Consider the following 72,089-nt stretch of genomic DNA (forward strand, 5'->3'; position numbering starts at 1 on the left):
CAGGTATTCCACTTTTGAATTTAATGTCTACCGAAGGTTAAGGAATTCATAATGGAGTTCACAGCAGCGATATAAATAGGAATGACGAGGAATTTCGCAGTTCAACACTGTAATACCATCCGCTGTAATTAAACAGTTTCTTCCTAGGAGCATTACATCGTTAATGTATCGCACGTAATTTACCTTTAAGTCTAAAATAAAAGATTATAGATTCTAAAGAAAGATGCACGTAGTAAAAGCAATTAATTACAAAAATATTTATAACTACCAGCCTAACTACCGCTACGTAAGGGGAAAAGTAATACCACTAACGCAGTCCTCCTGAGCTCAGCTCAGAGTCGAAGTATTCAAATCTATGGAATTCTTTCTTTCTTTATTTGTTTTCAATTTATCGCAATACATAAACACATTATATACCATATAACATAATAAGACATAAAGACAATGTATACATTGCAGAACGACATACATTAATTTTCTTCCTTCTAAAGCTAAAGATATAAATTCAACTAAATTATTTTTGTTTATATTTTGTGTATTAAATAATTGAACGAACATACACATGCTCTGGAAAATATGGTTTTCAAACCTTTAAATTTAAAATTTCGTACAATCTACATTTAATAATGAAATGAAATTCATCTTCAATATCATCATTGCAAAATGAACACAATCTCTGATTTCTAGGAGTATTTCTTTATCTTCCCCTTTCTTTATTCAAATCAATGGCAGATGCCCAAAGTTTAGATATGTTTTTCTGAACTTCGATGTCTAAAGCTTTACTTCAATAAGGTTTACAAAATAGGTAGTAATAAGGTGTTTATATGAATCATAAGTCATTAATCAACCTGAATGAACACGCCATTGACAATGACAATAACAATATTTTATTCTCAAAGACAAAACATAGAGAGAATTACAATAGAGTACATGTATTGTAATCTTGAGCATGGTGGACATTGGCCCTGGTCCGTTCTCGGCCTAAGACAACTCGGACCAATTTAACTTTCGGCCTAAGACATCTCAACTCATATATGTTCTATATAGTTTTTTAACAGGTATATCTCGTCATCCAAGTGTTTAATAGGTCATCAACTGTTAAAATATTATTAATTATAAGGGTTAGTACGTGTTATTATAGAATGCCAGCCGGTATACATGATCATTTTGTTGTATTCGTATAGATGTATGCAGTCAAATGATGTACGCCGTTTCCAGTTCTTGCCACGGGGAGGCCTCCTCTATCGAGAACCAAAATATTTTTATGTGACATACATACAGAATGTATGTCTGACTGGAAGGGATTGTTGTAGCTTTGTTGTTGAATCTGCTGGATCGAATGCTGTAAAAAAAACCAACAAGTTAATTAAAGTAGATGTATCATTTAATCAAATAATTAAAGTAGATGTATCATTTAATCAAATGTTAAAATATCATTTCGGTCTCTTATTGGTTTATGAACATAATGTTATAATTTTATTATCGTTAAACATTTCATTATAATAACCTCATTCATCTGCCATTATCATTATTATCATCAACCATTTCATTATAATTACCTCATTCATCTGCCATTATCATTATTATCATCAACCATTTCATTATAATTACCTCATTCATCTGCGGGAGACAAGGCTACCTGGCGGGGACTCACAGGCTTGGCACAGGCAAAGCAAAGGCGAGACATCGTGATGATAGTTAGATCGAAACTGATAAAGTGATTTGACGACGACTTGAATTGAAGAGTTAAACGTACCGTCACGTAATCGCTTCTGAGTACGCGACAAGATAGGAAATGGAGTAGGAAGAGCAATGCTGTGTATATTAGGGATAATGCGTGTTATATTGTGTCATAAAATGTATTGTTCTAAGAAAGTTGAATAGAAGTGTGTGGACAATGCTCTGTTTATCCAGTGAAGCCAGACAATGACTAAAGGCCTTGTGGGAATTTGATGTTGATTTAGTTCCATGAAAGGTTCTATTCTTGCCAAAAATGTTTAGAACAAAAGAAAAAAAACATGATAAATTTCCAGATTACCACAAAATTCGCAATTAGGTGACATGTGTCTTACCATAATAGCCTACTTATGTTAGATCTTAACTTAGTTTTGCCTAATCTAAGCCGGGGGTAATTTTATGATCTGTTTAGAGCGTCCGAAAAAAATTGTTTTCCTAACAGGTTTGTTTAAAATCTGTCTTAAATTATTAGAACTATCCTCCCAAATTTTGTCCCACGTCTGATCTATAGCTACATTGATAAGTGAATAGGCTTCAGTTTTGGTAAGTCTGACATCGATGTCAGTTACGTTATGACCAAGAGCTTCCCTAGCTAACCTATCAGCAGTTTCGTTACCTGGAATATCTGATATGAGCTCTGTAAATATTCAAGAGTGTGTTTTATTAGAGCCTAGATTGTTGCCAGTAACATATAAAAGTGTGTTAAGGGCCTTTTCTCATCTTTCCTTAATGTATTGGATACGTCGTCTCGATGATAGTTTAGAAGTTGGCATTTGATATATGCCTACAGAAAATTTTGCTGGCGATATCAATTATTCTTAACCAAGATAATTGAATATTATTTATTAAAGGTCCTTTTATTGTAATATCTAATGACAATATTTAATTCCTGAAAACAAATATAAAGAGTTATAATAATGTAAACATTGTATATTTACATGATTAGGTATGAAAAACATGACTACATGTATTAAGTATTATTTGTTGGGAAATAACAACTGCATTTCTTTCATGTATGGTATGAAACAGTATACGTGTCCCATCATAAGATTATTCAAACCACGACACTAGGCCCACACACAACACGCATCGGAGTACCGAACTTATCTAACTATTATCATTCTTCTCAGATATTTTCAAAATCAAAGGCTCCTAGGACCGACAACTTGAGATATGTTCTACACAAAAACCATATTCCAAACTATTGGACACTCGTAGTAACGTATAAAGCATATTCAAACAAGGTAAACTGATTTACATTATTTACCTGTAATTGTGCGTCTCTCTTGCCTACAAATTGCTATGCTGAAACAGGAAACTGATTTTTGAATGAATGGATAATATTTTGAATTGAATTAAATGTCCAAAAAGATACATATATATTTAGTTACTGGGTTTAATGATTACATTTCGCGTGTGATCCACGTTTTCTCGAACCGGTCCTAACAAATATCGAAACAGTCACTATTTGTTTTCGATTATATGGAAAATCATGTAACGACAATCAAAAATGTTCAACGTCGAGCAACAAACTATTATAACCCATTACCAGTTACATTGTAGGTCGAACGCACATTCAATGTTATACCCGAAACAAACCAATTAAGGTATCCCTGCATCGTTGTTTAATTATCGTTCTTTAAACATTATTAGCGTGTGCTATTTTAAATTTGAATTTAGAAGAATATAATTACTTTTGTAAATCTTGAAATATTCAATCCACGTTGTGTAACACTTTGAATGAAGTTTCTACTTGTATCGTGCACACATACATTATCAAAAGGAAGCTATCAATCCTCAAAAATCTCGCCTCCATGGTGTGTAGGTATGGGGCCTCTGTAAATAGAACGTTTTGGGTCTGATCTGTACTCGTTTTAGATATCGTCCTGGTAATGAGCTTCTAATTTCTGTCAGTAACAGCATGTCTTAGTTCTATTCAGAAGTCGCTGATGGTGTAAGTCTGTGTTATCTGACCTTGACCTTGAAGGTACATGTTTATGTTGACCTTGACCTCGAAGGTACATGTTTGTGTAAAACGAATGATTCATTCTAACCCCATAACGGGACATAGGTTCCTCTTATCTCTCGTGTTCCAATTATATACGGTTTAGTCTAATTCACGAAAAAATGTTTTTATTGTATATGACTGATATTTTTGTTTGAAAAAAAAAAAATGTGATTAGAAACGTTTTTGTCAATACACATACACACATACTTGTTTTACAACTGTCTTGGTAGGTTTTCATTCTTTGAAATCAAATTTTATATAAAACATGCGGCAAAATAAAACCTGTGTCGTTGCAACCAGAATACAAATCAAATTTTGGACCCCAAAAATTGTATGAAAAGAAACATACAGATGTTTGAATTTACTTTGTTCATAAATACTACGTATGGACACTGTATATATGTGTGCTACGGGACTCATTTCTCATTAACCTTAGACCTGTTTAATAGTTAACATTTAACAGCGAGTTCTGAACCCTTGTAAGTGTGTTCGTCTCAAAAGAATCGCGTAGACGGTTTTAAACCCGATTTATGCTTTAGGCACTGTGAGATATACCCTGTTTGTGCTGAAGTGGATCTACGTGGTTATCCTCGAACTAGATAGAATTTCGTACGAAGAGACATTTTAGCCGATATTTGCTCCTGATTTTAGAATATCAGTGTAGGTAAAACGTCTGGGTCATAATGGACTTTATCCTCGTAACTGAATACAGCCAGGACTTGCTGGTTGTGATACACTGGGTAGGACTTGCTGGTTGTGTGGGATGTCTCCATACACTGGGTAGGACTTGCTGGTTGTGTGGGATGTCTCGATACACTGGGTACGACTTTCTTTTTGTGTGGGAAGACTCGATACACTGGGTAGGACTTGCTTTTTGTGTGGGAAGTCTCGATACACTGGGTAGGACTTGCTGGTTGTGTGGGATGTCTCCATACACTGGGTACAACTTGCTGGTTGTGTGGGATGTGTCGATACACTGGGTAGGACTAGCTGGTTGTGTTGGATGTCTCCATACACTGGGTACGACTTGCTGGTTGTGTGGGATGTCCCGATACATTGGGTAGGACTAGCTGGTTGTGTGGGATGTCTCCATACACTGGGTAAGACATGCTGGTTGTGTAGGATGTCTCAATATACTGGGTAAGACTTGCTGGTTGTGTGGAATGTCTCGATATACTGGGTAGGACTTGCTGGTTGTGTAGGATGTCTCGATATACTGGGTAGGACTTGCTGGTTGTGTAGGATGTCTCGATATACTGGGTAGGACTTGCTGGTGTGTAGGATGTCTCGATAACTGGGTAGGACTTGCTGGTTGTGTAGGATGTCTCGATACACTGGGTAGGACTTGCTGGTTGTGTGGGATGTCTCGATACACTGGGTAGGACTTGCTGGTTGTGTGGGATGTCTCGATACACTGGGTAGGACTTGCTGGTTGTGTGGGATGTCTCGATACACTGGGTAGGACGTGCTGGTTGTGTGGGATGTCTCGATACACTGGGTAGGACTTGCTGGTTGTGTGGGATGTCTCGATACACTGGGTAGGACTTGCTGGTTGTGTGGGATGTCTCGATATACTAGGGAGGACGTGCTGGTTGTGTGGGATGTCTCGCTATATACTGGGTAAGACTTGCTGGTTGTGTGGGATGTCTCGATACACTGAGTAGGACTTGCTGGTTGTGTGGGATGTCTGGATACACTGGGTAGGACTTGCTGGTTGTGTGGGATGTCTCGATACACTGGGTAGGACTTGCTGGTTGTGTGGGATGTCTCGATACACTGGGTAGGACTTGCTGGTTGTGTGGGATGTCTCGATACACTGGGTAGGACTTGCTGGTTGTGTGGGATGTCTCGATACACTGGGTAGGACTTGCTGGTTGTGTGGGATGTCTCGATACACTGGGTAGGACTTGCTGGTTGTGTGGGATGTCTCGATACACTGGGTAGGACTTGCTGGTTGTGTGGGATGTCTCGATACACTGGGTAGGACTTGCTGGTTGTGTGGGATGTCTCGATACACTGGGTAGGACTTGCTGGTTGTGTGGGATGTCTCGATATGTCTCGATACACTGGGTAGGACTTGCTGGTTGTGTGGGATGTCTCCATACACTGGGTAGGACTTGCTGGTTGTGTGGGATGTCTCGATACACTGGGTAGGACTTGCTGGTTGTGTGGGATGTCTCCATACACTGGGTAGGACTTGCTGGTTGTGTGGGATGTCTCCATACACTGGGTAGGACTTGCTGGTTGTGTGGGATGTCTCGATACACTGGGTAGGACGCGCTGGTTGTGTGGGATGTCTCCATATACTGGGTAAGACTTGCTGGTTGTGTGGGATGTCTCAATATACTGGGTAGGACTTGCTGGTTGTGTAGGATGTCTCGATATACTGGGTAAGACTTGCTGGTTGTGTGGGATGTCTCGATATACTGGGTAGGACTTGCTGGTTGTGTGGGATGTCTCGATACACTGGGTAGGACTTGCTGGTTGTGTGTAGGATGTCTCGATATACTGGGTAGGACTTGCTGGTGTGTGTGGGATGTCTCGATACACTGGGTAGGACTTGCTGGTTGTGTAGGATGTCTCGATACACTGGGTAGGACTTGCTGGTTGTGTGTGGATGTCTCGATATACTGGGTAGGACTTGCTGGTTGTGTAGGATGTCTCGATATACTGGGTAGGACTTGCTGGTTGTGTAGGATGTCTCGATATACTGGGTAGGACTTGCTGGTGGTGTAGGATGTCTCGATATACTGGGTAGGACTTGCTGGTGTGTAGGATGTCTCGATATACTGGGTAGGACTTGCTGGTTGTTTGGGATGCCTCGATATATACTGGGTAAGACCTTCTGGTTGTGTGGGATGTCTCGATACACTGGGTAGGACTTGCTGGTTGTGTGGGATGTCTCGCTATATACTGGGTAAGACTTGCTGGTTGTGTAGAATGTCTCGATATACTGGGTAGGACTTGCTGGTTGTGTAGGATGTCTCGATATACTGGGTAAGACTTGCTGGTTGTGTGGGATGTCTCGATACACTGGGTAAGACTTGCTGGTTGTGTGGGATGTCTCGATACACTGGGTAGGACTTGCTGGTTGTGTGGGATGTCTCGATACACTGGGTAAGACTTGCTGGTTGTGTAGGATGTCTCGATATACTGGGTAGGACTTGCTGGTTGTGTAGGATGTCTCGATATACTGGGTAGGACTTGCTGGTGGTGTAGGATGTCTCGATATACTGGGTAGGACTTGCTGGTTGTTTGGGATGCCTCGCTATATACTGGGTAAGACCTTCTGGTTGTGTGGGATGTCTCGATACACTGGGTAGGACTTGCTGGTTGTGTGGAATGTCTCCATACACTGGGTAAGACTTGCTGGTTCTGTGTGGGAAGTCTCCATACACTGGGTAGGACTTGCTGGTTGTGTGGGATGTCTCCATACACTGGGTAGGACTTGCTGGTTGGTTGTGTGGGATGTCTTCATACACTGGGTAGGACTTGCTGGTTGTGTGGGATGTCTCCATACACTGGGTAAGACGTGCTAGCTGTGTATGATGTCTCGATATACTGGGTAAGACTTGCTGGTTGTGTGTGGGATATCTCCATACACTGGGTAAGACTTGCTGGTTGTGTGGAATGTCTCCATACACTGGGTAGGACTTGCTGGTTGTGTGGGATGTCTCCATACACTGGGTAGGACTTGCTGGTTGTGTGGGATGCCTCCATACACTGGGTAGGACTTGCTGGTTGTGTGGGATGTCTCCATACACTTGGTAATACTTGCTGGTTGTGTGGGATGTCTCCATACAATGGGTAAGACTTGCTAGTTGTGTGTGGAATGTCTCCATACACTGGGTAAGACTTGCTAGTTGTGTGTGGGATGTCTCCATACACTGGGTAGGACTTGCTGGTTGTGTGGGATGTCTCCATACACTGGGTAGGACTTGCTGGTTGTGTGGGATGTCTCCATACACTGGGTAGGACTTGCTGGTTGTGTGGGATGTCTCCATACACTGGGTAGGACTTGCTGGTTGTGTGGGATGTCTCCATACACTGGGTAGGACTTGCTGGTTGTGTGGGATGTCTCCATACACTGGGTAGGACTTGCTGGTTGTGTGGGATGTCTCGGTACACTGGGTAGGACTTGCTGGTTGTGTGGGATGTCTCGGTACACTGGGTAGGACTTGCTTGTTGGGGGTAGGTTAGCCCAGGTTAGATATGTTCTCATATTTCCAAAGGCATGTGTCGATACAGTGGAACTTCCTTGTTGGGGTAGGTCAGTGAAAAGGCATGTAGCTTTCTTTGTATTATATTGCTAAATACCTATGCAATCACCAGCTGTCTTATACTTGTCTGCTGATGTCGAAAATAAAAACATAAATCGTCAAGGCTCTTGATCTGGAGCTTTGTTCATGTGTGTGTCGCCGAATTTACTACCACATGTGTGGATTTACATGGACATGGATTTTTTTTGTCACATTGATTTTATTTCTAAACTAAGAATAACATCATCTTACCAAAATAAATTAAGTAAATTTAGCCTATATTTACTATAATATTTAAATGGTCCAAATAAGTTACAAGGATACATAACACCAACGACTATATGTTGGAGACTTGACAATCATACCCAGTATCCACCTAGACAGAAGTAACCGCTGCACAGTATTTATTTTCTCATTAACTTCGTTTAAAGGTACTAGACTAGGGTTCCCCATATACACACTTGGAATTCTAGTATTGTACAACATATTTGTTCATTTGTAAAAAAAATAGTGCATTTAAAGATTAAGGCGTGCATTACTATTATGTCACTTGATATTTATTCATTGCGTCACTGATCATACACATATATACTGTAAGATTTTTCGGATGACGACATTTGAAATAATTACGGTCGCCATATTGACATACAGGAAATAAGAGGTAAGGTTTTTTATGCCAAACTGTTTGTTTGCGATTCGACATGGCTGCACAGTCGCCAGTCAGTAGATGTAGTCGACATGAAGGAATGTTCGCATTCGTGTGTGAAACGTGTGATGACAAACTAATCTGTATGACATGTGTTACCGACGATCACAATGGCCACCGTTTGGGGGACTTAAATAAATTCGAAGAGAAACATAAACGAGACATACAGCAGTGTGTTGACAAACTGTCGGAAACTGACATTCCAAATGTCGAGGAGGCCATTCGTAAATGCGACACGAAATATGGAATGTACCAAAAACGTATAGACGCCATTAAGCTTCAAGGTAAAGAATTAAAAGGCAGCATAGACGATGTCATTGATTTCATGGTAACCAAGTGTGCTGAAGTCGAGAACATTAACACGAGCATTTCAGAAGGAAACAAAACTGCATTAATCGAACATCTGAATACCGATCTCAAGCCGAAGTTAGGCAGATACCAGGACATACTGACTTCTGGTACAGTCGAGGACATTACTGATATAGCGCGGGAAATCAGGAGTGCCTCAAACGTATCATCGACCTCCCGAAGTTTGAAGACAGTGGACTTTACACCGGAGAAGATTTCCACTGACCGCCTGGCAGCATCATTGGAAGTATTTTGGTAGATGGTAAGGAGCAGTTGTATAAACCGATCCCAAAAACTACACCTCTATCGGAGTTTGTCCATCCATTCCCGTACAAAACATGTCGTACACTTCCTTCTGGTGACGAGGCTTGCCTATCTAACTGGGACAGTGAAAGCCTGTACCGAGTGGATTTGAAAGGCAAAGTGAAGGAAACGGTCGAGTGTAATGCCAAAGTCCAATCGATGTCCGTATCCCCATCCACAGGTAGGATATGGTTCTGTGTGTGGGATGACAAAACTGTCCGAGAAATCACGTCTGATGGCGCCATTGAAATTCGCTTTAAAGTTAAAAAAACACCATCTTCTCTGTGTATCACCATTAATGACATGGTTGTGGTGGCCATGGTTGGCAGGATACAGCTTTACACACCAGACGGTCAGGAAGTGGAGGCCACAGAATACGGTCCTTGTCGACAGGAGGCCAATTGGCCCCACCACATGGCGTTCTGTCCTAAAACAGGTTACATAGCTGCTGTTGACAGTGACAATATTGACCCGAATAACTACAAGGCATGTAAGACCCCGGGTCAAACATCCCATATCATCATGATGGACAAACGTCTAAATTTGAAGTTCCGGTGTACAGACAAGGGTACGCACGGACCAGAGGGCAGTTCTTACCAATCAGCCCAGTTTTACGATGTCTGTTTTGATGGCGTTGGTGGCCTTCTTGTGACAGACTATTTGACCCGATCAGTACAACTGATTGACTGCGTTACTGGGCACCGTGTGAGGACGGTTTATACATGTATTGATGGTCACATACCACTTACTGCCAGTCTGCACCAAGACGGCAAGTTCTGGATTGGACACGAGGACCAAACGATGAAGATATACAACTACGAATAAACTGTACAAACTCGTAAATCCGTCGTTATAGCTGTTTGATCAGATAGATGTGTTGTTTTGTTGGTGGAATCGATGGACGGAGTTCAAATGGACTAAAGCAGCTAAACTGAAGCAACATATTAAAGGATCAAATGCTGCTGACAAAAAAAGTTGTTTTCATGGTCACAAAAAAAAACCCAACAATTTAACAAAGACACCACTGGACGTAACACTAATTAAGTATTGATACATACCATGCCGTATGTCCAGAAGCAATCATTCATATTCTTTTACATTTTGAAAACTGTTGCCTGCTCGGGAAATTGCCAGAGGTTCGTTGTGAAATGTGATGTTATGAGGAGGTTATCAAAGTGTTAGCGATAGGTGCATGCTTTAGGAGTTAATTATTAAATCACAAAATCCCCAAAAAAATCACATATTTCGGAAAAAAGCAGATATAGAGTAATGGTACAGAATAGTATGTTTACTGAATAATCAAATTGATCGTTATTTTGTCCAGTCTTTTATTTTTTTTTTTTGCACAGAAATTTGTATACAGAGGATCTTCGAAATGGTAAGAGATAGGCCAATGTGCGTGTCATCATATTGTAGGGCATGAGTTGAAGGTTTGGCAGCAGCTGGTGAACAATCCAGTGTGGATCCTTCTAGAAAGCCCAGAGACAAAATATTAGGTCTGTAGCATGCTGACATAAATGGCTACTGAGTTTGTTTATATGCTTTACTTAGACCTATATTTAAGGTCACAGGAGGCAAAAATCCTAAAACTTTAAACCTACTTCTTGTCAAATTTTGAAAGGCCTGGAAACCTGAAATTGGACCTGTAACATGTTGAGATAAAGGACTACCAAGTTTTTTAGTATGAATGACCTTGTCGGTGAAAATGTCTGTCAAATTGTCCAATGAACATTTCTAGTTATAATTACCTATTATGTATTTTCTGAATGAGACTGGCTAGAAACATGGTCATATATCAAGAGTCAATTTGTTTGAGCCATCTGTTCTTAATAAGACTGACATTAAAAATTTTACAACTGAGCTAATTTTTATTTGTTAGCCTTTTTTACATTTGTATATGAATTATTGTCACAAACATGTGTTAATTTGTAAATAATGTCTATATATTTTCAAATAAATAGTGTGGAAATTATATTATACCATTGACTTGTCATTGGTAAATATTCTCCCAGAAAGTGGGAAACCCATCTTTGAGTAAAACAGGAGAGTTCTGACTATGACAGGGCATGAATTAAACAGTGCGATTTCGACTGGAAAATAGTTATAAGTGTTAACAAAACAAGATTGTTGTCTTCAATAATAGTTTATTTACAGCTGAAATCATAGATATCAAATATTTGAAATATCCACATGATGTTTCATACAAAAACAATAAAACAGGTATGTCTCTCCTAATTAAGGGATTCAATACATGAAACAGGGAGAAATCTTTCATCTTTAACAGTATTTCACATTTCATTATATCATTGTTACTTGACAATGAGAAGCATTTTAAATCAATTAACAGGACAATGATAATTAATGGATGAATATTTTTTTGTCTCTTAAACAAGTAAACTCTGAAAAACGATGTTTATACCATGATTTTTTGTTACCAATATTTGGTTTGCTTTTACAAAAATAGGCCTCTGCTAGCCTAGTTACATCATAAACCCCTCCCTGTGTTTGGACCACTGTCTCCTCTCCTTAATCGTACTCTGTGATTATCTAGTTATACCTAGTAGTATAAGTGAATACCAATTATAGGTGTATCTCCTTTGTCTGACATTGAGAAATAAAACTAATATTCACAATCCTGATTTTTTTTTGGTTTTGATTAATTTGATTTTGACCATCATCTAATTGATCATTTCCAGAACAAGGTCATTAAGTTGAATAGAACCGTCTAATGTGAGAGAAAGGAACCTCTCTGCTGCTTTTGCACTGACTGTCCTTAAGGATGGTAACCGTAGCAACATCTTTCCATATCGTCGTTTGTCGTTTGGATGACTTTGGGTCATGTAGTGCCGTAAGATGTCCAACATCTTAGTCTGATAGACTGTTATACTTGTCTTCTCCTTCAGACCAGCAGCATCTGTAATGTATAGTGTTGAATGTCATAACAAAACTTCACCACCTCATGTTCACGGTTATATCAACTATACATATCAATATCAGATTGTTTCCTGAGAAAGAGAGAAATGGTCTGGTCTGTGTTACTGTATCAACAAACTTGCCCAATGACGACACTTTTTATTACAATGCTTTTCAGGAAACTTATCATCGTCGACCAGCCCTAAACCGGCTTGGTGTATTTATAGCTGTGATGGAAGATACTTTCAACATACTTATTTTTGGCCAAACATATTTTAGAGAAAATCTATTCTGAAGAAGTAGGCATATCCTGGAATTCACACATTCTTAATAAGAGTTATTTCAATAGCATACATATGGCATGATCATATATTAGTGCAACATTTCTAAAAAGAACAATAATAAAAATATATACTTTGATGTTCTCATGAAATGTGTTATATATAGGGCAATATTTGTATATACACTGTGTATTGAAATAATTACGGTTTCTTGATGTTGTTTGCAAGAACATTTTAACATGATTTCAATTAAAACAAACAAGTTGTCTTTTACCTGGATAAGTGAGAACAATAGCGTTCATAATGTTGAATTCCACGATGTCCATCTCCATTTCCTTGAGTCTCCGACTGAATTCACTTATGGCTGTCACAAGCTCCTTACCGAATCCCATGCCTTTGGCAACCTCAGTAGGCAGGATAAAGCCGTCTGCAAACTTGATGGATTCATCATAGTCGATAGACCTACAATTACGAGTGTGTAACAGTCTCAGGGGAAAAAAAATAAATAAAATAAAACAATATCAATATCATAAGGTTTTAGAACGGACATGCTCTGAAATGGTTTGCTAGTACATTATCATCTATATTTCCAAAGAAAAAATATGTTGTGTAATCATGCATAGAAAGACAAATACGGTAGTCAGATAAAAAACGGAATAACCAGAGAAAAGAAGACATGTCAGCCTTAATAGAATCTTTCCCTACCTAGAGGGTGTGACAACAAAATCACAGCCCGAGGGGTAATTCATGAACGTCCAACCCGAGGCTTGTCAAGGGTTAGACATTCAGTAATTCCTTCGAGGGTTGTGATTTTGTTGTCACACCCTCATAGTTAGGGAATGATTCTTTTTCTCCCACATACAAAGGAAAAAGAAGAGATAATAGCCTAAACAGAAGCATTTTCACCGTGATGTGAACATGGTCTCATCGTCTGCACATCAATATTGATGACATCATTGACAATGCACACCACGGTCACACCGCATGAAGTCATGACGTCAGGTAATTGTCTTCAGGTTCAATAAGTTAGCGCACGCAATCTGTCATACCCTAGAGGTTGACAGAGAAATCTCCCACGGCTAAAACCGGTGACAAATCAGTGAATGGTGGGAGAAATATCTATCCATCCAGACAGTCAATCCACCACATATTTTCCCTTTATCAAACTTCGGTCAACAGTAATCATATGGCATGAGTTTCTATAGCGAAATCCTACAGTACATATATATACCCACCTGAAGGAAAGCCGCAGAATGTTTAACTCCATAAAGGAGGATTTCAGCAGCGCCATTTGGTCCTCAATGCAAAAATCCTGAAATCCTGGAAATGAAAAATTGAGATCATATAGTAAATATACCTTGATCAAAAATGCAATGCCTGCCTAAGACAATATTAACTTTAGTAAGCTATCATCTGCTACATGAATTATGATAATAATATGACACATAGCTATAAAACCGTTGAGAGAAATTGTAATCATGGACACAGGGACCTGGCACGATTTTTTTAAACTAACAGTATACATATATATATTATAGTATCAAGGGTATGAACTCGGCAGTCGAGAAAAACGGACCTATTTTTTTAAAACCATGATTATTTTAATAAATGGGTTATATACAGTATTGACGGATATCTTACCTTAAAAAGAAATAATTTATCTTTCCATTGAGTGCTTGATGAACAAAATTGGCCAAGTATTGACGAAGTTATGGCTTGATGAATCGAGAAATTTACGAAAAATATGCTAGGTAGACATTTCCCTGTCCGGTCGAAATGTCGTCTCGGCTCTAATGGGCACCTCAAAAACCAAGCCAAAACCACAAAATCTACGCTTGTGGTGGTAAACAGTACCCATAACTGTGTTCATCCACAACCTCCTTTGGAGATGTCATGACCCGTACTTTGTAGAAACTCCATTTAAACATCGTGTAGCTCACTTACTTTAACCGTCACCGCCATGTTCATTTGTTTTCGGAACGCTTCTCGAGTTTATTTACAAGCACAACATTACATAATTTGCATAATGTAGTCACGATATGTAAAGTCGAGAAGCGTTCCGAAAAACAAATGAACATGGCGGTGACGGTTAAAGTAAGTGAGGTACACGATGTTTAAATGGAGTTTCTACAAAGTACGGGTCATGACACCTCCAAAGGAGATTGTGGATGAACACAGTTATGGGTACTGTTTACCACCACAAGCGTAGATTTTGTGATTTTGGCTTGGTTTTTGAGGTACCCATTAGAGCCGAGACGACATTTCGACCGGACAGGGAAATGTCTACCTAGCATATTTTTCGTAAATTTCCCGATTCATCAAGCCATAACTTCGTCAATACTTGGCCAATTTTGTTCATCAAGCACTCAATGGAAAGATAAATTATTTCTCTTTAAGGTAAGATATCCGTCAATGTTGTATATAACCCATTTATTAAAATAATCATGGTTTTAAAAAAATAGGTCCGTTTTTCTCGACCGCCGAGTTCATACCCTTGATACTATAATATATATATGTATACTATTGGTTAAAAAATTTTCGTGCCAGGTCCCTGTGATCATGGAGTATACAGTTTCTCTCCATTAGAATTCCTTTCCAATATTTAGATTTTGTTTTTGTACAAAATTTTTAATTGTTGACTTCCGCTTGACATCGTTTTAATGAACTGAATGATCTGGGAAAATAAGTTCCTTTATGACTTACTTTATAATGATTTAATTCCAAAGACCTGTTAGATCTTATTAAATACTTACCAGGTACTTTCTTTGCCCAGTCGATGATAAACTTGAGTTCAGCATATCCAAACTGCATCATCTCATTGATCCCCATACTCTGTAGCCCTGTAGCACCTGGTAAAGATATCTGAGCATGTTAACAAGTCAATCTAATCCTATTTAATGGTTATGAGAAGAAATTTCCTCTGAAGTGGAGATAACTCAGTAAAACCACTATGTGAAACTAGTTTTACATCAAACTTGTCTGACCACCATACAAAGCTAGTTTTACACCAAACTTGTGTGCTATGTTATAAATTAATTACCAGGTTTTATTAATTATTGTAGTGACATTAAATAGCTTTCATCTAATATACTTGTGTGACAAGCTAGATTCCCTTGATAGCTATATATTTTAAACCTGTGACTGAATTATATATCCAATATCTATTTCGATGTTCACAACATTGATTATTTTCTTACCCCAGTAATTGAATTACTGCTGATTCTAAACTGGTGTCCTTTTGCAATTCTAACGGGTTCATTTTATAGGAAAACATAAATAAATGATGGTAAAATATGATGACACCTAATTAAATAGATATAAGCATGATTTATATTAATTAAAGTGAAATTAATAACTTTGTTTAGAATATGATTCTTTCAACAAATTTTGACAGACAATGCTAATAGTTGATAGATTAAGAATAACTAACCCTATTATTTGATATAATAAAACAAAGGTAATATAAGGCAGATATATATATTAGCCCTGAAATTTATGTACCGTCAAAGTGAGGCATCAGATCAGCCTTGGCCTGAATAAGGCCTTCTATGGTCTGTTCATATATCTCTGATCGGCGATCTGCTTCTGACATAATGGCGAGTCCTCCATCTGTTCCAAATAAAGACTGCATGTCTTCAAGACGAGGACGTTTGTGGCGGTGTTTTCCTCCTGGAGAGCGATCTTCACGCACAGCTGTGGAAAAAATAAATTTTCAAAATTATGAATTTGTACACCTCAAAAAATTGAAACCAGTTTAATTCCAAATTATGACATATAATAATTTGTTTACAACACTTCTTTTAATATTATCATGGAAAAATAATTCTTGTAATAACCATGGGAAGGCAATATTTTCTGAAATAATAGTTATAACAAATTATTATTGATAACAATTATAAGATTAATAAGTTATTTGTACAAGTCACACTAGTTATCAAATGTATTCATCAATATTTCAATCTGATGCCATTTTCTTTTTTTTTTTGGTTTATCAATGATAAAATATTTTAAATCTTACAATCTCACCTTCTCTTTTCATGCCCATCTGTTGACACTTCATGAACCTACAGTACTGACAATTGTTCCGTGTGAATTTGTTGATGTTACAGTTGCCAACGTCTTTACATGAGTACACTAAGTTTTTCTGAACGGTCCGTTTGAAGAAACCCTTGCAGCCCTCGCATGAAAATACAGAATAGTGATAGCCTGAGCCTTTGTCATTACACACAAGGCAGCTCATCATGCCACTCTGTTTTGTGGAGGAATCTAGACGGTCTGTATCAGTGACAGTCTCAATCTGAATCATGTTTTCATTCTGAATGATATTTTCATTTTGAATTATATTTTCATTCTGAATGATGCTCTCGTTCATTGGTTTAAGTGATGACACATAAATTGGAGGTGGTGATTGGTCATTTGGATTTGTTGTCTCCAAATGTTGTTGAGTCGTAAAAACCACATTTCCATCAGGTGCAAAAAGACTGTCTCCGGCTTCACTCATGTGGATGACAACATTTTGCATACGAGGTGTTATAGGGTTGTTAGCACTGGATATCACTCGAGTCTGCTCTATCTGTATATGTGTTGTCTCCGGCAGACTCGAGTTGACGAGCTCCATTCCAATATGCCCAGGACTTAACGGGGTATCTTCATTGTTCTGGTCCATGTTGTTGCCTGACAATGAATTACGAAGAAAACCTGAATTAAAATGGATGTAATAGTTAAATAATTATCAAAAATATCAATTACCATAATATAATATAAGAAAATGGTGGTAATTGTGATGGAAAACTTTTGACTACTTCCAGACAGTATAGGCCTATTGAACATTGAAAACATAATTAAATCATGAACAACTGTGAAAAGCCACCAAGCATTTGCTTTTAATGTGATGCTTATGATACACGCTGTGGTCGATCAGGTATCAGATTGATGTTTATGATATGATGTTAAGGTTAAAATGTAACAAAAAAGGTTTGTGGCCTGTGGTTTGGGCAAATATCCAATCAGGTACACTATCATGATATAAACTTGACCAGCCGCCGATCTTGTAACATTCAAACAGCTATAAGGTCTTCATTTTTACCCCAAACTTAATGAAATTTTGCACATAGATGCATTATAAGAGCGCAGCTCTCTGCACGGCCGAAGGCCGCGTAGAGCGAAGCTCTACTAACCATAACACGTGTGTGAGCATATAGATTCCAATACATTCCAGCACCCCTTGGCCTTGAAATTGTGTCCCACAGGAAAAGTATCGCACCTCCATGTAGGCAGTCATGTTTTAATTCTCGTTATCAGCATGACGGGATTTGAAATTTCTGTACTAGACTAAATGTGTTATCAGTTTACGTTTTAAAATTACTGTAAGTAGTTTTAATGTACACATATACAAGAATAACGCAATAAATGTACTGGTCCAATATATACTGTGTATGTTCTCAAGCGCATGGCACTGTCAGCAGTGACATCACAAAACCTGACGCCAAATATGACTGCACAGATTCGCGCATATTTTTTATTGTATTTGCATCTGATAAAAAAAAGATTGAAGTATATTGAACTATTCTTTTCGGATTATTTTGAATTCTTTCTAACTATCGATAGTATGTACATGTCAGTGAAATATTTTATTGTTAATCTCGTAGAAAAATATAGACAATATAAAGTAATGATGTTATAATCTTTTACTCTTCTGAGGCTTTGCCTTAAATTCATATTAGTATGACAAAAAACATATCTTCTGCTGTCGTTAGATTTTTAAAACATTTTCGATGTTATGAGGTGTTGTCGGTATACCGTCATTGCATACCTCTGTCACTTGATCTATCGTTGACCAGCGCCTGATTTCAGAATATTAAAATCCATATAATTACTTCATTTTTACACCAATCTTCATAACTTGGTAGAAATGTTTATTTTAATGTACTGAATAACATATCCTGTGTTGTCACTAACTTTTCCCCGTATTTAACGTGTTGTCTTTTGTTGTCGTTATTAAGAGAGACCCTTTTACAGCCGTTATATATTTTCAATATGAAAAAAAATCATTTACAAATATGACACCCATTTTTCACTGCTAAATGCCTCTAAAATACACACGGAAAATAATAGCTAGCTTAAACTCTCATGTATAGTTTGGGTACCATAAGGTAAGGTAGGGGAGAGGTCATTGGATTGTAACGCTTTGTTTTCACAAACACAGGGATGGAATCGACTAAACTAGCATACAATGTAGGTTGCTTAGGATCATCATTATGTTGATAGCCAAATTGCAAATAAACAAAGATGAACCTAGTATTATTGTGCGCATGCTTTATCTGACCAAACTTACCATCAATATGTTTTTTCCCCGTTAAAACTTCGTCAACACGACCTAACTTAAAGGGAAGCCATTCTTCCTAGCTTGTAAATAAAGTCAGTGTTTTTCAGACGCTTGACTATTACGATTTAAAAGTCATTCAAACGGAACCACTGGCACCAATTCCGTAAGTATGCGATCGTATGATCAACAAAGTATCAGTATTTTCTTACCCGAAAACAAACTATTTCCAACAAAATTTTATAGAATTCATTTTCAAACAATCATTAGAGTGACTCTGATTTCCAGAGAATAACTTCCGGTTATATGAGCATATGCATTCGGAATTCAAGATCCAAGAGAAAAGTCTAGAAATGCACCGAACAGAATCCACATGACTCTGAAAACGAAAGTTGATGCTATAATAGGACTTGATTTCCAAAAATGTTATACATCAAATTTTATTTCGGCATTTGTTACTTTTGGATGGTATCTTTATGTCATATCAATGGCAGCAGAAAAGTTGATACAAATTACCATATAGTGAGTGCATTTAACCGAGAGCTGGAGAACAAACTTTTTGATCAGAAGACTGAAGTAATCCCAGCAAACTTCAGCCACACATATACTGATATCACCAATGTAAACAGAGAAGTCATCTTTAAATACACATATCAGGAGATTATCAATCAGGTAGTCATAACAATTATTTTTGTCTGTTTCCGGTATATTCATATTTAAGACACCATGTACATGTACATTCAGACAAATTAATTGTTTACATTATGTCACCGTGATCAGTTTTGTGGTTCTTACTTTGAAATGAATCTTGCACGGCATGGGAAGAGCGAAGCTGTAGTTGTTTATTTTATTTTCTATTTCATGTAGAAGACATGATTTAGAAATAAAGGGACACACTTTAAACTATAGAAGTATATGATGTAATAATTGTCTAGCATAAACTCAAAGAAATTAACTCAAAGATTCGGATTTCTCTGTGTCCATTCAAGGCCTGGAGTGTCGTGTATGCGAATCCTATGATTTCGTGCCATTTGTTGAAGTTATGTGACATCATGATTCCTTGTGCTATCTTCGCCTTGGTGAATATTTTGTTTGCATCCCATAGCTTTTAATTTTCAATGTGTTATTATTATTATTTAAAAAAATAATAGATTATGTTTTATTTCTCCTGTTATGCATTTGTATTAGTTAAATATATATTTACTGGGGAGAGCAGTACTGGAGCAACGCACAACCTCCCAATGTGTATGAAAAAATGGCAGCCGCAAACTAAAGCTGTCAGTGTGTAGGATTGAATTTTGAAGATTGTGTTTTTTCTTATATTTTCATGTATCTGTTCCTTAGTAGTGCTTCACACTTCGTGCCCATTGGGCACGAAGGGTTGCGCCCTTATAATCTAAACAATGAGTTTTTTCCCTGTTTCATGTATAATCACATTTAAATACGCCATGTACAGTCAGATAACTGATCACTCAAACACAAATATACAAATGTAGTCTAGACTAGTTGTTTACATTAAAGTCACCATGGTTGGATTTGTGGTTTCAACTTTAAGATTAGTTTATGGAATTAACAAATAAAGAAATATAGATAAATATGTTGTAATTTTAACCACTCTGCCATTTATATATAAAGCTAAAAATTGCAATTTGTAGATAAATGAATAATATTCAATATGCACATGTACATGACATTGTATACATAACATTTCAATAAACATTCGACTTTCAGTATTGTTTTTGAATTCATTGATCAGAATGATTGTATCAGAAATTCCATGCAAGACTATGCACAAAAATTTGGACTATAGAAATAGCCAAATAATTACCTGCCAGAAATTTAAGTGTACACCGTCAAATCAAACATTTTCCTTATACTGAAAAATATTTTCCTGTGTGAGCCTAATATGCTTCTCCCATATACATTCTCCCATAAAGATATTCTTTTCTCTCTTTTACAACATGTGATCAGATCATCACAACAAAGATTACAAGTATTTTCGTTTCATTGTTTTCACCTACATAAAATTATTATTGTGCTAATTAACATACAATTGTACATGTAATGCAATGTAATCAAATTAAGGCACCAGTTGTAGAAAAGAAAAATACACAGCTGGGGATAAGACTTTCAAACAAAAACATCTTTACCATTTTTTTTAATTGAGCTTCTTGCTTTTTATAAAATTGCCCAGTCGTCAGATTTTTTCACAAACAACTTCTTTATTTCTAATGATTACTTTCAAATTAACCATATAATATTGAATGATTTACAGCTATTTGCTGTTGTCATTTTAAATGATATGTTACTTGATATTATAAAAACAGTGTTTTAGACCCACAATGATAATTCATTGCTGCATGCATATTATGTTTTTATGTTCATTATTCATTTTTGCTGACCATGATATATAATTATTTGTTTTTATTGTACCCCCTATGACACACATTTCTGTTTTTTATTTAGTTTTGCATGTTTCATTAAAATTTTCCAGGATATCTCCAATGTAAGTATTGATTCCTGCTATGTCTATTTATACATGTAATATCCATTGAACACAAACAAAATGAAAAATGACACACACATTCACACTTAAACCTGTAGGTATTTCAATTTCACATCAGATCCAATACGAGGGTTTCGACATCCCAAAATGAGGTTGGTACAGTACAATTTACCATTGATTAGTCCCACCATCCGTTGATTATGACGTCAAGAAACACACATCAAATGATGATGTCATAATCACCGGAAGGTGTGACGAATCAACGGTAAATTGTACTTTACCCACATCATTTTGGGGTCTTGACACCCAAATATTTCTAAGGTTTATGTCCATTCATGGTAGGTGAACTCTGTAAGCTCATTCCATATTTCCTTGTTTTCATATTTTGTACATGTATGTCAAACTTGGCCACAGAACTTTCAGTGTGGAAATTATTAGAATTAAGTAAGCATCTTAGGAAAAACAGTAATACATACCCACTGGGTACTTACTTTTTACATGGTTACAGTATATTAATCATGGTTTTCTGCCTTCACAATTTTTTATGTGGTGTGAAAACTAATCAATTTAAGTGTTGGTTGTTTATATTGAAAGATAAAAAAATAAAATTTTATTAGATATTTATGAATAACTTATAAAATGTACGAAAGAAATATCATGTAAGTTAACATAAAAAGGAAGTGATAGTGAAAAATATCTGACTGATGTTCGATAGGGCTTTGATGATAAGTTGTGGTGGCTGACTTAGGTGACATCCCTGCCCTATGTATACGCCAAACAATGTTGCCTCTATTTATGTGTATATTTTTATTAGGGCTAATTTTGTTAAAGATGCTCCACCGCTGACAAATGGTAATTTTTCACTATCAAAAACAGGAGTAGACGATTTAGTATTTTTCTTCAGTTGCAAAGTTACTTATCTTACACCATTACCACCATTGAAAAGTTTGAGCTTCTAATTTTATATCAAGTTAAAAATATGAAAAATAATTAATTGCATCCCAAAAAAAATCCGTCGCACTGTATCCTATATGAAATGAAGTATTGATTGCGCATGTACCAAAGGCGAAATCAATTATTTCATATTATTTTTTGCGTTAATTAGGCATATATATACACGATTAAACACCAATTATTATTCAAATGATAAATATCATTTATGCGCTGTCGGCAGTGGAGCATCTTTAAATGACCTGTACAATTATAACAAGATTGAATAATCCATTTATCATATATTCACTTTTATCATCATGTTCCTTCACCAAGCTAGTCGATCCTCACCCTCAATGTTTTCAGCCTTAGAACATTTTACAATTTCTAGTCTTGAGTTGTCAAACTTAGATCTTGTATAGAAAAGCTGAAGTGGACCTTATATGTCCCCTTTATAGGACCAACTTTGTGGATTTATGGGGCCATTGCACAGCTTGTTCCGGCCTCATGGGACAATCTCCTATAGACCTCAGGAACATCCAAATATATTACTTTGGTGTTACAATATTGATCCCTAATGCTAAAATTGTATATTTGTTATGTCTGAGCATCCTTATGTGATTTGGAATATGGTTGATTTTTGGTTTGTATGTAATAATTTGTGTGTGTTATTCTGTGTGTGTATAAACAAAATGAAAAAATCACTTTGTCATAAACATAGTTTATTATACACACATTACAGACATCATATAGGACCTTGTTTGGGAATTTAAAGTACTGTTATAACCATGAATATGTTGAAAGTGTGTTCATTATAAACATAATTGTTTTACTTTGAAAATGTGTCACCAGTGTTTATCTCCAAAACAGATGATGTAACAATCAGTAGCTACTCAGGAGAAGATAACTCCACATTAACAGAAAGATTGGATGATTTTGTTCACAGACAACAGCCGTTAGGATCACAGTATCCCTGCCAACAAGCTCTCAAGTTGACACCAATAGTCCTGTGTTGTTTGTAGTTCGGCAGCAGCAGGGTATCCTTTCCTGGCGTGTGCCAATGTACTTAGAATATATGTGAGTTGTTATCAGCTATCACCTTTCTTTTACAGATATATATATGTATTTATTTATTATCAAAATGTATCAAATTATATATATACACGGTATACAATTCTTGTATATATGTTCTGGCCTTGTGTTCTATATATAAGCTGAAATAATATTATACAATCTAATTTGTCAATAATCTTGATTCATATATGTAAAAATGTTTTAAGAAATATTCTGCATTATTCAGCTGAAACCTTCATCCCTATTTTTGATGAAAATGTGCTTTTTATTGACAGTTACATGTACAACATGGTAAGTCGGAACCTCTGTCCTGTAGATGCTGTCCACAGAAATTCCTCTTCAAAAGACCAGACAGTCTTCGTGGATGTGTCAACTTTTTCACAACAAAACACCACTTTCACAATATCGGCAGATTTTGTGAGGGATTTTCAGATCAGGTAAAGTAAAGTTATCTTACATTGATATGAACAGATTGTTGTGTTTTAGTGTAGAGTTATCTACCCTCGATATGAAGAGATTGTTGTGTTTTAGTATAGAGTTATGTACACTTGATATGAACAGATTGTTGTGTTTTAGTGTAGAGTTATCTACACTTCATATGAACAGATTGTTGTGTTTTAGTGTAGAGTTATCTACCCTCGATATGAAGAGATCGTTGTGTTTTAGTATAGAGTTATGTACACTTGATATGAACAGATTGTTGTGTTTAAATGTAGAATTATCTACACTTCATATGAACAGATTGTTGTGTTTTAGTGTAGAGTTATCTACCCTCGATATGAAGAGATCGTTGTGTTTTAGTATAGAGTTATCTACACTTGATATGAACAGATTGTTGTGTTTTAGTACTTGATATGAACAGATTGTTGTGTTTTAGTGTAGAGTTATCTATACTTGATATGAACAGATTGTTGTGTTTTAGTGTAAAGTTATCTACCCTCGATATGAAGAGATTGTTGTGTTTTAGTATAGAGTTATCTACACTTGATATGAATAGATTGTTGTGTTTTAGTATAGAGTTATCTACCCTTGATATGAACATATTGTTGTGTTTTAGTGTAGAGTTATCTACCCTTGATATGAACAGATTGTTGTGTTTTAGTGTAGAGTTATCTACACTTCATATGAACAGATTGTTGTGTTTTAGTGTAGAGTTATCTACCCTCGATGTGAACAGATTGTTGTGTTTTAGTGTAGAGTTATCTACCCTTGATATGAACAGATTGTTGTGTTTTAGTGTAGAGTTATCTACACTTCATATGAACAGATTGTTGTGTTTTAGTGTAGAGTTATCTACACTTCATATGAACAGATTGTTGTGTTTTAGTGTAGAGTTATCTACACTTGATATGAACAGATTGTTGTGTTTTAGTGTAGAGTTATCTACCCTCGATATGAACAGATTGTTGTGTTTTAGTGTAGAGTTATCTACCCTTGATATGAACAGATTGTTGTGTTTTAGTGTAGAGTTATCTACCCTTGATATGAACATATTGTTGTGTTTTAGTGTAGAGTTATCTACCCTTGATATGAACAGATTGTTGTGTTTTAGTGTAGAGTTATCTACATTTGATATGAACAGATTGTTGTGTTTTAGTATAGAGTTATCTACCCTTGATATGAACAGATTGTTGTGGTTTAGTGTAGAGTTATCTACCCTTGATATGAACAGATTGTAGTGTTTTGATATAGAGGTATCTACACTTGATATGAACAGATTGTTGTGTTTAAGTGTAGAGTTACTCGCCCTTGATATGAACAGATTGTTGTGTTTAAGTTACATGGCAGCAGAAAAAAAAATTTAGTTAATGCAAGGAAACTGTTGTCTATGGCACATTTATTGTAAAATATATTTATAGGGTTTGCTTTGGGTGTTCCATAAATGTGGACCAGAGTTCTCCTCAGATATAATGGGGTCCCTTACGTAATTGGAATGAATTTAAAAATGTGGGATTCTTTTGATTTTCTATCCTAAAAAAGGGAATGGGGACGGTGTAAACGCAAACTTTGAGTCATATATTGAATTTTCACAAATATGTCCAGGACCAACAAAGATGCCAAACCAGCTCTGTGAAGTTCTTTATCTTTTAAAAATTTCTATTCTTCATTAACAGCACAAATGAGATCAGGAATGTGAATGTAACTCCATCAGAACCCCAGTATTTTATGTACACATTTCCCGATAATGTGGACTCGGTGATCGTACAGGCCAAATCTGACAGTGACCTCTGTATGATATTCTCAGTACAGGACGTCAAGGTAGGTAACTCTGATATTTAGTCACTATTCTGCCAAGGTTTGGTTGGTGTGATTTTCTATTGTGTATCTTACTTAGGTCATTCCAGGAATAGCTTTCTCTGTATACATGTAAATGTGCTTTGAAAGAGTGTGATAGTAGTGAGACTTTTACTTTCTCTTTGAACTTTGACAAAGATATCCACACTGGTGAAGGTAAGAGATCTCTTTCTCTTGAAACTGGCCGAAATATTCACACTTCTATTGAGATTCTCTTACTCAAACAGAGATATATCCATACTGTGATAACTCATAAATCTTTTCCTCTAGGGTGGGATTTCCCTGCTTCACCTTCAAGGGGATGACGAATGATTCTATTTATATTCATAATATAACCTCACTCATACTTACTGCTAATAATGAGCAGAACACCTGGTCTAGCTCTAGTTTCATCAATGTTTCTTAACTGAAGGATTAAAATCTGAAACAATTATAGAAGATAATTCTGTTGAGATATATCAGCTGCATTTTATGATCTTGCAATCAGGGCAGCAGGTACAAATCTTGTATTCTAGTTACATAGCTGTATTTTTAGGTCATCTGACTTGAATAGTGAGGATGACGTATAGTCATCATGTTTCGTCCGTCATTGTCCGCTGTGCATTGTGCGTAAACATTTGACATTATTGCACTTCTTCTCAAGTTTTACCAGTGCGATTTAGCTGAAACTTGCCTGAAATGATCCTGACATTGTCCCGACTAAGGGTTGTTATTTTTTCAGGTTGGTCCAGATTGTAAGATCACCACAACTGCTGCCATCTTAAAACACATTTTGAACTTCTTTTCAATGAACTTCTTATCAATGGGATTTGGCTGAAACTTGCCTGAAATGATCCTAACAAAGTGTTGTTATTTTTTGGGTCAATCCGAAATCCAAGATGGCCACAACAGCCACCATCTTGAAAACACATTTTGAACTTGACCATGATCATATCTTATTGATTTGCTATACGACTGTTGCTAAGGTAATCAGATGCCTGTTAATGCCCTTGGGCCTCTTGTTTCTATAGGTATGGTTTGAACTTTGGTATTTACTGTTTCTATGATAATGAATAATTAACCTTGACCTTTATCTGCAGTGCCCTGTGTTTGACCTTGACCAAGATGTGGAGTTCTCTGGTGTCCATCAAACAATGACTAAACAAGCAGCCATCACTGCTGAGGTAAGTGTTAAATGCTGAATTGAAGAAGAAGATAGACCCAGTTTGATATTCTTTGTTTTCTGTGATGGCGTGTTGCGGTGGCTGAGTGGTTAAGATGTCCCGACATATTACCACAAGCCCTCCACCTCTGGGATGCGGGTTCGAATCCCATGTGGGGCAGTTGCCAGGTACTGACCGATGGCTGGTGGTTTTTCTCCGGGTACTCCGGCTTTCCTCCACCAACAAACCTGGCACGTCCTTACATGACCCTGGCTGTTAATAGGACGTAAAACTAAACAAACCAAACCAAACCCTCTCTTTGATAATTATTTGTTTATTCATTTGTTTTTGTTTCTCTCCTTTATTCTTTGTTTCTCTCCTTTATTCTTCGTTTCTATCCTTTATTCTTTGTTTCTCTCCTTTGTTCTTTGCTCTCTCCTTTATTCTTTGTTTCTCTCCTTTATTCTTTGTTTCTCTCCTTTGTTCTTTGCTCTCTCCTTTATTCTTTGTTTCTCTCCTTTATTCTTTGTTTCTCTCCTTTATTCTTTGTTTCTCTCCTTTGTTCTTTGTTTCTCTCCTTTATTCTTTGTTTCTTTCCTTTGTTTTTTGTTTCTTTCCTTTTCCAAATTTTTACCTGGATCATGTGTGATTATAGGTGAGAATGGAAAAATCATTTTTTAGCAGATTTACTGGTACATATTAGTAATCTGGCTATTTGGATATCATGATTTATTGGGTATTCAAGCATTTCTCTAAATTTTGCTGCTTTGTGTCAGAAAATCATGAAAATATCAGCTGTATGAAAATACCTTTGCTAAGACACTATCCAGCTATATGGTACAAGTTGCACAAACATGTTAGATGATGTCTTAAAGTCTCAGTAGGGGAACTTAAAGGAATATTAAATTGGTTCTTTGGGTGAAATACTATGTCTAAAGATTATATTAATATTTTTTTGTCATGCATTTTTAGCCCACCATCATCAGATGGTGGGCTATTTAAATCGCCCTGCGTCCGTGGTCCGTGGTCCGTCGTCCGCCGTCCGTCGTCCATCGTCCGTCGTCCGTCCATAAACAATGCTTGTTATCACTATTTCTTAAAAACTACTGCAGGAATTTTGTTCAAACTTCACATGGAGGGTCCCCTTGGTCCATATTTGTGCAATACAGATTTTGTGGCTGATCGAAAAAACCGCCAAGCAGCCAGCTTTGATTTTGGCAGTTGAAGTTTGTTATCAATATTTCTTGAGAACTACTGCAGGGATTTTGTTCAAACTTCACATGGAGGTTACCCTTGGTCTCTAGTTGTGCCATACAGATTTTGAGGCTGATTGGAAAAACAAGATGGCCTCCAGGCAGCCATCTTTGATTTTGGAAGTTGAAGTTTGTTATCAATATTTCTTGAGAACTACTGAAGGGATTTTGTTCAAACTTCACATGGAGGGTACCCTTTGTCCCTAGTTGTGCATACAGATTTGGCTGATCAGAAAAGAGCGCAGCAGCACTTTGATTTGCAGTTGATGTTCATTTTCTTAGAACTACTGCAGGGATTTTGTTCAAACTTCACATGGAGGTTACCCTTGGTCTCTAGTTGTGCCATACAGATTTTGAGGCTGATTGGAAAAACAAGATGGCCGCCAGGCAGCCATCTTTGATTTTGGCAGTTGAAGTTTGTTATCAATATTTCTTGAGAACTACTGAAGGATTTGTTCAAACTTCACATGGAGGTTACCCTTGGTCCCTAGTTTGCCATACAGAATTTTGATAGGAAAAACAAGATTAATCTTGGATTTTGATAGTTAAGGTTTGATATCCCTATTTCTCAAAAAGTGCTGAAGGGATCTTTCTCAAATTTAATATGTAGGTTCCCCTAGGGCCCTAGTTGTGCATATTACATTTTTGGACCAATCGGTGAACAAGATGGCTGCCAGGCCGCCATCTTGATTTTGATAGTTAAAGTTTGTTATCGCTATTTTCTCAGATAGTACTGAAGGGATCTGTCTCAAATTTCATATGTAGGTTCCCCTAGGGACCTTGTTGTGCATATTGCATTTTGGGACCGATCAGTCAACAAGATGGCCGCCAGGCAGCCATCTTGGATTTTGTTATTCAAAGTTTGTTATCGCTATTTCTCAGAAAGTACTGAAGGGATCAGTCTCAAAATTCATATGTAGGTTCCCATAGGGCCCTGGTTGTGCATATTGTGATTTGGGACCGATCCATCCACAAGATGGCCGCCAGGCAGCCATCTTGGATTTTGTTATTCAAAGTTTGTTATCGCTATTTCTCAGAAAGTACTGAATGGATCTGTCTCCAATTTCATATGTAGGTTCCCCTAGGGCCCTAGTTGTGCATATTGTGATTTGGGACCGATTGATCAACAAGATGGCCGCCAAGGAGTCATCTTGGATTTTGATAGTTGAAGTTTGTTACCGCTATTTCTCAAAAGGTACTGAAGCGATCTGTCTCAAATTTTTTATGTAGTATGTTTGAAAAAGTTGAAAAAGTAGAGAAAAGATCCATCTTTCCTTTGTCCGATATAGATCATTCTTTGCTGGGCGCCAAGATCCCTCTGGGATATCTTGTTTTCTTTACAGAAATCTCAATATGGTCAGAAGTCTTTCTACATTGTGACTGTGCTGAAGCCGTCCGACTTTGACTGTAATGGTATAGAGACCATACAGCAGCCCGGGTACACCCGCAGGAAACAGATAACGTTACAGGTGTATGGAACAATCAGTGGTACGGCACTCCTCTAGGGCCAAATAACATCACAAATGTTTACCAATGTTAAATGGTCCGAAACAGAAATGTAAAGTTTATAAATACCAATTTTAATATCAGAACATTTGTATTCATGGCCTATGATAAAGAACAATGAAATGCAATACAGTGTATTCCCAAATGTTAAGAATGAAGATTTAGGTCACTATTTTGCCGTATAGCATACATGTACAGTAAACCTCCGGTTAATTCGAACCGCTGGATAGTTAGAACACACAATTTTTTCCAGAAAAACGGTAATTTTTTAGCTATTGATAGTTCAAACACTGACTTTTTATAATCAATCCTATTTCGGATAGTTCGAACGCATCAAATTATGAACATAAAAGTAAGATTTTTGTTGGCAAATCACCGCGATTGGGTCCCCAAAAATGGAGATATATTTTGCATATTGCAACAGTTTTGATGTTTGGAATAATGATTGTATAAATGATCATTATAATGACCATACGACAGATAAGTAATGAACATCTTAAGTCATAAATACATAGGCCCCGACAATGTATATTTAAATTTGCTGTACCTGATGGAAACACGTGGAAGAAATCACCAATGTTTGTTAAGTCCAATCTACCGGTAGATACAGATATCAGTTTAAGTCAACATTAAAATATGCATTCAGTCTAACTTTATCAGCCGATCAAGGTGTTAAATTACCTGTAAACATGTGCCTCATGCTGGCTTGGACAGACCAGTTACGAGGTGTCACAGCGAGCATCAAAAGCCAGCCGCCGGGTCACAGCAAGTGGTTACATATTACTTAGTAAGCTCCAGCAAAAAAGAATCCACGTGTTGGGTAATTAAACAATAGATATGTAGCTTTTAATCAGGTTAAAACTTGTTACGTAATTTTAGCAGCAGACAATATGCAATCGAGTTTTGGACATTCTGACAGTCACAGTGCGATTGTGACCTAATTTTACGAACTGAATGTAAACAAATATTTTCAACAACAGTTTCGTAAATGCAACCGGACTTCCTTTAACTAAAAAAGTAAATAAATAGATTTACATTTATTACAAAATATAACAAAGATCTAACTAGATTTTCTGTAGTTAAAATAAAGTTTCTATCTCAATTAACGGACGTCGATGTAAATTCTAGGCTGCGATCGTGAACGGTGCTGTTTGGGGCCTTGCCCACATGCAGGCATGCATGCGGCTTCTGCTACGCAATTAATTATAAATTCACAAATTAAATGCTCATGTTTACGAGAAAATGGTTGAATATATTATCTTCAGGAAACTAACTACCTTTCCTATAGATTTTCTGCCTTACATTGCTTATGCCCGGTACATCGCTACTCAAAACTGATTTTTACCGATTTCAACTCCGATAGTTCGAACTCGCGATTTTTTCCTGAAGCTTAATTTCGGATAATTTGAACTGGTTCATCAATATTAATTTAATTTTGTTCGAACTAACTGAAGATTTACTGTAGTTATTATATTACTACTACCCAGTATGACTCACGTTATTGAAATTAACATTTAATTTATTGATCTAATCTTACTTAAAAGTGATAATAAGTGTAGTTTCAATGGTAAGATAATAACGTTTGTGACATATTTGACCACAAAATAAGCAAATTTGTTTTACATTCACTTGTCAATTTGAAGCATGTACTGCATTTGCAGCATATGCTGAGTCTTTAAAGCATGAATGTAGCATGTTGCCAATTTGCCAATTGACTGTCATGCTTCCACACAGCATATGCACACATAGCATTTAGAAAATAAAAGCCCTTTCGTTTACCTTTAAGTAAATGTGGATCCAATGTTCTCTGCAAGTCATTGATATTTTTATTTACAGCGAAGAAGTACTATGTTGGAATTTCAGCGGCAGTAGGTGTATTTGTCGGGTTTTATGTTGTTGCTTTCCTGGTCGGAGTCTTGTATCATGGCTGGTAGGTCTGGGGATATCACGTCCTTCTTAATAAGCAATCTAGAAATAAAATAAGGGTATCACACAAATTCTAACTTTATATTGTAATGTTGTTTTTTGCAAGTTTGAAGTTAAAAAAAAATTGTACCTCAATTTTAACCGGATCTATATGTTGTATGCATTGAAAAGTGGCATAATATATATATAAATGGAGTCATCAAGTATATTTAAATGTAACTTTCCAATTTAAATTGCTTGAATATGTCACATTTAATAGCTATTACTATTTGATCTGATTGATTTTTTTCAGTCGGAAAAATTGGGGTGTATGGGAATTTGTACTCGAGGAAGGTAACTGTTTTTATATTGTATTCCTCATTATTGGTACTAGATATTTTAGTCACCTAACATAATACATGGATTGCATTGCCAGCAAAGTGTTCATATCTTGTTCAAATCAAATTTGGGACTGACACGGCAAGGTGGTTAAAGTGTACATGGAATGGAAAATGATATTTAGATATGTTATTCTGTTTGATCTCCTTACAAGAATGTTGAAAACCGCATCAAAATCGGCCGCTTCAGTACCGAGATACCGCCCTCCGAAGTGCTCGATTTTTACCTGTATATCAGCTGCTAATCAGAGAATCGGCCGCTCATGCTGATTTGGGGAATAAGCAGATGTGACGTCACAAGGACAACGGCAGTGAGGTGTTTGGTAGTGGGGTTATAGCACAAAGGTGGACATATATGTATTCCTAAAATGGGGTTACGAGAATTTTACAGATATATATACAGTATACAGTTATGGTGACGATTTAATTATATATAAAATAGGAAATATTGCAACTGAAATCATGCTAAATACACAAGTAGATTAGCGGATATAATAAGTTATTGTTGTTTCTGGTATAAGCCAGGTGTACCTTGTGTAAAAACTTTTAAGTAGAGATCTTATCTCTGCTTTAACAGCTTACTACAAACCTGGGGAATATTCAATTTTCATAATGTCATATAAAAAGAGACGAATTCGAAAAATGATGGTCATGTAATTATCCATTTGAATATGTTTCTGTATAAATAAAAATTCACTTGGCCTATGGATTTCAAGAATCAGCATAACGAAAAGAAAAGGTGTTAAATGTATTTCTTAGTTCAATACATGTAAATATCATAGACATAAATTGGGAGTGGGGAGTAAATAAAAAAAAAATAAACCACTTGAGAAATTGAATTTAAAATACATAATTCATTTATAACTGTAACGAGTCTATCTTCCTTTTATAGCTACATGTACATGTATGAGAACATGTGTTATTTTAACAATATTCAACAGTACATTTATTGGTCATATAGATTATCATTATTAGTATTATATAGTGATTGATATTGACCAAAATTCACAAAGAATTGGATATCCAAAATCTAGCAACTACCAGAAATATCAAAATTCTGACATTGTGCATCTTATTTGCATTGTTCTTTCTCGACATGCCATTTGTAAATAATTTTGTAGTTTCTGTTATAAAAATACATATACATATAACTAGAAATATATATACGAGACAAATGTATACATTGGTCATTCTGAAATATACAATTATGTATACATCTAGTGATTTATACACTTGTTATATGTTCGAATGGTATATTTTACTGTAAACCAAGGATTTATAAGTGTAAACAAATGACATTATACAACAATCAAATGATGGTCCATCGCTAACTTACTTGTGATCTTACTTTTGACACCTGACGTGAGCTAATCAACGAAGCGTGCCGGGTCACTAAACACCTTTCTTACGTAATCTGGTTATTAGCCCCCTCATTAGTCTCGGTTGACCACGCGTTTTAGTTACTGCAGTATACAGGTAAAGAGATAAACGCAGCACGACATTGGCTATTCGGAAGTACAGTTCTGTACTTGATATCTGCAACTTGGATTAGACATAGACATCTTCAGTCTTTTTTTCGTCTGACTCGTGCATGATTTATTTTTTCAATTAAAGACACTAATAAATGAACTTTTGCGAAATATCAACAAGTCGTCGGATGTATTGTGTTATATGAAAGCTGAATGTATTTCGTAAAAAAATATAAAAAAATAATGGATCGATTTCAGATATAACGCAACTAGTAGATGCATTTACATATGTGCAAAAAATTCTGTTTATAATCATAACTTAATTCGTATGGGTTGGTTATATGAAAAAGTCTGAAATATGTAAAGCGGGTTTGACCAGTACAACGACCCGAGTCGGGTTTTGGATAACATAGTCCAGAATCCTTTACATAATATTCATGTATATGTGGTTCCAAATACCATAGATTTACAACGTACGTGGATTTTTATACACATTATATTGTGTATAATTGTGCAGAAATCGCGCGGAAATGTTCATTTATCTACGACAGGTACATCGATATATGCATGGTATAAATCCCTTTTTTCAAGCGTATTACAAACTTATATCTGTGATTGAGGATACTATTAAATAGGTATCGGACATGTACACAGGTACTTGTGTCTGTAAAAATCGATATATACAAACATATAGTTTATATTAGATGGCAGACACAGAAAATTGCCACTCTATCTTATGCGAGTAAAGTAGGTCCCGTTGTCCTCGTGACGTCACAGGTCAGGGGTCACGAATCGGGGTCAATGGCTTGGGGCTTCAGGTGTGTTCTAGAGAAAAGTCGCATTATCTCTAATACCGTATTCGCTATGAAACTCGTACTTTCTCCATTCTAAATTTTATACAATGACACATTTAGCAAGCCTTATATACCAAACCATTCCGTGTACACTTTAAGGTGTTTGACATTCTACTTTAGCCTTCCTCTTCTGCATCAGTATAGCCAAGTGAATTAGACGTTTTACACCCACTTCATCTGTTGATTATAAACAATTACTTGTAATATTGATGTATAACCTTTCCACTTGGCCTATTGTAACCTTGACCTTGCAGATACTGAAGAGACAAATCCTCTGGCAGGAAGTGATCAGCCCAGTATCCATGGTTATGGTACTATAGACCCAGATCAAGATTCAGGTCAGTGCATTCGTAATAGCTGTTCATTATCACCAGTTAAAATATGTGAACCGACATGGGCTATTCAAATGGTCTTTCATCCATGGTTCATCGTCCTTCCATCTGTCCATTCTTATATGTCATTTATATCATATATAACACGATACCTTCACCTTCTTTAGAGTTATGCCCCTTTATTATAAAATAGTTGACTGAGTACTCCTCCTAAATTACTTAAAGCCACACTATACGTAACTATCAACAAAAAATCAAGTTAAATTTGACTCCGATATTGTTAGTATTTGTAGATGTAGTTGAAATTAAGATATATTAAAAAATATATGTAATTGTTTTTTAATAACTTTAGTACAGCAGTTGCTGAAAGTCGATACATGTAAACATGCCTTCATTTTAAACTGGTCGCCATAGAAGTTACGATTATTACCGAACGGAAGTCGGAAAGTTCATGACCCGTTTTCGGAAGAGTTCGGACAGACGTTACGTAGTAACGGTAGTCACATGACGTTCTCGGCAACGACGTTACAATGTCGGCTAACTTCGGCTTGTTTGACTAAGTGGGACCCACCTAGCGATGTTTAATATTTATTTGATTTTTATCAAAGTATTCCGAATCATAATCGCTCATCTTGACTTCGATTTAGTCCTGTCTCTGCATGATTTACAACAGGATTTTTTTTCAACATTCTTCTAAATCATGAAAAAAATAAGAAAGATGCGGATATTGGGCCTTTAAGCATTTTGATAAAAAATAATAAAACTTTGTGGCATGTTTTAGAGTGTCCCTTTATTACAAAAGGAGGCAGCGGGAGGGGGTTGGGTAGGGTATAGGGTGGCCTCCTGGAAGACAGTTCCAGTCACTTATAATAATCATCAAAACCACTTATAACTAAGTCAGAAAGTAATAAAGTGATATTTATCGTCTTGTGTGTTACAGAGGATAGCAGTGCTCAAAGGAACAGAGAAATGTACAGAGTGCCTGGATCTGGAGGAGTTCCGCCTTACCATAGGACTCCGTCTGAGGAAGATGTTGACTTCCTGGATGATTCCACCAGTGAAAAGAATGTTATCCGTACCAAGGTTAGTTATGTATGACCTGTACTAAGGTAAGTAACGTATGATCTGCACCAAAGTAAGTTATGTTTGTATCAGAATACTTCCAAAATGGTAGAACAGTCTGTTTTGGTATGAATACACCATTTTATGATTGGGTATTATTACATCACAATGATATAATGATTAGAACTTGCTGACATGCAGATAGATTTATCAAACAAAAGTCAAAATGTTTCCAATTAATTTTCTTTTTCTTTGGTAGAGAACTATAATAATAATGAATATTAAATATACAAAATTAATGAATTGAATTTGGGTTGAATATTGACTCCTTAAATGTGGAAATATACAATGCTTACCAAGACAACTTAAAAATAATAGAATTAATCTGCTGCTGTGATAAAATATAAGATGCATATGGTGTACTTTCCTCTTGCAGACGGCATTATTTGTTTGTGATTTGGCTTTAAAACCAAAGAAGCGACAGGAAAAAAACTACAAACTCTTTTGTCGGTAAGGTGTTTCATAATACTTTAATAATATCTTTTATGCAATTTACATTATTGATGATAGTAATGGTGTTTATTTAGGCTTAATTACATAAGTCATGATCAAGAGTCTCCTCTCACATATGGCCAAGCATTTTGTACATTGTGTATCTTTAAAGAAACCTTAACCTTATTCTATTTCGTTCTTTTTCCTGTGTTGTCTTGTGTTTTAGTATTGACTGAAAGCTCAATGCTATGCAAATGCTTGTCAGTACATTTTGTATATTTTTATTTGATATTTTTCAGAAACCTTGTAGCTATATCTATTTTCTACGGTCTTCCTGTTCTACAACTTGTTATGACATACCAAAAAGTAAGTAACAATGCTAACATTTCATGTTTTTCTGAAAAAAAGAAAATTGGTCGCAGAGACTTTAATCATTTAGGTAATTAAAAGTAAAAAATGTAGTAAAAACAGGTCTTTATATACACAGCATATGTTTCAAACCTTTGTTAGAGAATGCTTTGTCTCATTTGATGACATTCTATTCTATGCTGTCTACCTGTAGATTGTACTTTCCGTTGAGAAACAAATTGGTCTTTACTGATGTGGTAGCCACCAGCTACTGCAAAATTATTCCTTTTCTAAGCGATCAAATTGAAATAAATTCTGATCTATGTATTATCATATAGATGATATTAGGTGAAAATACCAATATGTATAATCTGTGTTTCAGGTTTTACATGAAACCGGTAACCAGGATATCTGCTATTACAACTTTGACTGCTCACGTCCCCTTGGGGTTCTCAGTGCCTTTAATAATGTATTTAGTAACATTGGCTATATCATGCTGGGCTCACTGTTCCTATTACTCGTCTGGAGGAGGTGAGCGAGACTTATTAACCTTTATGTTTTAGATATCTCTCTGGTTTATTGAAATTTGATTGTCAGCATGTTAAAGAAACACAAAAACACAATATAGTAATCCATTAATCCCTGACAATACTTTCTAAAACATTGCATGATTGTTCTGTCGTATTTCTCTGCACCCCAATAGTCACACTCAATCTTTCACGCAGTATTATCTCCCCTTCTGATTTTAAAACAATGATAGACGAAGCTTTAAAGATGCTCCACCGCTGACAGAAAGTATTTTTTCACTATTAAAAACAGGAACAGACGATTTAGTATTTTCTTCAGTTACTAAAGTTACTTAGTTTACACCATTGCCACCATTGAAAAGTTTGAGCTTCTAGTTTTACTTCAAGTTAAAAATATAAAAAATAATTAATTGCAACCCCGAAAAAATTCAGTGGCACTATATCATATATGAAATGAAATACTGATTTTGCATGCACCAAAGGCAAAATAAATCATTTTATATATTTTTGTTGTTGTTGATTAGACATATATATACATGATTAATCACTAAACATCTTTAAACAGTAATTTTCACTCATCATAGATTTAATTTTAATTACACAATGTATATATTTAGGTCTTACTTAATTATTATGACGATATTTATATCTTTCTCTGTGGACAGAAAAATAAGCATCCATTTTATTTATCAAATTTTGGTTTGTTTACATCTTAAGGTCTAACCAGTTTTCTATATTTTCAGAGATTTGGTTTATAAAAAAGCTGTACAGAGAAACCCTATGGTAGAAACAGTAAGTGTTTTATCTCATAGATTTACCCATCATCTGAAGCTCACATCGCGATCTATTAGTTCTGCCTCAGTTGTCCCCTTGTAAGATTATATTCTGTTTAGTTTGTAGTCCAGGCTTAGATTGTAGTCCAGACTTATATGATATAACTAAACTTGATTATTCAGAATATTATAGTTCAACAGTTCTACTCACATTTAACTAACAGAGCATGGTTGTAGTTGCCATATACATGTATTATAATTAAAACTAATTGATAGCTTTTTGAAATAGGATGTGACTGGAGGGGGCATGGTGGGTTAATTGCAAAACCAGATTAAAATGTCAATATTAAAAAAAAAATGTATATTTTCCATGAGAGATAAATTTCCAGGATAGACAAACAAAATTAATATCATAAATGTTTCCCATGAAGGATTAAAAGGTATGGCTAAGAATGGAGAAAACTAAATTGTTAGTTGTAGGAAAGTAGGATATTACATGTATGTGTAAAAAGTAGAAACAGTGCACTTTTAAACAAAAATGGTATAATTTTATAACAAGGCAGAAAAGAAAGGAAAACAAACTGTCACAGAATCACCATGAAAAAATTTGATGATTTGATCTTGTCCATCACTGTGATGGCTTGATGTACAGTAGTTTATCCACAATGCATACAACAAAGATTGTGACTGGATTTCACCTACACCTGTAAGTTTGTATGGCAGGTAAAGTAGAACTACTACATTTATTTCTATTGGTGCATCTGTCTCTACTGGTCTCCGCTCCAGTACAAATCTATACCTGGGTTACATTTTACTACCTTGTTTGATAAATATGGAGTTGTAATATGATTTTCTGTACAGAAATACGGCCTTCCGCAACACAATGGTTTGCTGTACGCGATGGGGCTGGCCCTGTGTATGGAAGGCGTTATGAGTGCCTGTTATCATGTCTGTCCAAACTATTCCAACTTCCAGTTTGGTGAGTTCTACTGTCAACATTAGGGATTTTAAGGAACAAAATTTCTGGATATATATACTGACAAATTAGGTGGATTGGTGACCAGGAGTTAGTTCTGTCTTGTATCAATACATAACTTGTATTTTAAGGTAATATATTTAGCAAAAAATATAAATTACATGTATAATGTGATGCTAACCAAATTGCAACACTTTTTGAAGGTAATTGTAATTGGGTAGCGTGATGCTAATACATTTGTAGTTAAACATACCAACTTTGTAATAGATTTTGCACAAATATGAATTAATATACAAACTGTAACATTTGTAAAACGGCATTCAATGAATCTTTTGTACTTTGTAGATACTTCCTTTATGTACATCATTGCCTGTCTGTGTGTGCTGCGGATCTACCAGAGTAGACACCCGGACATCAGTGCTAAGGCTCACACCTCCTATCTCGTCATGGCGTTCGTCATATTCATAGCCGTTGTTGGTGTGGTGAGTACCTCTATTCGTCATATTCATAGCTGTTGTTAGTGTGGTGAGTACCACTATTTGTCATGGCATTCGTCATATTAATAGCCGTTGTAAGTGTTGTGAGTATCACTATTCATTTCATTTCAACAAATTTTATTTCGAATAACGAAAAAGGATTAAACAACAGGCATTGCCTATATTAGTATGAGTATCACTATTCATCATTGCGTTCATCATAGTCAAAGTTGACTTACAGTTGACAGTTGCTGACGGGTCACAGTGATACCAACCACTTCCAACTTTTGCTATTCTTTACTTACAGGTATATGGTACAAGCATTTTCTGGATCCTGTTTGCTCTGGTGGACATGCTGGCTTCACTACTTCTCAGTGTCTATATATACTACATGGGCCGCTTCAAACTAAGTAATTAATTAAATACATAAACCTCATAATTACATATTAATCTACATGGGTCTCTTTAAACGAAGTAAATATATAAACCTCATAATAACATATTAAATTACATGGGTCACTTTCAAGATGCTCCACAGCCGACAGAGCATAAATTATTTTCATCACTTGAACAACAATTGGTGTTTAATCAGGTATATATGTGTCTATTTAACACACAAAAATAATAATTTCCAATGATTGTGATGGTGTAAAGTAAGTAACTTTTGTTACTGAAGAAAAATACTAAATCGTCTGCTCCTATTTTTGATCGTGAAAAAATACTACTTGTCAGCGGTGGAGCATCTTTAAATAATTAACCTTAATTTAATCAGAGTAAATATAATGTTGGGGATATTGACAATGACACATAAATGTTATATATTCTAAGACTTACTCATCAGATTGAGAATTTTGAATTGATTAATTTTTGGGGGTTGGAATTGGAGTTGTGTTTAAATGAAAATCACAGGTTTGTGTGTTATGTTTTACAGATACGGGCATTGTTACAAAGGTGTACTTATCTATCCGGTATGAATGTGGCCACTGTACAACTCCAATGTATAAGGTCAGTATACCCACACAATCGTATCACTGGTAGAATCATTATCCTATTTATGGTAACACTCTTTAGATTAATACATTTCCAGGTCTATGAAAACTTCATGTGCCATGTTAATTGTCATAGAAAAAGTAAAGGTACACAAATAATTACAGTTCTAGTTAATGATAGGTTTTGGTTCAAGGAAGAACTCAGGTAACTAAAAATGGAGGGGGAGGGGAAAGATCAAATCTAAAATTAGAAATGTCGAAGTATTTACTAACTCATATTGAAGTTTCAGTGCATGAGGCAAATAAGGTCAATCAACTTCTCTGCTATGTATTACAAGACATTAGTATGATAAGAGTTTAAGTTTTTGTTTTCATATATGCATATGAAAGGTACCTGTAAATTGATGTATGTAATGTGTTTCAGGATAGACTGCTAATACTCTTTATTGGGAATGTACTGAATTGGAGTTTGTAAGTTCTTAACGTTAGAAAAAGGTAAACAATATATTTATAGTAGTGGAAGAGATCAAAATGTCAAATGTAAATAATATAATTTAAATAGCAGAATGGCAGAGGTCAAAGGTCAACAAGATAATTAAAGTAGCAGAAGGTCAAAGGTCAAATGTTAACAATATGAATAAAGTAGCGGAAGGACACAGGTTAAAATGTCAGATGTAAACAATATAATTAAAGTAACAGATTGATCTAACCAATGCTTTTCTTGCAGTGCTATCTATGGAGCTGTGACGTGGCCGTCAGATTTTGCCAGCTACCTGTTAGGGATATTTATAGGGAATTTACTTCTATATTGTCTTTTCTACATTATAATGAAGGTAGGTTCTTCATAAATATTTGGTTGAATTTAATTGAAAACTTAAATGAAAAATTGTGGACTTATAAGTCTAATAGACTCTATGGACATATCATAAGACATACTACACATATATGTTGTCAATGATAATAAGTACATTTGAGAGTTCAAAACTTTATCAGTAATTATCATACATAATGTCCAACAGGATTTCATATATTAGATAAGGTTTTGTTGTGGAAAAATAAAACAAAATGTTCTTCATTATGTGACAGTGATAATTCATTTTTAAAAATGGGAAGATTTTCCTTAACCCTATCTTAGCGTCTTCAATTTGGCCAGAATCAAAACAAAAGATGGTCCTGGGCTAGTAACTGCCTGGCTGTGCTTTCGGATTGTCATTATATATTTTAGCTGTGCTCACCTTGTAAAACCTTTATGTTTTAGCTGAGATATAAGGAGAAGATCCATCCTATAGCTGTCATGTGTATTATAACAGCTGCAGTATTTTGGGGCATGGCTCTCTACTTCTTCTTTGCCCACCTTACTTCTTGGCAGGTGAGTGTCCAATTTGTTCTGATATGTAACCTTTAGCCTCTATTAATTAAGTCTATAGTTTGTATGCCGATAAATCAATTCTTTTGGATGCAGTTGGAATATGTTAATCAAAAGTTTGTTTACCGGTACTTATTTCATGTAGTATCATGGCGACCAATAGGATCTGTTAAAGTGTTCACTACTTAGGTGCATGTCAATTTTAGTAAAATATGAGAAAAAATTGTATGGTTTCAGAAAAAAAGTGCAGCAGGTTTAAATCATATTAAAATATTTATGAGATATTATTTAATCATGGCATTATGCTTCCTAGTCTCTACAGAAATACTTTCACCATTTGATTGGTAAAATTTTACTTTACAAAAGCATGAACATTGGGTTGTTTTTGACATTGGAATGCAAGGGGTTGCTGTAAATTATATCACAAATATGGCACACATGAAAGTATTTCAATTGGTACCAATGTACCTTTTCGATGCTATAAAGGAATCTGAACAAACTGAGAAGATCGTTTTTGAGAAAAAATATTCAGCCTCTGTATTCAGGGAAAACAAGCAAATCTATGGATAAAGACTATACTTAAAGGGGCAATTCACTCAGTATAATTCTTTTACATAAGCAAAATATGGCATAAATGTATTGTTCTACATTTCTTATGAAACACATAACATAAAATATTGACAAATTCCACGTCATTGTTTAGTATTTTAATTAATATCGTTGAAATATCAAATCGTTGATCAATAGGATTAAGCAGGTACAACATGGACGCTGTACCTATACCTGAGCCAAAGTCACGCATGTTAAACAAATAAACTACATAACCACTGAAAAGGTGATAAAATGATTTTTAGGCAAGACAATTCACCTAATAAGGTAAACACACTACTCTCAGAGCGATTTGAGCAGTTCTAGACAAAAGCTGCAGTACTATACGAGCAAGGGACAGGGTTCGGCATACAAGAAGTTCGACCACAATGTGTAATGGCGGACAGCGAGCGAGTTTAAACATCTACACACATGTCACAACCATGGGCTTTTCAGGCATATTACAGTAAAACCGACTGATCTAATTTCCATTAGAACTGGATTTTACCCGATATATATACAAATTTTAATGTTCTCTTAGACCGAATGGTCCCTTTAATTTCACCTGAAATTGACCTTAACAAATCTTCATGTGAATACAGGTCAAATTCTTCACCTGAATTCAGGTCAATTTTAGGTCAATTTCACCTTAGGTCAATTTCACCTTAGGTCAATTTCACCTTAGGTCAATTTCACCTTAGGTCGATTTCAGGTGAAATTGACCTGAAAAATTCTTCATGTGAAATTTAGGTCAATTTCAGGTCAAGATTTTTACCTGAAATGACTTTTTTGCTCTTTAGGTAAATTTGACCTGAAAAATTTCACCTGAAATTGACCTGAATTTACCTGAAGACATATTGCCTGTGTAGTTTTAACAATTTGTCTTGAAAATGTTCTTCACACTTTGCTGAGGTGCAACCATTACTGCCCTGCCCTATACAACATAATCCCCAATGTGTGTTGTATTTGTGTAGCTGACTCCGTCGCAGTCCAGGGAGGGTAACAAAGGCTGTATGTTACTGGATTTCTATGATGCTCACGACGTCTGGCACTTCCTGTCCGCCATTGCCATGTTCATGTCATTTTTGGTAAGTGATCCAGACCAGTTGTTCATCACCTTGATATTTCATACAGGACTGAATCCTTGTTTGGGTATATTTAATTCTGTTGATCACCAGGTCTGTTTTTATATTCATTGTTACCTTTACTTTACAATAAACTAAAACATGGCACATTTAGACCATACCGTATAGCCATTAATGTGCAGATATTTTTACGATTTCGCAGGTCATTGATGTGAAAACTAAATTTTGATCAGTTAAATATTAGAAATGGTTGAATTATATTTATACAATTGAAGCCAAACGCAAAGTTTAATTTGACCTCTCTGAAATTCAATTTTACCAGTTTTTGGTTTAAATCGCAAAAATATTGACAGGCAAAAACGACAGGCTATACAGTAGAATGAAAGATATTTTGAAAGAACATATTTCCCATTTTCCCCTGAAAGTTTTTTTATCAAAAAAAAAAAAAAATCAAGAAGTTTATAAATAGTATCTAGTGTAAATGCTTGAGTTACCGGTAATTAATGATGATAGAACTGTGGCTTTGTTTATGTTAGGTTCTGTTGACCTTGGATGACGACCTCTTCTCGACACGCAGAGATAGAATCACAGTGTTCTGAAGATAGCAAGTTGTGGTGATGTTCTCAAAACATTCAAAAAATACTCCAAATATCTGCATATTAATATTATTAGACTTTTTTAAATATGTGGATATGAAGGATAGGGATATTCAACCCAAGGCTCACATAAAACCTGAGGCTTGCCAAGAATTTTATAATATTCTGTGATCCCCAGGGTAGATTAACCCTATACTTCATATCCACATATGAAAGAGTTGTTTTCTCTCATACCTTGACATTTATATAATCAAGATATTCCACCATTTTGAAAATTCTACTATAATAAGTTCTAAGAAATCAGTGACTAAAAGTCAAAAACCCATACATGAAAATATGGCAATAGTTTTAATGTAAATTTTTCTATTTGCCTCCTTTGAAGTAAAACCCTGTCTTTTTATGAAAATGATCAGACGTTAGAATTAAACAGAAAAATAGTAATTTTGTAAACACAGAGACTAATCATAAAATTGTATTTCATGGGTAGCGATGTAATACAGCCTCAGACAACATGATTATTACATGAGATAAACAAGTATTACTCCTGTAGGTATGAGAGAATAACGTACATAACTGAAACAAAAATAGTAATATTGTGACAACAAACATTTGATGATGTTCTTGATTCTTGTTGCTACACACTCCAAAAAGCTGTGATATCGGACATATAGACGTAACATAAAGATCAATCAGGAGTGTGCCGTGATATATGTATAATGTGGTGTCTATTTACATACAGTACTCTAATGCGTAATATCTACCGGTAATCCCGTCTTTGCATATTGCAGAGTTACCTCCCTTGCGAGTAGGTATCCATTATGACAACAGTATTTTGTGAACGAAACTTGCAACATTTACTCTGGAAAAGTATGATGTTATGCTCGCAATGAATACTAACCCGCAAGAGCAGATAGCTTTAATTTTTATGGATGTATATTTAAGACTGAAGTTTGACTTTAAGTTGTATTTTTGAAAATAATAACAAACATAAAAGACATTTTATGTACTTGTATAAATGTATTTTCTACTTATTTATGAAAATGTTTTCAATATAATTGAAAATCAAATATTTTTCCTGAACATTTAATTTAATGCATTTCAGATATCATACCATTGAAGTTATCTCGAAGGTATCTATATCTATCTGTTCCTGTAATAGTTGTTGCTACTGTATTTTGAGATGGAAAAGCATAATTTCATACAAACATAAAAATTGAAGATTTTGTTAGTATTTACATGTGAAGTTAAAGATTTTGTTAGTATTTACATGTCAAGCTTCCCTATAAGTTATCAAATATATCAATCGAAAGTAAAGAAGAGAAACAGAGAGACAAAAATTCTTTAATTTGACTGATTAAATCTATTATTGATGGCGTAATCTTGTTTTATCGAGGAAAGTTTAGTGATGTGATTTGTTTGTTTTAGTTCTTGGTTCAGCTAACTTATATACATGTAGTTCTTAAAGTATTGAGCCCAGAGCTCAATAGACATCTCCAACATGGATGAAGATGGAAGCGTACTCGGGGACTGTATCAAAATTAAAACACATGTTAGTAATAAAATGAGTGAAGAACTGTAATATGATTAGATTACAAGATACTGGTTATTTGTAAAAACTGTGATTATATAGTTTTTCGCTTATTTTATCACTAGTGGAACGCATAAAATACACAGAAAATTGGCCATACACTTAAGTATGTGTTAACACTTTTGAGACGAACCCCAAGTTTGCATTCGTGTACGTGTGAATTTGTATGTAGTGCATAAATTCTGTTTATATATGTAGTCAATAGAATAATAATTAATATAAGCTTTGTAAGATCTGTAAAGGTACCGATGTGCTATATCAGTTATGGTTTAAATGATGTAACAAAGAGGATGTGAAGCTAAGGTGACATTTTAATTACATTCCAGTGCTTTGAATTTACAACTACAAGTAACATATCTGTGATATTTTCTCTCCACCAAAAGAAGTGTATGTTGCGATTTTATTAAATTTATCATATTAATGTTATCCACTGGTGCATTTAGTTATTTAGTGTTCATATTGTCCATTAAGTTGCTGATGAAATAAATTGTGTAAACATATATCTTAATTTTACTCGCTTTTTCAATCGCCCTGCATACTCAGAGGTATCCAAGCCAGGATTTTCGATCTACAGAATTTCAACAAGAAGGACTGTGTTGGCTATATCTTTTAGAATATGGCTTACATTTTTATAATGGTTTGCAAAATCATGTCTTGTTAGTAAGGAGAGGTAACACACTGTCAAATATCAGTCTAACAATTGAATTGCAGATCTGTACAGATTGCAACAGCGAATGAATATGCACAATCAATGTCCAAAGTATTAGTTTCAAGGACATGAAATAATATAAACAGCCAATCAATTTATGTACAAGCATTATCCAAAATACTAGTTCAGTTAGTGACTGGGATGGTTTTGAACCATGAACAATGGTAATACATTTTGACATCATCGTTAATTGTTGACGGTGTCAGCTGTCGTCAACTTAAGACAAAGATCAATCCAAACTTTATAGTTGTAACTCGTGTGCAGTGTTTAAAAGGTTATAGCTAGGTTGAGATATTCAAACAACTTGATTAGTGAAAAACTATTTTCGTTACTGGGCATGTTACTTTAATGTCTGGGATGGGTATTATCAAAATGGGGATTCAATTTTGTACCCTTCTAACCAAGAAAACATGATATAGCAAATCTTAAAAGAAATTATCTACAAAGTCGTGAAAAGGTCAAATTTCATAAGCGTGTATACATATGTATCTAATTAATATGTGGTGGTCTAGTTAAATCGTCCCGTCGATGTCTATTGTTAATCATTTTTTCTCCATATGTCCACTAAGACTTATGCCCCTTCTTCACGAAGACGTCGATGGCAACTTTAATCTTCCACTCTCTTTTCAGTGTTCCTGTCAGCTGTCAAAGTGCCTGTTGATCAAGATGGCGATTCTTGTTAATTGACCGCACCAAGGATTTCTATTATTTAGTCAATAGTTATTTCGTTCCCACCTCTGTTCTTCTGCATCCAATCTTGTCCATCCGACTTGGCAGCCATTGCCACACTTTCTTCTTCCGTTTTTTCTACGCTTGAGCTTTGCGTCCGATATCTCCTATTCCTAGTGACTACTGTCTTTCATCGCTGTCTGTGCGTGGTTCCCTTTCTACCGTTCCGATTATCTTTTGTCTTAACCTGCTTTTTGTTCCTTTTTTCATCCCTGATTGCAGTGTTCAACACGTTCTCCATATCCTAACCCGATCATCTTCTTCCCCTGACTATATCATATTATATCTCGACGTAGTGGGTGTCATGATGAGTCTAGCCTTTTGCGTCTTATTTCTAGTGTTATGATTGGTAGCTGTAGCTTCGATGTCCTGCTATACAGGCCTTCGCCGACGAAAGATAGTGATATTAGTATACTACAGGTCAAATTCCTAGTGATGTTTTTTTCTGAGCCTCTACTGTTGTTGCATCCATCTCATACAGCATCATTGACCATATCAGTCTAGGAATAAAGGCATACCGGAAGTCTGCGTGATGTTCCCCAGGTTGATGTACGTGGAGACATCTCCACTTACTGGTTGAAGCACACCCTTGCCCACATTGCCGTTTTCTACAAATCAGTCAGTGCTCAACGAGTCTGGACATAGGTCAATGCCAGCTCACTGGTTATATGAGGGCTGTTCCGGATTCTGGGCATCTTGTCTAACCTTCCCTTCCGCTTATCAGCATGTCCATTCCCTCACTAAGAAGATGAGTTTCAATGAACATGCTACAGCTAGTGAAGATAAGTCGCTGCCACGAAGTGGTGAAGTCTCTTAAATATAATCGTAATCGAATCTCGCTAAAATTACTTCTCAATCTTAGTATGTGGATAAGTATGTCGTTGTGTTCTATCAGTTTATTGGGATTTCTTCCATAGATATTTTGAAGATCAAGCCAAGATGCTGAAAATGTTGATTCTTCGTCAGTCGATTTTCCGAGAGACTGCTGCATCAACATACTGGCTGGATGTCATGTACCTGTATGTTTGATGCGCCTAAGAACTTAGACGTAAATATTCCTATTGTGTTTAGATCGGTATGAATTGCTCGATCATTAAAGCTTTCCTCTTTAAAAAAAAAAACCCAAAAACATGCGTCCGCTTTTTCTGCAGTTTGGCATGTTCCCCATCCTCCATGAGCTGAGTAGTCGGAGACAATTCTTCCGTACCTTGTACGACATTTAATTTGGCCCGGTACCAGATGACTCTCTTATTTGTCCGAACAACGTCGACGTTGCCCTTCGATCTTCCGCGATGGTTCTGTCTCGCTCTAGGTTCATCGTGTAGTGGAACCTCCTCTACCTCCCCACATTGTCCTAACGGCTGCGATGACGGGAAATCTTACGGGTACATAAAAAGTGACAGGCAAAAAGAGATATGACATTTGTTTGCGGGGCATAAGGGGAATTACATGTGATAGCATGTCTTCACCATAGACCGTACTCCACATTTGTCACATAAAAGTGTGTCCTTGTTTTATTGGGTATCACCAGACAAAATACCGTAGCCCTTTCCAATCTGTTCACTTTGACGCGTCACGTGTTTTGTATATACGTAACTATATACAATAGCGATAGGTACACAAACCGTGTATTGAGCGGGTCGATCGGTTATTGAAGTAAATAGAACACCGGGTATATGTATACCCAATACACTTATTGTAATTGCTTTATCTCCCGGCCTAGTCAAGCGTGACTCAGCGCCATATTGTGAAGTTTTGGTTGTCAATAGACAATCTGCCGATCTATGAGGGTACGTGTTGGTAATATGGTAGTGTGATATCTACTGATATCAGTGTGGATTAGCCTAGCCGGGGCCCTGTCACGGTAAGTGTTAACTTTATATCGATCCAGTCCTTAGACCATTCAATCTGCCTTAATAACCTAACATCCTCTTAAATTTATGTTTCGAAACATTATTTTTTATATGATCGATGGTTTAAAAACGAAATGTAATGAGTCCAATAGCACATTATATTAACGTTATACTAGTCTGTTTATATGGTTTCTATGCCTTCCGTTCATCTAGATTATACCATTGTCCCCTATCATGGAATTGAAGCCTACCCGATGAATACTATCCCTGGGTAGCAAGCGATCGTTCCTAAACTGTCAAACCATACATTGTTAATGTCTTAATTTCCCCCTTAAAACAATATATCGCTACGAATTATCAAGGTTTTATAAACATCACGTATCTAACAGGTATTATTTTTACCTTACTTTCTCGTCAGCTCCTAATGATACACCCAGTCGTATTTGCAGTTCTAGGTTATTTGACGTTGTTAGAACTACCACCACATCTTTCATTACTGACATGTATGACTCAATTATGTAACTTTTCTAGTTGATAATGACGACTGGATTACAGAGATACAGAGAAATAAAATGCAAGCCAGTTCTGTTTAATGGAATCTTTACTGAGTAATACCTTTAGATAGTGTATGCAAACGCCAGGTATTCTGTGGAATATAAAGACATATAAAATATAAAGAGGCCTAACTAGGTGGTTTGTGTAAAATGTACCACTTCACAGTGTAGAACGAGGAAGTTGTACATTGCTGTCGAGTCAATGCCATACAAGTTTGAAGTTTATAAGTATATATAAAATACATGTAACGTAAGTGTTATGAATTTATTTTGCTTAACAGTAATGTATTTTTAAAATGTCTTTAAAGCAAAGTGACTATCCGTGATCTGTAATGGAGTAGCTTGCGTTAAGCGGCTAGGCTATTCTGAATGATATAACTTGGTAGATAAGCAATACATACACACACACTCACTACTTCAATAAATTATTGGGTTTTAATACACCTCTGCTTTTCAAGTGCAGCGATAGACATATAACGCATTGATTATCTCGCCTTTTTCGTCTATTTCAAATGTAAATGTTTTAAATGTGTTACCAATAACTTATGGTAGTTAAATACCTTTTTTCAATTGTGTTGGGTATATGACTTTCTTTTACCACTGAAACCTGCCCGATATAATGTTGGTTATGTGAAACAAAAATGTTATACCATTAATATTAAATTAGTGCATTGTATGATTTGTCATTGATTATCACCCCAAAGTAGAAGTACCTTCACCTCATATAATTAGGCGTCATATCGTTTGTATCATTACAATGTGTATTATGTTAATCAATATATTAATTAACCTTTCATCAAAGGGTCATAATCTTTCAACGAAAACTAACAAGTCAAGAGTGCAAAATATGGTCTTTTTCTTTGTAATTTCTTGCTAATTTTCTTTCGCAATAAAAAGGCAAAATGTATATCTTAATCGACAGTGTATCATACAACATTAATGTATTGTAATCCCCATCTCAATCTTTGATCCAATGATAATGACAACGGATGTGATTTGGAAGCCAGTCTGAAGATATTGTGGCCTATATTGACCATTTAACTGAATATGTTCATTGGAGAAGATATGACACCTGAATATGTTACTGCGAAGTATTACTGCTGGTATAACTTACAGTTTTGTTGATTTTTACGTAACCGTAACTAACTTTATGTTTTAGGTTGTGACAGGTTTCAGTGGTAAAAGAAAGCCATTTACCCTACAAAATTGAAAAAAAAAATGGATATTTTACTACATGTATCCTAAGAAGTTAGTTTAAACAAGCTTCGATGAAATAATTTGATTGTTCCAATCATTTAACACTAAAACCTTTAATTCAAAAGTCACATTAGTTTGAAATTGAATTGACAAATTCAAATGGATCGCCATAGTATGCGGAAGCAACTTTGCTAGCCAGCAGTATTCTTATTGATTATCATTGGCCAGTTGTGGTTAATATAAAGCGAATTGTGCGATTAAGTCACAGTACACGCCCGTTCTTATATCTTATAATAAGTGATTCGTATTATCAACTTTTCAAAATGGCAAGAATGATATACTATAGTAATCAATCATGTGTATCATAAAGTGTGAAATATTGGACCAGGAGTACAAACCACTATTTAGTTGTGTCACACCAGGAATATCGCATGACTATATTATGTAGTATGTTTATCACACTTTAATACCTCCATAATATTAGTCATCTTACAAAAAGAGTAAATACATGTATTTCCTCTAATACTTCTTGTTTGTCGAGTAAAAAAGCTGTTGATAATCCTGATGTTTTAGATGTCCTCATGCAAGGACAGGACTGTTGATATAACTTTAATTATAAATAATGATGCATTAAATTGAAAACTTGTATGTTAAAGGAAATATGTCAGAATCCAAACAAAACGAAATTTAATAACACACGTACTTTGATCCTTTGATTCAAGCTTTACTTGATTCGCTGTGATGACATAAAACAAATATAATAAACACGAATGAATAAGAATAATATTTCTTCTATGCTCACTACTGTTACGAAAGGAATGGGAATGTAAAACGAGATTAATTAGTTCGTAGAGTCACAAAAGTTATTAGCTTAACTTTAATACTACACTTATCATCACCATCTGAACAATTTAATTAAGATAACATATAATTAAATGTTTATTTGCGGTTCGTCTTGCATTACCGTCGTCCTAATTACCTCACGTTAGTTGACTACCACTTCAACAGACGGCAAAACAGCGAAAATTAATCTTCGCTGCTAACATAGATTACGCAGGGAAACTTGCATTTGTATGGTGTTGTAACCTCATTGTTTTGTTTCGGAAAGATAGTGGGTCTTTCAAATGTTGAATTTGAAAATGTTACAGTATTCTTATATCCTACACAAGTACATATCATTTCAATAAAAATTATTTAAATTTTTATTGAAATGATAAGTTGACCAATCACAGTTGAGAAGGACAGACAGCCCAGATACCAGATCTTCAACACCCGAGATATAATTGATTGACTAGTCGATTGTTTAGCACTATGATATTAAATATCAATAATATTTGACAAATGGTGTGTGTAGTAAGCTACATACGAGGTTGACCCTAAGGTTAAAATCCATAAGACTATATATAGACTATATATGATATTGACAATATCCCTATGACAAGTTAATGTGTATTGAGGTAAGGTCTAGATATATCACGTAGGGAATATCAATGTCCTTGATATTCGTTTGACATGGGGAGCTATATTGACATTAGATCTTTTGTGAACGTGATGGTATGTGCCAAAAAAACAGAGGGATAGTCATTGATGTAAACCAAAAGCATGTCAAAACAGTTGAATTAAAACACAGAAATGCATAGGTCAAAGCAAGAATATTGAACCACTGTTCAACATTCTAGTAAGAGTTCTTTTATTCAACGTGTTTTAATTTGTTACTATAGTTATAAGCCTTACTAGATCTATCCAAGATAACATTATATCCCAGCTATGGCAATTATGATGTGTCAGGTTTTGATTAAGGGAGACAACTGTTTCCTATATATCTTTATTGGTGGTCATTCACGTTGACAATTGAATCCAGAGGTGTGGATAACAGGGAAAATTTCATGCGGCCAACGAGACCTATATCAGTAGATACCACATTTAGTTTCTTATCTTGTACGGTAGAATTACAAATAAAACTCTATATGCACTGCTATGCAGTGTATTATCCTTAAACAACCCATTCACACTGCAGTAACTTTTTAAGCGTCTTGGTATCGAATTATCCATGGAAAAATATCCATATATACCTTGCATACTCTACATCGGCATGCACTTTACATACAAAACAGTCAAGTTGGTAAGACCCATAGTTGGTAAATTTTCCATCTGCACTGAAATCAGTATTCATATTGCTTCCTCCAACCCCTTTTCATCATCTGACAGTGTGCGCCATATAAGTAGATAATCGATCTCTGATAATTAAAAGCTATATAAGAATACCGGTTATGTATGGGAAATCAATCTATAATTGCATACCTTATGTTGTAGTGCTAATAAACTAGATGATGGTTGTGTAACGAAAAACAACTCGATATGGCAGAGACGACATTCGCGGGGTTTCCCGTGTTTCCTGCAGCTAGAATTGGTGAGTTCATCTACAACATAAATTGTAAATTTTAGTTGTGGTTCAAAATTAATGTTTTGTTAGTTAACGGATTTTGGTACATTTTGATTCCTGCAAGTGAATTTCAACTGTTTTTACGACGTTTTCGCCAATCAAATCCAATCTTTTCCAAACAGACTCAATGTTGTAAGTTAGTAAGATTGCCGTTTGAAATTGCGACCTTTTTGAAAGAGTTACACCCCACATCTTGGCTGTGACAAGAACGGCATGGACTAGTACTGAGCCGAAAGCTAGAACTCGACTAAAACGTATAGCTTATCTTCGCAACGAGACAATGTTAGAAGAATGTATTTAGTATAATAAGTGTGATAATGTATTTCGCTGTATCTTTCAGATCAATTCCGAGCTATGGAGCCGGCGATATTTCACGAGAAGGAACTTGTGCTTGATACAGCAAGATGTCGTCAGCTTGTTCACCAGCTCAAGCGGGAACTCATGCTAGGAATCGCGGGGGAGGGGATCCATATGGGTGGAGATGGACCCCTCACGCTGTTCCAGATAGGAACATTTCACGGCAAAGTCTACATATTCGACACGCTTGTTAATATGGAGCTGTTTGATAAAGGAGGATTACGTTTCCTTCTTGAATCTGAGGATATATTGAAGGTAATGGGAATTCAAACTTCAACTTAAACCTGTATAATATTTAGTATAACTAGTTCGTTATTTCATTTGGTTGTCATTTATATACCTCAAGGCCGAATATTGCAATTATCATGGAAACGTATCCATTCATTTTGCCTGGTCACTGTTTTTTACACGATTTTAAAAATAACCGATACGATAAACATGTTCGACCATTTCATCACTCCCTATTAACCCTTATAGTCTCCATTTCGAAGTATGTGCAGTTGGCATAAATCAGTACGTGTTACTTCGTGATTGCTGACTTTTCCCACAGCTAAAACTTGTTTTAGGTGTTCCTAACGTTATATAATTTTCAGTAAAGTTTACTGATATACATGCATCCCATATTACCAGTTCAGTTCAAATGACATTTACAAAGATTTTAAGTGAATGTTAGTCTTTAATGGAAGTAGATAATATACTTTTAAGTCCTTGATGGAGTGTACCATGTTATCCGTAATTGACATACCTCCATTTCTCTGTAGAGGAACTAAAATCATACACTGATCTATTAATCATGACACACCTAAATCATAACCCGGTTCTCATATTTTATAACTGCGACTTTTGTCATCTGGGCTGTACTTATCAGATTTGGTTTTAAACTCTTTTGAATTATGAGTGTAGCATGCAAATGTTGTACAGTGGTTATTAGGGGTTACGCTATTATCGGTCCACGATCCAATGTAATTTGCTGACCTGATCTGAATGTCAATTTTTGACCAAATGTAAAGCTATTGTTGTCCTAATAAAGCCTTCTTTAAACCCATTTGAATCACTCTTTACACTATTTGGAGCTATTATTAATTGATATGTAAGTTCTAGATACCTAAGTTAGGTGTCTATAATAAGATCACCTTTATAATAGTACGACCTACAGTGCTTCTATACATACGTAAAAGTATACATACGTAAAAGTATACTTTTACGTATACAGTTATTATTTCTGATAGTATCTCTTCGAAAAGCAACTGATGGGTAAAATAATCTGATGACTATACTAACAAATATTTTTATGTTTATATATTTTGCATATATTTACAAACATGTGTATCGCGAAGTTTGGGACATGCTTTATATTATTTTTTTGTCATCATAATATGAGCAAACGCACTTTTAATCATAATTTAAAAATAAAACGCTTTCAGTGTTATTAGCATGTAATATTTTGTGAACGTTTTCAAAGTTACGCATAAAACAAAGAAACAGCTTCGTTATTTTGACATTCATTGATTATTGAACCCGTTTCTTTTTAAAAAAAAACTAATATTAATGTTTATTTTTATACCTTGATTAAACATTTAAAGCCATTGATGAGGTAATGCATTTAAAAATATTGCTATTCTAAGTTTAACAGCTAGGCAAGTTTAGTAAACTTATAATATATATCAGTTAGTATATGACATTGTTTAGATAAGCTAGTATATGTGTAGATAATATTTACCACAAATCCTTATGAAGTTTAACCAAACACTAAAATGATTTGCATGCGATTTCCATTGCTAGGTTCATTGTTGCGAAAAGTATGTATAATCAACATACCACTCAGCATTTAGTCCGAGACTGCTTAGGAAATGTTTTATTTTTTATTTTTATTTTATACGGTAGTTAAGACTTACCAATGCTTTCGACAATATGTGATTGTGTTATACTATATGTTAACACACCAGACATACGATATTTGATTGATATCTGTTCATGTCACGTACATTACCATACATGCTGAATGCTTTAAATGAAATCGTTGTAATGGAAATCTATACAAAAGGTAGCGTAGTTACGCTCCTACTATACACAACAGGCGTATTTATTTAATACATTATTTCTGAAAACTAATTATTCAGTTGTTTTTTACAACGGCCATTCAACTGAAGGTTATTTTGCTTGTTCAATAATGAAATGCTGTATGAATGATATATTATAAGGGATAGCCAGCGTGAATTGTGTCAATATTTGTAATTGACTTATGAATATAAATTAATTTACTAGGTAAATATTCCCTCATACATAAGACACTATGTAGAGTGGTTATAAGTCTTGCAATGACACGAGAGATTGCATGATTGAGTGGTTAAAATAAGCATTAACAAAATCACTCTTTGTGCATGTATGAATTGTGCCTGGTATTTCGACTGAACGTGAAAGCCAAATACCTAAAACCAAATGAAATTTATGTTGCATCGCGCTTGGTATTTATAAAATTACAGAAAATGTGTTTCTTTGTGTTTTTCGCAATATGTTTTAGAGAAACAGACTTTAAACATCAAATAATTCTTCTATTGTACGACACAGCCGTAATATATTATTGTAATCGCTTAAAACACACAGTCATGTGTACCACATACTTTTCATACAATAAACGCTGTTCTTTAATTAATAATGCCGAAAATACATTAAACAAACTAAATCCAGACTATCTATATTTTTGTAACGTGTTTACTATAGGGGTTAATCAATGTGTCGAACCATTAGGCTGTGTATTAAAAAGTTTAATGGGCACTTAAAATTGTTTGCATTACCACGATTAGAAGGATTATTAAAGGAAAAGTCAAAATAGTTTAAAAGTCTTTATACAAAAAATGATTTAAGTCTTTGTGCTGGACCGTGAACTTTGATTGTATTATATATCGTGTGGACTATTATTATTAAAAGGAAAGGTCAAATCCTTAAAGACGTTTAAATGAAAGCTGAACTTCAATCTTATTGTTTGTATTGTTTACGACTTAGGGTTTATGGCAATAGAAAAACTCAAGCTCATATTATTCAATAACGTTTGTCGCTCTCATTCGCTATAAATAGTATGCATTTCATTCTTTAGACGCATTTTGCAATGTTTAGTATATTTATATCTTTGTGTTACTTTTGAACCCTGTTTACCATTTATATCTATTCCATCAGCGCTACGAGATTCCTCTCATTTACACACATAGTTCTATACATTGTGTGTACTCTCTAACGATCACTGTTGTATTGTCTTGTCGATTCCTCATATTCCGTTCAGGAATTGTAAACGATACCCACTTTGTCTAATCTTCTACTTTGGGATATTTCCTAGCTCCTATGTAATATACCCTCATTTTTGTCATCTTCAAGAACTTTTGTTATTGTGAGAGGACCTATTGGACCGCGTGAACTTGGTGAGATACTAAATCACCTTTAACACATGAAGTTTTCCGCACATTATCGCTACAGAGTTTAGAGTATACTGAGAGTACGTCTGAGCTGTCAGGATAGTTTTGACCGATTGCAGTGTGCTGTTCGGTGTCTTTTACACCATACTTCCATGAGAAACATTGTATTTAAGAAAACGGCCCACTTTCACAATGAGACACACCAATATTGTACCTCAGTCGCGGACAAATCCAAACAAATTAATTAGCGAATAAAAAGCCGTCTAAATACTTCATAAGAGCAGATTATTTTCTATACGTGAGTACCGGGGTAACAACAATTAATCCTAAAATAGCTCAGAAACGGATAAGATGGTTTGACATCTCACGGTACAGGACTTTAGGTACTGAATTAGTCCGATATTAAAACTAAGTTGAATTATTAGTAAATAATGCAAGTTTTCAGAATCGACAGAATAAACCAATTATAGCAATACCCAACTGAAATCGTTATGTTATACTTTTAAAAATAGTGTTTTATTATTTTAACAGGTAACGCACTCTTCATGTCATCTTAGCGCTGCCCTCTTCTATCAGTTTGCCGTCAGGCTACGAAATGTATTTGACACGCAGGTACGTATCATTCACCAATTGAGTTGGCTTTTTCCTGTAGATAAACGTGAATTGCATATATCCATTAATATAAGTTCAATATTTCTTATAATCGCCTCGGCAACGTTTTGTCATTTCCCAACATTTTTCCCCGCTCAGTGTAGAAATGGAAAGAATGACCACTTCTTTAATGTCATTTTTTATAATTTACCATATGGTTCGAAGAAGAAAACTTCCTACCTGAAAGAAACACCCATTGTACACACTTAAATGTTAAATTTTTATCAGCATAATTCAGAAGCAAATACTTGCTACATTTAAGTTAATGTGTTACAACATCAATGTGTTGTCTTATGGCCGTTCACAGATAGGACACCTACTTATAGAAGAAGACCATGGTAGGCGCCTCCCTAACAGGATGTCTCTGTCAGAGATTTGTCAGTGCTACTCAGAGAGTGCCCATCCGTATGACTGGAGGGCTGATGTTAAGGTAATGTCGATATGATTAGTTGGTAGGAAGATATCAGCCATTTGATTGGTTGATGAGATGAGAATGTGTCACCAATATCGTGAATGTGACAGTATCATCGATATGGTTGGATAATGTGACGGTATCATCGATATGATTGGATAATGTGACGGTATCATCGATATGATTGGATAATGTGACGGTATCATCGATATGATTGGACAATGTATCTGTAGATCATTACTCACTATTTTGCATTATTTGTAAACGTTTTTATGCTTTGTCATTTTCAATGAATAAATAGAAATCTTTCTATCGATTTCAGGAGATGTGGATGTCACGGATTGGCGATTACTGGTCACAGCGCCCTCTTACGGATGAGATGGTAGAATATGCAGCAGGGGACGTAATGGCGATCATACCAGACGTCTTTCGGAACCAGATGGAGTGAGTATCATATCTATTAAATTATGCCATTTTACAGATTTTGTTTACGTAATGAGAAAACAAACACGCTCTTTCATAAATTAATTGTATTGCTATGCATAAATAATATAAAATACAATAAAATACTCCCTTTAGAAAATGGATGCGAAAATAATAATGAAAACAGATGTTTGGTTAACCTGCTTTTTTTTCTCTCTTAATTTTGTAGATTCATCGAAAAGCGAAGTCTGATGAAAAAGTTCAAGTTGCTTGTCGACGAAGAAATCCTCAGCGAAATCAATCAAGTCGTGAAACAACTCCGCGGAGAAAGAATCGAAAAACAGGCTCGTCAAGTTCTCAAAGAGGTCGCTGAAAAATATGAAGAAGATTCTGATATATTCAAAAGCTGCACGGAGGACGAATTCCATGCCCTGATGCTCATACCGTACAGCGACGCCGAATCAGTCTCGCCAAAAATAGTTAAATTCAAGACGAGACTAGTAGAAAAGGAATTGGATGAGATTGAAAATGATTTGCGGCTCAAACAAGATTTGGTCCACTCCAGACCTCTTTTAGATCTGGACCTTCAGGCGTACGAGGTCCACCCTGACGCTTCAATACGTGTCAAGGCCAAGGACGTGAGAAAGGCCGTGTACCAGTCAATTCTGTCTACCATAGGACGGCGGTACTCCGGTCTGGCGTCGCCCCAGATCATGTCTGAGACAGAGAGACAGGCATTACGCTCACTCCATCCTAAGTCTGAGTTTGATACCTCGATCGATGGCATCGTCCTCGCACTCCATTGGCTAGTTATTGACTTCGATATTGAACAAGCTCTTTATAACATCAAGTACGGACCACCGGAATACAGAATTACGGACGAGTTCGTACGTAGGGTAGAAGACTATGTTTTGATAGATTCCAATGTATCGGACGGACTCAAGCAGAAATCGAAAATGTTACTAAAGGTGTTAGAGAAAAACAGTGACAAAATATCAAAGGATATTCCCGACAGAAAAGTTACCTTCACAGAAGATACTGGATTTTGATTTAGAGAATAGATTAATCAATGGATATTTCTGCTAAAAAATATCCTGAGGTACAAAAGACCTTAATTGTTTTATCAGAACGTGTGTGATCAACATATTGTCAGTTAATGAGGATGTTAAATTTGTTTTCTTCAAGTTTATTAATTTACCACGATAACTGGTTTTGAAATTTGACTCATTATTGCGCATCTAAGTTTGAAAATGACATCCGAAATTGCGTCAATCGTCACGTTTGTTACTGTGAAAGTCCCGGGGAAAATGTCGTCTGTGTAGAGCATTGACATTATCAGTGTCAGACCATTTGTATTCTCATATATTTTACGCAAGTTTTGTATGAATCCAATACAGCGAGAATAAGGTGTGTTTGCGTTTAGTACGATTAGGCAATACTTGCTGTTGCTAGGTATTGAATAAAGCTACTCCCTCGCCATTGCTAATTATCTCTCTAGCTCTTGCACGATATTCAATTGTCCTTTGATTTGTTTCTCGTATACAGGTGTAATATCAGCGAGTGATTATGCAAAATTAATAACAAGGATGGTATAATTTTTATTCTTTTAATCAAATGCATATATTTGTTATGTTTTGAGTTTCGTATATGAAATGTTTTTCTTAAAATTTAATTAGTTTAAAAGTTGTTATTTATTTGAAGAGTCTATTGTAGCTCACTTGACCTAAGTTTACATAATTATGACATGGCATGGCGCTGTTTCCGTCAACTATTCGTGAACGATTGAGTGAAATGTTGCCAATGTTGTCTGAAGTACTGGAGGAAGGAGAACCATTTTTATAAACTACTGACATTACGCATGGTTCCACATTCTTGGACCAAGCCCGGGCTTTAAAAGTATAGAGATGCCGAGTCAAATAGGTTTTTATAGACTCTTCAAAATCCCTCTTCTGTAGGATCTTCAAAAACCTTGAAAGAAAAGGAATCAGTTTGGTATTAATCGAAGGCCTAGGCTCCAGGGACTTGCGGGAAGGGCATCTTATTCTTTTATTTCTTGATTTACCTTTATTTTATTTTTATTTTATTTTACCTCCTAATTGTCATTATGCTGTTCATGTCCTGTGGACATAGCCATCAGAAACAGATTATAAGTTTGCACACAAATATCATACTTAGCCCTTGACACCGTCGTAATCAGTAGCATGTGTTTGTTAAATTATGGTAAATAAACATACCATTACATATATAAATCTTATTACCTTGTGTTCTACACCGAGAAAGTGTAAACATATTTCAAACTACGCCTGTCCGTCAATGGTTGTTATAACTATAGTCTAATGTATGTCTACGTCTGCAGGTACCTGATCCCTAATACTACACACATTTTTAGGTTTACCCAAGGTTCGGAATTTGATGCATGTGTTGTCTTTTTCACGTTCAAGTTTTATTATTCCTTTTCTATATACCGTATACATGTATCCGATATTTTTTACGAGGATGAAATTTTAGGGAGATGGTCACGATGGTCACCAAATATAATAGAAAATTTACGATTATCATATACGCCTGTAGCCATATGATGTACTATTTTAACCCTTTGAAGTCTAAATCAGCCAAAATAGCCGACTATACGCATACGTTAGTTTGCAGGTATCAATACATTGAGATTAGAATAGACATTTGAGGATCAGCCGTATAATTTATAGGATATAGTCACTGTGGTATAATTTACTGTTACAAGTATTAGTTATCATCTCTTTCATTCACTTAAGGTATTAAACTAATAGGTGATAGGAAAGGAAGCTCCGTCACATTTTTCTTACACAAAATGCCATTTGTACATGTCGCCAAGACCAAAAATATCTTCATAGCTATGTGAAATGTTTGATACATTGTGTCGTTAAAAACGTAAACTTGTAAAATGAACATTTGAATTAACCCAAAAAGGTTAACTTTCAGAATTGTGTTAAATGTCAGTTGAGTTGATAATCGCTCGTCTTCTCCTTCTTTTTGATCGATGAAGCGATGGAAGTCTTGGTCTACAATATTTACATCCTTAGTCCTCATTATAACTACATGTATAGGGTTAGATATTGTATAGTAAAGTCTTGTAATTCCAATATCATATTCTGGAAATTGTATATGTAACAGTTAGTATTGATAATCGAGGAACTGTTGGTGACAGATCTTCTCTGACATCGGCCTTTAACAACCCCAATAAAACCGTCAGTAATACAATACTTATTTTCAATATGTCAATGGTATATAAGGAATAGTGAAGTTTTAGTACATACCTTAATACAATGAATGGATCCTCCTTCCCCAGACGTTTCAGCGCTTTCCTCCAGAGGTGCGCCAGCTGGTTTGATCAGGCCCAACCACGGACTGGTCTTTCTATCGATTTCAGGAGATGTGCTACTGCATCTTATTCCTCACCTCCGGTGGTATTGTCTATAATTCCCTGTCGTCACCTGGTGGCTAGCACCTCTTTTTCCAGATCCAAGTGGAAGCAACCTACGTCTGCCTACTTACAACCCTTATCAAATTTTTCCGATCTGCTCCTATGACTTCTAATAGTCGTAAGGCCTGTCAGGCTGACTGATCCTACATCTTACCTCTACAGGTTGGCACAGTGTCTTCCATCCCGTTGTTGACATTCCTCAACCATCTGCTGGTATTTGTGTTGTGTCCACTCCTTGGCCTCCTCCATGCTGTTAACTCGACCATGACTACGTTGTTTAGAAGGAATAGTTTTGATGCCACTTCTGCTTGGAATTCCATACTCTGCTGGATGTCTGTCCTCATCTCCCAGTCCCCTGCTGTTGCGAGTATGCTGTCTTCTCTTCCTCTACACTCCCTGAAGCACTAGTTCTGAAATTCACGAAGTTGACAAATATTTGCCTCTTCCATAATGGTCGTTTCTTTCTTCTAGAACAGCCAAGGCTTGGCGCGATCATAGCGCCATGTGTATCTCCCATCTGAGAGTGCAACTTGCATGATTTGATGACATGTGCCAGGTTAGCCTATTTTCCACATAGTATAGAGTCCGCGGTGCCCTTGACGTCCCAGGTAAACAGCAGGTGATATGTTGACTTCAGCGCAGAAAACTGAGTGTGTGGCCTTCCATCTGTCATATATCACTCCAGGATATTCTTCGCTGCTTCCCTGCCTCCCTCCCTCTCTCGCAGTGAATCCAACTATACTGCTGGCTTCACCTGCCAAGCCAAATAATATTTCCCCTGGTCACATGTGCCTGCATGTTCGCTGGTTCGTACTTTCCCATCTTGGCGTTGTGTAAGTTCGTAGATCAAGACGACTTAATGCCACTGACCCTACAATACCCCGTGCCGTAGTCTTAATTCTGCTTCCTTCAAGACCTGTTTCGTTCCTGTCCGTGCGGTAACCCTCGCCTCACTTCTCAGACTTTGTCGTCCACACTGTCACTCATCATGATGGCTTGGCGCCCTTTTGTTACCTTGAACTCCTCCTTCATCGACTTCAGTGGAAGTTGGCATTTGGTTCCTGAGCTGTACAATACTATACTACTGAATCTCATCTTATCTGCCTTTATCCAATATTTGTCTACTTCGTCGGCTATACCACGCTGTTCCTGTCATTAAGTGAAACATCAAACCACTTGCCAAAGCTCTTCACTGACTTCTCTGTGGCTGGTGAGATATCCACTCCCTCGACCTTAAAACTTTCCTCCTTCTCCTTGCCTGCCTGTAGGATGATACTCTGGGATTGGCTGCTTTGAATTTCAAACAAGTGACACACAAGTGACTATCTCTTCTAGATCCTTCAGGGCCCATCTAGATCCCCCTCCATCACTGTCTTCGTCGTTACCGTCCATAAACGCTCTGCTCCGGTTGGCGGTCGGTGCCCACTACCTATTGACATGTAAGTGTCTAACTTTACTTTTTGTTGCTAGTTACGTATAGTGTGACTTTAATACTGTGGAATCTGATTTTTTAAATTATATCTTTATTGTTTATATAACATAAACTTGTTCGTTATTGACCGAGGATAACGTTAGGATCTAAGACATTATTCAACTAAGATGCACAATTATAAAATACAAATTAATGTAATTTTAATATATGTAATGTGACATTAATAAATTACATGTTGATACAACTACAGGACAAGTAGTCGATTCATCCTACGCGAAAAATGGTCAAAGCTCAAAAAACAGAAACAATTCAGATGTTTTAGCCAGTATAAAGATTCAGCTTCAGTATTGTAAGGGAGTTAACTCTAATCAACTCCACCACAGCAGATGACTAGAACTGATGAGACCATGGAGAGATATTCAGTCTTTTTTCTTTTTGCATTACTTTACACTTGTGCACATTTTAAGTGTTTTTCAAACTTCACCTCAATAAGTTTGACAAAATGCAAATAATTTTATATGGATTTTGTTATTGTCAATACTGTCCAACCCGGCTGAAGAAAATGTTTAGCAAAAATGCATGTCGGTTTTATTCTAATATAATCACTTAGATAACAAACTTTTGTAATTAAAATAGTCGTTATATCAACATTAGCTTGTATTGCATGATATCTTTGACAAAATGAAGAGTTACATGGTATACAGACACATTGATTACATAAACGACCATACAAAAAAATGTAAGATATAATGGAATACCGTAATAAAGTGAAGGTTAAAAGCTACTAGTATACAAATAATGTATATTGATATGTGTTAAACATAAATAAAACATTTACTTTACAACTTCTAAAGGCGCTGACCTTACTGTAAAATGGTACAGTAGCGGAGATCAATGTTGCTAAAGGAATGAGATACATATAGATTGTTAGGATTAATGATACAAGGTACATGGTACAGGGTAAGGGTGATATCGACCGATTTTCTGTCATTCTTTTTTTCGTAACCAGGTGATCTAAAGACACATAATATTTTCAAAATGTTGTCGACGTACACATAATGAGAAATAAAGATAAGAATAATTGAAAATTCTACTATTAGATCCAGCAAACTTATATGTTTCTGTTAGATCTAAAGCGTGTGTATACAAATATCTTATTTTGCATGTGGTTATCCTGTAAAATCGCAAAACTATCATCTCCGGGGAGAAAATTAAAAAAAATATAGACTATAAATGAAAAAAAAAGATTATAAATAAAGGTTGGAGTAAAACAACAGGTTATATTTATGCAATGTACATGTATTCACTTATAATCGCAGATGCTGAATTTCATCAATTAAACGTAGTAAGTCCCCCATCCCAATGTGTAAATAAAAATTTAAGGTTGGCAGTAAATGTTATAAAATCTACCTCACTTATCTCGATTAAAAGTGATATTTTATAGTTAGAGTAGATCCACACAGAAAGGTTCGTTACGTCAGTGATGGATCAAAGTTAAACAAGGGAAGTAACTTGGATTTACAATTACAAACAACCCCAAAAAATATTAAAGAACACAAACAATCCAAAAAAATATTAAAGAACACAAAAAAACATATCTGCATGTTGAAAGTTACAATGTCTATTTGTAAACATGAATGATCTGTAAGTTCTCTAAATTACCCATGGGTTTTTACTCTAGCCCTGATGGCATCACAGGGATCTGAGAATAAGTTATAGTATAGTTTATATAATTATAGACCCAACAGAGTGTCAAGTACGTATATACATGTAATACAATAAGTATGATTTTTACAGATTTTTGACCCTTAAACGTCTAAAAAATAGTCTATGGGCTATCTGGTGGATCAAATAATTATATAAACTGTAACTAATTCTCAGATCCCTGTGAATGTTATTGATCATCGAAAAAAAAAAAAAAAAAAAAAAAAAAAATGAATGAAAGCGTCAATCATATGTAAGTTACAAAATTCAAATCACAAACGAAACATGACATTACTAACAGTGTTATTTTTTATTGTGTCAAATTAATTTCATTCATTAAAATGTAAACGCACGTGCGAACGCAAAAATGAAGTGCCGTGTGTGAACAAATGAAATCTTGGCGTTTTGCTTTACAGGTTTTAACAGATATATATGGTATACATGTTCTACAAAAATGTTCTCAAAAACATATATACATGTACATCTAATTATATATAATATGTAATTATACATGTTTCTGATGTTCTGGTTTTAATAATTAATAATGGTACAAGAAATAGAAGTTGTAAAAATAGAAATCAAGAACATTTTTGATAATATACTCTGGGATAATATACTTTCAAACAAAGCTGGTACAAAATATGGTATAGGGCACGCATTGGGAGATATCGCACTAAATGTCTTTCATCGAATAATGCGCAGTAAGGCCAAGGTGTCCTTCAGTATGGTAATACACAGTACTTGTAAAAGAATCAAATTCGTCAAATGTATGTATCAAATATTTTGACTCTGGACAATGATTAATGAAGCCAGTGTATGATGTTTCAAGTAGAGCCTACAATATGTATTACATTTTTGACAATATTTTATGCGCGGTAGCCTGTGTCTTAAAATAAACTTTAATTGATCTGGGAAATTCCCCTGCCTCGTTTTGACTTAACCGGATTTCCCCGTCAATATTTGGACGAGGGATTCCCTCCATCGTGACGTAGTGCATAAATATACTCTGGGGTATACCTCTGCAGAGATTTTGAGCTGAGAAGGAAATATGCGGCTCTCCTGTCTGTGAGTGGCTGCGTTGGACTCAACGCCTGGCAGTATATGGGAGAGAAAACAGGCGGAGGGGAGATCGGTTTACATGGTGGAGCTTCTGATTGGCTAGTTGCATGGCACATATCACATTGAAGTTAATTTGGTACCGGCTCGGTGAGACTTTCGACAAAATGGCTGCCGCAAGCGAAAACATCACGGGTTGGCTTGACTGGGATGACCATCTTTTGGATTTTTTGTTGATTGGGTGGATAGGATGGGCAGCTGTAGTGGTTGTGGTGGTCAACTCGGTACTGACCTTTTTCGGTCCCCTCCAGCCCCGTGGAGACTTTGTAGTTCGGACCAAGGAGGGGGCGACTGGGGCGAAAGTAGTAGCTGGAACCGGAGGTGCGGAATCGTGTCAGTGGCTGAACTCAGCTCTCAACTGGTTCTACCTTCATTATGAAAAATTTCCGGAATTTGTTGATGTATGGGTGAAGGCACTCAACGAACAGAGTGTGAAGTTAGGGGTAAGTTATTAATTATATTAAAAAAATACAAAGAGGAAAGGCAACACAAATTTATTGTTTATTTATGTTTCTGTCAGTCGCTGTCATCGAGCAGGTGTGTGACAATTGACATTCTGTGATTTATATTTGGAGACAAGTTACTGCAGTGCAGTATGCAAAGTTTTCCACCATTATAGGAATGCCAATATTCCCAGAAGCGCAGGATTTCTCTAGGGCCTGATATCATACAGGGCAGGTAATCAATCCCTTGTCTGTCTGTTATATCTGTACATGCTTGTCAGTAGGATATTGGTTATGACAGCATGATGTTGACAACACAAACAGCAACTGTTCCAATCCACATACATTATACCTCATGTCAAGATTATATAATGTGCTGCATTGCAGAAGATATTTTTGTATTACCGTATTCGCAGCTTTAGTGCCCCTGTTTTTTGTGTACTAAAATGACATTGCTTGTCTAATATGCACCATATAGGACAGGTAAATCACAAAAAGCTAAAGTCAAACTTGTCTACAAAGATCACCCATGGGACAAGAAAAAATGGTTTCTATATAAAGCCAAGTGGTCTTTATACACATGCAGGTCTTATTGTGTTAAATGAATGGTCATTTTGGACAAACAGATGGTCTTTATACAGAGGTGGTCGCTAAAGCAGGTTTCACTGAATATAAAATTCTGATTGGATGACAGAATCTACATTTTTTTTGGTGGAGGTAAGCCTGAGTACCTGGAGAAAAACCACCGACCAGCGGCCAGTACGTGTCAACTGCCCCACATGGAATTCGAACTCGCGACATCTTAACCATGCGGCCACCACGGCCCCTCCTTAAGAGGAGAAATCATATCTTTTGGCAATAATATCTGGTAATAAACACCGCTTTCAATTTTCCTTAAAACACCAGCTACTTGGGTGCTTATTTACTGTAGCTTATTTGATATGGTTAAAATGGAACTATACACCCGAAATAATGATAGGAAAGACTGAATCAATAAAATCTTTTGTGAGTAAGATTCTCTGACAGACTATTAGATATTAGGTTAGATGATTCAGTTTACATGTGTATAGAATTATGCCTTATAAGGTAGATTTCTCTGTTAATTTTCCAAACCTATATATAGTTGACTGAACATTGTACGCCAGGTACTCACAGTTTTTCTTATGGTTTGCTTTACTCCAGAAAACATGGCATGCCCTGTAATATGCAAATGATATTATATGTTTTTCTATTTAGGTGGATTATAAAGTGTTGGTAATCTCACGGTAGTCTTAACTCTTTATATGATTTTATATACCAGTAAACACAATTACTGCTTCTGCCAGGGATCAAACCTGGGACCTCTGGGTTACTAAAGTCTGCAGATGCTCAACCGATGGAGCTAAAGAGAAGTTTTCACTAGCCGAGTGGTATATTACGGCTTGTAATAAGTATTGAGTTATTCACCAGGGCTGCACTATCTGGGTAGTTATGGTGTCTGACATTCCCCACTAGACCTTAACCACTGGACCATGGTATTTGAGTGGTTAAGAGGTGTCTGACATTCCTCACTAGACCCTAACCACTGGACCATGGTATCTGAATAGTTACAGTGTCTGACATTCCTCATTAGACCCTAACCACTGGACCATTGTATCTGAATCGTTACAGTGTCTGACATTCCCCACTAGACCCTAACCACTGGCCCATGATATCTGAGTGGTTAAGGTGTTTGACATTCCCCACTAAACCCTAACCACTGGACCATGGTATCTGAATTGTTACAGTGTCTGACATTCCCCACTAAACCCTTACCACTGGACCCATGGTATACTGAACCACTGGACCATGGTATCTGAATCGTTAAAGTGACTGACATTCCCCACTAGACCCTAACCACTGGACCATGGTATCTGAATCGTTACAGTGTCTGACATTCCCCACTAGACCCTAACCACTGGACCATGGTATCTGAATCGTTACAGTGTCTGACATTCCCCACTAGACCCTAACCACTGGACCATGGTATCTGAATCGTTACAGTGTCTGACATCCCGACTAGACCCTAACCACTGGACCATGGTATCTGAATCGTTACAGTGTCTGACATTCCCCACTAGACCCTAACCACTGGACCATGGTATCTGAATCGTTACAGTGTCTGACATTCCCCACTAGACCCTAACCACTGGACCATTGTATCTGAATAGTTACAGTGTCTGACATCCCCACTAGACCCTAACCACTGGACCATGATATCTGAATCGTTTCAGTGTCTGACATTCCCCACTAGACCCTAACCACTGGACCATGGTATCTGAATCGTTACAGTGTCTGACATTCCCCACAAGACCCTAACCACTGGACCATTGTATCTGAATCGTTACAGTGTCTGACATTCCCCACTAGACCCTAACCACTGGACCATTGTATCTGAATCGTTACAGTGTCTGACATTCCCCACAAGACCCTAACCACTGGACCATTGTATCTGAATAGTTACAGTGTCTGACATCCCCACTAGACCCTAACCACTGGACCATTGTATCTGAATAGTTACAGTGTCTGACATTCCCCACTAGACCCTAACCACTGGACCATTGTATCTGAATCGTTACAGTGTCTGACATTCCCCACTAGACCCTAACCACTGGACCATGGTATCTGAATAGTTACAGTGTCTGACATTCCCCACAAGACCCTAACCACTGGACCATTGTATCTGAATAGTTACAGTGTCTGACATTCCCCACTGGACCCTAACCACTGGCCCATGATATCTGAGTGGTTAAGGTGTCTGACATTCCCCACTAGACCCTAACCACTAGACCATTGTATCTGAATAGTTACAGTGTCTGACATTCCCCACAAGACCCTAACCACTGGACTATGGTATCTGAATCGTTACAGTGTCTGACATTCCCCACAAGACCCTAACCACTGGACCATGGTATCTGAATCGTTACAGTGTCTGACATTCCCCACTAGACCCTAACCACTGGACCATTGTATCTGAATTGTTACAGTGTCTGACATTCCCCACTAGACCCTAACCACTGGACCATGATATCCCAAGTGGTTAAGGTGTCTGACATTCCCCACTAGACCCTAACCACTGGACCATGGTATCTGAATCGTTTCAGTGTCTGACATTCCCCACTAGACCCTAACCACTGGACCATGGTATCCCAAGTGGTTAAGGTGTCTGACATTCCCCCCTAGACCCTAACCACTGGACCATGGTATCTGAATCGTTTCAGTGTCTGACATTCCCCACTAGACCCTAACCACTGGACCATTGTATCTGAATTGTTACAGTGTCTGACATCCCCACTAGACCCTAACCACTGGACCATGATATCCCAAGTGGTTAAGGTGTCTGACATTCCCCATTAGACCCTAACCACTGGACCATGATATCTGAGTGCTTAAGATGTCTGACATTCCCCACTAGACCCTAACCACTGGACCATGGTATCTGAATTGTTACAGTGTGTGACATCCCCACTAGACCCAAACCACTGGACCATGATATCCCAAGTGGTTAAGGTGTCTGACATTCCCCATTAGACCCTAACCACTGGACCATGATATCTGAGTGGTGGAGGTGTCTAACATTCCTCACTACACCCTAACCACTGGACCGTGGTATCCCAAGTGGTTGAGGTGTCTGACATTCCCTCTTAATTAGTTTTGTGTTCATTGAAATGCATTATGCAAATCAATTCCCTGATTTCTTCTTTTGCAACTGACAAAGTTCTGTTTTTGCACTGAAGTCTTGCAGTATTCATAAAAACTGAATCTTTTACGGATATATGAAAAATTAATGTAGTATGTATTCTTATGTTACATTTATATAGTAGCTGCACCAAGTTATTATCTTAAGTACATATCATTCAATGATATTATGTAATTAGTAAAGTGCATTTCTTTTATCATAGATCAAGTCTTGTTTTTGTCTCGGTTCCAACTCCCATGTTAACTCGTCTCCAGTAATTAAGCCTTGTTAAGATATCTAGGTTCTTCTATGTTTGATATTGTCTACTTTGGAGAGATAAGATCTTAGATTTTAAGGAAATAATATCAGTTGGTTATCAACCAGATTTTCTTACTTTTGTTTAAAAGAACATGTACTTGGTCATGTAAAATATACAAATTAACCATTTGTTGATACCCATGCAGGCTAAGGAATTTTACAAGGAGATAATTGACTTGCTTTTAAGGCAAAATAGTGCTAATTAAGGCTAATTGGTAGAGGTTTTAAGTGATCTACCACTATGTGGCTAGCTGTGAAGGCCATAGGTGGTGGTGGTGGTATGAGGGTTATAGCAGGGCTCCGGAGGTGACAGACCAGCTGTTTCTCAGACCAGGCTATCATCATGGTGTGTTCCACAGCTTTCACTACCTGGTCCATAACCATTAAATACTACCATATACATAGTAGTTAACACCCCTGTTCTAAGTGTTCCCTGCTTTAAAGTTCAATCAAGGTAGATGGATATCACATTCATGAAGAGATTGTAGTAAAATTAGGAATCTCCATGGCCCTTTATTAACCGGTATAAAGGTACATGTAGGATGGTCATCAGTTTTCTGGGGCCTCCATTTTGAACCATAAGAGGGGCAGATTGAAAACTGGACCAGTAAATTTGGAAATAATTTTTTCTTATTTCACAATTGATCATTGCTAAATTATTGATCAATTGATTTTTATTATAATCGATAACCGACCCACCAGTACACTGCATGTATATATTTTTTATTGATATTTACACTATCTTTTATTAATTTAACATTTAAGCTTATAAGGCAATCATTTATTTTTGTCCAATTAAGTTTAGTAATAAGTGTTTGAATTTGCTTGAACAAAGCTGTCTTAAGAATTGATTGATCAAAGTGTCCTGATCATTATGATACAAGAGTATACATGTTATAGTACACTGATTTTGTATTGCACTGTTCACACACCAATGAATGCCAGAACCAGATGTGACGATAAGATTAGACACATATATAGAGGTCACAGATTGCAGATACTGGAAAATTTTTCATCAGAAAAACGTCTTGTATAAATGAGGTGTGAATGGTTGTTTAATAGAACAGGATTATAAAAATCTGTGTCATGTTCATAAATTACGGTAGTTCATCCAATGGTTGCCCATTTGATCTGTAAAGAAGAAATTATACTAGATTAAGATGTCAATTGAATTCATCTCAGATAAACTAACAGAATATTCTCTTAAAACTAATAAAATTGAAAATTATCAAAAATTATTTCCTTGTTTTCAATGTGTGTTTTTTTTACAGTTTTCTGGGCAGCTGCTATAGTTAAGTGCTCTTTAGATTGATCAACTTTGAATTTTACAATAACTGATGTATATAACTGACAGCTTTACCTGATCAAATCCTAAATGGTTGGATAAGTGTGTCTTCTTTTAAAAAATGTTGCATGAAGCATTATGAGTTAAAGATGCACCACCGCTGACAGGGCATAAATAATACTCATCATTTGGGCAACAATTGGCGTTTAATTAATGTTTCCATCAATTATAGACCTACAATGGTGTGGTGAAGCTGATATGACGAGGAAGCTGTAATTATCAAAACTTTTAATCAAAGGTTAATTTAGAATTTGTTTGTATTTTTTCTTTTCCTGTCAATGTTTATCAGGGTCAGTTAATCAAGGAAGGGTTATCAACCAGGACATAAACATTCTGGCCTCTTCATATACCCAAAATTATTTGTCTAACACATTACAACTGTTTTCTTTGACCTAATATATTTTTTTTATCTCATCTCTTGCACAAATCTTG

At 36.0% G+C, this 72,089-nt stretch overlaps 6 protein-coding genes across 8 annotated transcripts in view; 4 read left to right on the plus strand and 2 right to left on the minus strand.

The window, feature by feature from the left end:
• Positions 1-4,873: 4,873 nt before the first annotated feature.
• Positions 4,874-8,643, minus strand: LOC138319534 (paternally-expressed gene 3 protein-like). Its single transcript, XM_069262684.1, has 3 exons — positions 8,635-8,643; positions 6,700-7,926; positions 4,874-6,469 (listed from the first exon to the last, which is right to left on the minus strand). Exons 1-3 carry the CDS (start codon positions 8,641-8,643, stop codon positions 4,874-4,876), a joined length of 2,832 nt encoding a protein of 943 aa, XP_069118785.1.
• Positions 8,644-8,705: 62 nt separating this feature from the next.
• Positions 8,706-9,317, plus strand: LOC138319535 (uncharacterized). Its single transcript, XM_069262685.1, has one exon. It carries the CDS (start codon positions 8,706-8,708, stop codon positions 9,315-9,317), a length of 612 nt encoding a protein of 203 aa, XP_069118786.1.
• Positions 9,318-11,456: 2,139 nt separating this feature from the next.
• LOC138317763 (steroid hormone receptor ERR2-like) lies at positions 11,457-19,176 on the minus strand. Of its 2 annotated transcripts, none has more exons than XM_069259647.1 (7): positions 18,890-19,176; positions 16,582-17,229; positions 16,057-16,248; positions 15,309-15,404; positions 13,791-13,875; positions 12,830-13,017; positions 11,457-12,275 (listed from the first exon to the last, which is right to left on the minus strand). In XM_069259647.1, the coding sequence occupies exons 2-7, from the start codon at positions 17,219-17,221 to the stop codon at positions 12,040-12,042; spliced, it is 1,437 nt and encodes a 478-aa protein (XP_069115748.1). In that variant the 5' UTR covers positions 17,222-17,229; positions 18,890-19,176; the 3' UTR covers positions 11,457-12,039. The 2 variants fall into 2 exon arrangements, with proteins under 2 accessions (XP_069115748.1, XP_069115747.1); XM_069259646.1 differs by having other exon boundaries at positions 16,582-17,253.
• Positions 19,177-19,218: 42 nt separating this feature from the next.
• Positions 19,219-45,886, plus strand: LOC138317761 (SID1 transmembrane family member 1-like). Of its 2 annotated transcripts, XM_069259643.1 has the most exons (24): positions 19,219-19,549; positions 21,372-21,383; positions 23,260-23,390; positions 23,663-23,824; positions 25,502-25,646; positions 26,762-26,845; positions 29,421-29,565; positions 31,420-31,513; positions 31,802-31,842; positions 34,464-34,547; positions 35,482-35,624; positions 36,040-36,113; positions 36,395-36,461; positions 36,826-36,974; positions 37,714-37,762; positions 38,605-38,722; positions 39,065-39,201; positions 39,503-39,605; positions 40,127-40,200; positions 40,609-40,655; positions 40,912-41,017; positions 41,443-41,553; positions 43,113-43,226; positions 43,760-45,886. In XM_069259643.1, exons 1-24 carry the CDS (start codon positions 19,301-19,303, stop codon positions 43,820-43,822), a joined length of 2,502 nt encoding a protein of 833 aa, XP_069115744.1. In that variant the 5' UTR covers positions 19,219-19,300; the 3' UTR covers positions 43,823-45,886. The 2 variants fall into 2 exon arrangements, with proteins under 2 accessions (XP_069115744.1, XP_069115745.1); XM_069259644.1 differs by lacking the exon at positions 21,372-21,383 and having other exon boundaries at positions 19,221-19,549; positions 43,760-45,884.
• A 2,668-nt stretch (positions 45,887-48,554) lies between these two features.
• On the plus strand, positions 48,555-59,814 carry LOC138317762 (uncharacterized). The gene is made up of 7 exons (XM_069259645.1): positions 48,555-48,709; positions 52,763-52,859; positions 53,233-53,504; positions 57,188-57,268; positions 57,615-57,737; positions 58,042-58,163; positions 58,372-59,814. The coding sequence occupies exons 2-7, from the start codon at positions 52,808-52,810 to the stop codon at positions 59,189-59,191; spliced, it is 1,470 nt and encodes a 489-aa protein (XP_069115746.1). The 5' UTR covers positions 48,555-48,709; positions 52,763-52,807; the 3' UTR covers positions 59,192-59,814.
• Positions 59,815-65,747: 5,933 nt separating this feature from the next.
• Positions 65,748-72,089, plus strand: part of LOC138319536 (uncharacterized) — a 9,026-nt gene continuing 2,684 nt past the window's right edge. The window contains exon 1 of the mRNA XM_069262686.1: positions 65,748-66,297. Within this exon, the coding sequence (XP_069118787.1) occupies positions 65,905-66,297 (393 nt within the window). The 5' untranslated portion in view covers positions 65,748-65,904. The remainder of the gene's footprint in view (positions 66,298-72,089) is intronic.

The sequence above is a fragment of the Argopecten irradians genome, chromosome 3, assembly GCF_041381155.1.
Source record: "Argopecten irradians isolate NY chromosome 3, Ai_NY, whole genome shotgun sequence".
NCBI classification, from domain to species: Eukaryota; Metazoa; Mollusca; class Bivalvia; order Pectinida; family Pectinidae; genus Argopecten; species Argopecten irradians.

Bases quoted from the DNA above. Each gene is read 5' to 3' on its own strand.
- LOC138319535 (XM_069262685.1), top strand. From the start codon at position 8,706: ATGGCTGCACAGTCGCCAGTCAGTAGATGTAGTCGACATGAAGGAATG.
- LOC138317762 (XM_069259645.1), top strand. From the start codon at position 52,808: ATGGCAGAGACGACATTCGCGGGGTTTCCCGTGTTTCCTGCAGCTAGA. The intron at 57,738-58,041 runs GTAATGTCGATA...TATCGATTTCAG, and splicing joins ACTGGAGGGCTGATGTTAAG to GAGATGTGGATGTCACGGAT. The intron at 58,164-58,371 runs GTGAGTATCATA...TTAATTTTGTAG, and splicing joins GTCTTTCGGAACCAGATGGA to ATTCATCGAAAAGCGAAGTC.
- LOC138317761 (XM_069259643.1), top strand. From the start codon at position 19,301: ATGTTATACATCAAATTTTATTTCGGCATTTGTTACTTTTGGATGGTA. The intron at 29,566-31,419 runs GTACGGCACTCC...TTTTATTTACAG, and splicing joins GGTGTATGGAACAATCAGTG to CGAAGAAGTACTATGTTGGA. The intron at 38,723-39,064 runs GTGAGTTCTACT...TGTACTTTGTAG, and splicing joins CTATTCCAACTTCCAGTTTG to ATACTTCCTTTATGTACATC.
- LOC138319534 (XM_069262684.1), bottom strand. The intron at 6,470-6,699 runs GTATATCGAGAC...CTACACCACCAG, and splicing joins CAACCAGCAAGTCCTACCCA to CAAGTCCTACCCAGTATATC.
- LOC138317763 (XM_069259647.1), bottom strand. From the start codon at position 17,221: ATGGACCAGAACAATGAAGATACCCCGTTAAGTCCTGGGCATATTGGA. The intron at 13,876-15,308 runs GTAAGTATTTAA...TTTCATTTCCAG, and splicing joins CTGGGCAAAGAAAGTACCTG to GATTTCAGGATTTTTGCATT. The intron at 13,018-13,790 runs GTGGGTATATAT...TCGTAATTGTAG, and splicing joins ATTCTGCGGCTTTCCTTCAG to GTCTATCGACTATGATGAAT.